At 37.7% G+C, this 72,089-nt stretch overlaps 3 protein-coding genes and 1 non-coding gene across 5 annotated transcripts; 1 reads left to right on the forward strand and 3 right to left on the reverse strand.

Moving 5' to 3' along the window:
• Positions 1–26,810: 26,810 nt before the first annotated feature.
• On the forward strand, positions 26,811–28,318 carry LOC141623491 (putative carboxylesterase 6). Its single transcript, XM_074439592.1, has one exon. It carries the CDS (start codon positions 27,105–27,107, stop codon positions 28,116–28,118), a length of 1,014 nt encoding a protein of 337 aa, XP_074295693.1. The 5' UTR covers positions 26,811–27,104; the 3' UTR covers positions 28,119–28,318.
• Positions 28,319–29,910: 1,592 nt separating this feature from the next.
• Positions 29,911–45,750, reverse strand: LOC141623492 (uncharacterized). Of its 2 annotated transcripts, XM_074439593.1 has the most exons (13): positions 45,623–45,750; positions 44,730–45,147; positions 41,349–41,595; positions 39,667–39,779; positions 37,429–37,508; positions 36,936–37,077; positions 36,765–36,845; positions 36,401–36,505; positions 35,873–36,055; positions 35,550–35,642; positions 30,746–30,885; positions 30,579–30,645; positions 29,911–30,269 (listed from the first exon to the last, which is right to left on the reverse strand). In XM_074439593.1, the coding sequence occupies exons 2-13, from the start codon at positions 45,120–45,122 to the stop codon at positions 30,153–30,155; spliced, it is 1,761 nt and encodes a 586-aa protein (XP_074295694.1). In that variant the 5' UTR covers positions 45,123–45,147; positions 45,623–45,750; the 3' UTR covers positions 29,911–30,152. The 2 variants fall into 2 exon arrangements, with proteins under 2 accessions (XP_074295694.1, XP_074295695.1); XM_074439594.1 differs by lacking the exons at positions 30,579–30,645; positions 30,746–30,885.
• Positions 45,751–51,727: 5,977 nt separating this feature from the next.
• On the reverse strand, positions 51,728–52,612 carry LOC141617974 (uncharacterized). Its single transcript, XM_074435102.1, has 2 exons — positions 52,514–52,612; positions 51,728–52,396 (listed from the first exon to the last, which is right to left on the reverse strand). The coding sequence occupies exons 1-2, from the start codon at positions 52,610–52,612 to the stop codon at positions 51,728–51,730; spliced, it is 768 nt and encodes a 255-aa protein (XP_074291203.1).
• Positions 52,613–55,077: 2,465 nt separating this feature from the next.
• On the reverse strand, positions 55,078–55,184 carry LOC141625568 (small nucleolar RNA R71). Its single transcript, XR_012535340.1, has one exon. It is a non-coding gene; the product is annotated as a small nucleolar RNA R71 (small nucleolar RNA).
• Between the last annotated feature and the right edge of the window lie 16,905 nt (positions 55,185–72,089).

The following is a 72,089-nucleotide window of genomic DNA, read 5'->3' on the forward strand; positions in this document are numbered from 1 at the left end:
CTACCCTAGAAATGTGCACTTCTCTAAGGCAGCCTAGTTTCTCCCAAGTCCAAAAGCCATCACCATTTTCCAGGTTATCCAACTCCTTCTCTCTAAGGTCGAATTCAAACGCTAGTATAGAGGTGCCCTCCCTTTGTTCTCCGTTTCGATCTCAACCTAGGTTAGCAATAGGTACAATCATTGGGTACCCGGTTCCCAACCTAACCAACTCTCGTTGGTGGACAAGGGTCAGAAACCAATCAATACCCATAATTGACCAATTAATCAAATCAATCATCTAGCCTACCCTTAATAATCCTCCCCAATAACGTTTTGTAGGAATCAATCAAATAAACCACTCATGTTGGGTTAAATCGAGTCCTAGCTAAAGGACTACTTACTAATCATACTAATCTAACACAAGACACATAACTAACTACTCTAAACATGGTATTACGCAAAATAAATTTATAAAGATTGAAACTTTAACTAATCTAATGACTAAATATGAAATAATTAACACTAAACATAGTAAAGACTAGAACTTTAACTAATTTAAGAAGACTAAACTAATTAAAAACATAACAATAAATTAAATAAGAATAATAAAAGAAATGAAGAGAATAAATTATACCAACTTGAATTAAATGGAAATGAGATAATAATCCTCTTACAATTGTTGTAAACCCAAATACTAACTTAAATAAAACCAAAAATGTAAAGAAATGAGGAATTTTGGATTGTTTGGAAGAAAAAAATTGAAAACCCCTAAAACTACTCCTACCATCCGTCTTTCATGTTCTCTGCCCAGAACCTAATAACCCCCAAAAATTGAAGGCTTCTGTCTAGCCAAAAGCAAAATGGCGGCTCCTCGTTTTCTTCTACTGCTTTCCATTTTGTTTTCCAACAAAAGGGCCAACTTGGAATTCTCTTGCTTTTTATCCATTATCACTTGTAATGTGGTCCATGTAAAAACTAGACTAGCTACAACAAAAATAAAGTAAAGACACCCAAGTTGAACAACACACGTGCCCAGCAACTATCATTTGTGACCCGTCTTAACTTGCTACTTTCACTCGGTTTTCTTCGACGTGGTACCTACAAGACAAAATGGACAAAAGAAGTACCACATTTCGAGAAACGATATATATTGACACTAACTAATATAAAAAGATTACAATTTTATTTTATTTCAAAAATGAGTGAATAATGCTATAGTCGGGTCACTAATTTGACAAAATAAGAGATAAAATGTGAGGTAAAAAACGAGTAAAATTGGGTGTTATCAGCGATACAATTCTAACTGCTCGATTTATTTGATGTATCCACTTGTTAATCAACTTAATTTAAAACAATTAAGATTAAGTTGAAATTTTTTAAATAGTACCTAATTCACTCCCTCCCCCTCTTAGGTACTTGGAATCCTAAACTCTTCAATTGGTATCAGAGCCTCGTGCTCTTGATCAAGGCTAATCGCCTAAGAGATTGATTCTTGGGATATGGATTCCGAAAAACACTCCAAGATCCCGGTCTTTACTGGTGCGAATTTTGGTTGGTGGAAGCTCAAAATGGAGCATTATATCAAAAGTATTGACTATCAATGTTGGAAAATCATACAAAATGGACCTCTCTCTATTATAGAAACCGACATCTTGAAGGGTTCTTCTAAGGTCAAGCCCGAAAAGGATTATGATGAAAAAGATTTTAAAATGGCCGAGAAGAACTCAAAAGCAATGTCGATTCTTCAAAGATGTGTTGGTGAGGAAGAAGTGAGTCGGATTTCCGGATGTCCTATGGCTAAACTAATTTGGGACTCCCTTGTTCTTGCCTATGAAGGGACGTCTCAAGTTATAAAAACACCGTATTGACCTTCTCATGCAACAATATGAGATGTTTCGTATGTCAAAGGATGAGTCCATAAATAGTTTTTCATCTCGTTTTTCGTGCATTATCAATGAACTAAAAAGTCTATGAAGAGATTTCGAGTCCGAGGACATCATTCGAAAAATTCTTCGTAGTCTTACCACTAAGTGGCAACCTAAGGTAACCGCCATAGAGGAGGCCAAGGATTTATCCACTTTATCTCTTCATGAACTAATGGGATCACTAATGGCTCACGAGTTTAATCTCAACAAGCATTCTAGTGAATATTCAAAGAGAAAGAGTCTTGCTCTAACATCCTCTTCAATTGATGATGAGGATGAATAGGAAGATGAGTTTGCTATGTTCTCTAGGAACTTGGTAGGGATGGTAAATGGCCAAGGACACAAAAAGTTCAACAACAATTACACGAAAAAATGCTTCCCTAAGAGACGACCTTCTACCACGATTGGATGCTTTAAATGTGGTGACAAAACACATCAAATTAAATAATGTCCAAAGTAGAATGAGATTAAGTCTAAGTATAAGTGAGATAAGGCTAAAAAGGAATACAAGCATAAGGCCATGTCCGCCATTTGGGGAATGTCCGACTCCGAGGACGATAAAACCATCGAGGAGGGACTAGAGGCAAAAATGTGTCTTACATATGATCTCAAGGACAAAGTCTCCAAACCCTCAAAAACTAAACATCTTAGATGTCCTATGGCTCATCCCAATGATTCCGACTCGGATTCTGACAATGAGGTAAAACATCTAAAAGCAGAGGTTAGGACTTACTCCAAAGAAAAAGTATGTAAGCTTCTTGACAAACTCTTTGATAAATGTCGTTCACAAACTGAAAAGTTAGATGTCATGCAAGATGAGATAGAAGAAATTGCTGAAGAAAACTTTCACCTTAAAAATGAACTTAAAGCAACAGACAGTGTGACTGTTACTTTTGAGGCATACAATGAGGTAAAAAGAGTAAACAAGTTGAACAACGAATTGTCCAAGGAACTAGAGTTTCTTAAGTTGAACCCCAACGATGTTTTTGATCATCAGAATGTCAATACTACTCTAATTATGCAAATGTCCATGATAACCAAAGAACATGATGAGCTTTTAAAAGAACAATCCATGTCCAAAGGTGTTATTGATGACTTAGTTGATGAGGTAGAAGAACTTAAAACAACAGTGTCTCAGACTGTTACTTCTGACAGTACCAAAGAAACTTCAAATGAACTAGTCACTAAACTATCAAAGGAGAATGAGTGTCTTAAGGTCAACATAGATGCCTACAAAAGGGAGATTAGAATGCTTCACGAAAAGTTTGTCAATTTTGAAAATGAATCTCCCGAATGTAGTTCTTCTAGATCCAAGATTGTTCACCTAGGTAGATGCATCTCGAGTCTTAAGCTTAATGTTCAACAAAAATCTGAAACTTTCATAGAGCAAAAATCAGAATATGTCATAATGAAGGAGTTAGAAAACTCTAAAGAAAATAACAAGTATCTGACCTTTAAAGTCGAGGAACTAAACAAGGAACTTGTTGAGGTTAAGAATGTTTCAAAGAATTGGGAAGGAAGTCAAAATGTCTTAAATTTCCTCACTAATCAATCCAAGAGATGTGATAAAGTTGCCGGTCTCGGTTTTAAACGGAACAGTCAGTCAGACTGTTGCTTTCAAAAGCTGGATCCAACTCAAACCGACTTTCGAAGTAGGAAATATGTTGGTCTTCCCGAGTACATCATTTGCAACTATTGTGGTAAAACCGGTCATGTCTTCAATGCTTGCAAGAAGAGACATAATGACATTAATAAGAACATTAAAGTTATAAAACAAATATGGATTAGAAAAGATATGTTGAGAAATGTAAAGGATAAGAAGGGACCCAAATTTATTTGGGTTCCTAAACTCAAAGTCTAATCTTATGTAGGGCTTGGTGAGAGGCGGCCGCAATTGGTACTTGGATAGTGGATGTTCTCGTCACATGACGGGAGATAGAAGTCAATTCCTCTCACTAGAAGCTTACGATGGTAGCAAGGTAACGTTTGGTGACGACAAGAAAGGTAATATAATAGGCATAGAGAACGTTGGTAAGTCATCGTTACTTTGTGTCGACAATATGCGGCTTGTCAAAGGTTTGAAACATAATCTCCTTAGCATTTCTCAACTATGTGATAAAGGTAATATTGTGGAATTTAGTGCTAATTTGTGTTGAATAATTGATGCCACAACTCATTAAATTATTCTCGAAGGAAGACATGTTAAAGATGTGTACTTAACCGACTTAAACACGTTGTCTGGTCATACCATGTCATGCATGAGTGTAATGAAAAATGATGCTTGGTTGTGGCACAAAAGGTTTGGACATGTTAGTGCTAAAACTCTTAATACACTTAGGAGACTTGACTTAGTTGAAGGCTTTCCTAACATGAAATTCGACTTTGATAAAGTATGTGATGAATGTAATAGATGCAAACATGTTAGAAGCTCTTTTAAATCCAAAAGACTTGTTAGTACTCTTCGTCCATTACAACTTTTGCATATCGACTTATGTGGACCAATGAGAACTAGAAGTAGAGGTGGTAGTCATTATGTGTGTGTCATTGTTGATGATTATTCTAGATTTGTTAGGGCACTTTTATTAAGTTCCAAGGATGAGACATTTGATGAGTTTTTGATTTGGTTGAAAAAGATTCAAAATAAACTTGACTTCAAACTTGTTTCCATCTCATCTCAAGAAATCTCCACTGAACCACAACCATTACAAATCATTCCTAACCCAACTCCAACCTCTTCCTTGAGGAGGAAAAGGACCAGATCTGGGTCAAAGAAGACCACCTCCTCGGAGCCCATCCTCATCAATGATGAAACTGGTGGAGTTCTGGGGGACCTGTAACACCCTCATCTACCAAGGAGCCCTAACAAGACCTTCCCTAGCAGATAAGGGCGTTACCATCTCGGTTGCCCGAGGAACAGTAATAATCAAATGTCGATAAAAGAACAATTATGTTTATTTGTAAGTGATTAACCAAAAAGGAAAGATACAACTCGTGACAACTACGTGACACTATCTCTGCCATGACTCGTCGTAGACTCGTCCCTCCAAGCACCCAGCTACGATCCAGATATCAACCTGCTAAGACCGACTGCTCACCATAGTGGATCACAGCAGACACAACACAAGAAGAAAACACAACAACACCACCAAAGGTCAGCAACTGAAGGAACACACAAAACCAGACACAGAAAACATACACACATCACCTTCTCCAATCACCCACACTCTTATGACTTCCCGAAGGTCCAGTCCTGCCAGATTACCAATCGCAACCAATAATCCACGCTGCCAGTGGGGGACCGCAGCCGTACCCACCAAATCCCCGCTCATCTATTCCGAGCGATAACCCATGTTCCTTAATGTGCACATCCCCTCTTATGGCGGGTTTCAAAAAGGGCGAATCAAGGGCGTGAAGCCCCTCCCGCAAGTGACTCCACTCAGTCGAGGACACGTCTCGCGAACCAGAGACAAACAAACAACAACCAACAATAATCAATCCACACTACCAATCATAACACCAAATACAATCAAGCACTATAAACGACATACTAGACAACCAACAGTACTGAGTAGGAGAACCTACCTCTAGCAAACCACAGCGATTCCGCACACGACCATAAGACGACAAGCAACCACCATAAACACCTATAATAAACAGTATGACCATCTATTACTACTGCTACAATCACAAACAAAACCAAGGAAGACGATGATGATGATGACAACATACCTACACATAGCATTCCGGCGACAAGACCGCTACCCGATTCATGCTTCCCATCCCCATGGTGTCTTCACTCTCAAAAGCTCCAAACGGATGAATATAGGTGAAAGGATAGAGGTATGACGGCATCTAGGTTTATGAGAAAAGGAAATGAAATTATTTGGGTTTCACGATATCACGATTTATATTTCCCCGCTGAACTCCCGTTACTCGATCGAGTATGTAACTTACTCGATCGAGTGGCCTCTACTCGATCGAGTGACTAAGCTACTCGATCGAGTAGCCTCCGCTAGATCGGGTCACCAGAACTCAAAAGGGTTACTACGTCACAAGGTTAACTCGTAAGGTTTCCGAAGGTCTAGACAGGTGTCTAAGGTCAGTCAATGACAGTAAACGGGTCCCTAAAAGGACGGGTATTACAGTCTTCCCCACTTAAAAATAACTTCGTCCCCGAAGTTCAACTCATCATCCCCCATGACACAAGGTGAAAAATGCACTAAGACAGCCGACAACCATCCACCCCGACAAGGACAAGCACAACCATTCTTATATACCACCCATCCATGTACGCCCACCACCCATCATCATCATCTACCTTAGCGACACATCATCAAATACAACTTCCCATCGAGTCATCAAACATGCACTATACACGAGAACACACTAACACAAACCGTTACTTCCACTTACTAACTGAATTTTCTTGCATGATTCCATACATCACACACATCATATTCATCTAATACAACTATTCTATTTCACTCGTCTAACAATTAATCATCAATAACAATTAGTTACTAATTACCAAAGTGTAGCAATCCGAAGTATAGCCAATCATCGGTCAAAGTGTACAACAATAGCTTAACATTCATTTAAACCATTTCCGTAACATCAATATTGAAGGAAATGTAGATCTATATACATACTAACATATTCATATATGTTTTAATTTAATTTGTCATAAAATTAATTAGTGATCTTATGCATGCAAACTTTAATAAAAGAAGATAAGAAAACATTTTCTCACCATAAAAACGGATCATAAAGGGCACAAGTGGAGAACTCCTTCCTCCACTTGATCTTGAGCTTTCCATATGTTAGGATGATCCTCCAAGCACTCAAAGTAGAATGCCTCCAATTAGTTGCACCCAAGACTAATCCCATAATCCTTACACTATTATTAACTAGATAATAATATAAGTAACCTTAAAATTATTCTAATATTTTTATGATTACTACATTGTAATCTTGAGAATATATTAGAAATATAGAACAAATTTCCATAAAAACAATTTTATGAATTTAGAGAGAAGTTAGAGTATTTTCCTTTCAAAAACATGTGAAAAAGAAAAACACTACTCTCACTAATTGAGAGGGTGGGACGGTACATTAAGAGAGCATGGGGAGTGCAATTTTTGATGTTATTTATGCCCAATAGCTTTTGGCATAGATTAGAGAAAAAATATGGAAAAGACAAAAGCCAATCAAAAACAATGGCTTGTCTCATGTGTGTCTAATTGTGTCTAGTGCACACAATTCAAGGCACATTTTACACGGTCCAAAATGACTCATTTACGGGTCCATTTTGGTTCTTATATTTGTCGCACAAATACGTGTAATTTTATTTTAAACATCGTCTCATGTTTTAAATAATTCCCAATTAATTTCTTCTAACATCACTCCGCAAATATACGTGTACAACTGCACATATATTTTACGTACCAATATTAATCACATTAATCGATTAGTACAAATTTAATAATTAACTGCTTAATTATTAATTCTTGTCTCAAATAATTCATTATTCAATTATCGCATAATAAAATAATAATTTCCGTGCCTTGAGTTCAAAACTCGAACTCTCTCTAAATAATTTGTTCGACTACCTTTTAGTCAATTTTAAGGAATTAATTAACTCGTATTGTCATACAATTAATTAATCTTTTCTATTATGGGAATCGTCCTTTAGGTGTGACCTCAAGGATCAATCGATCACCACCGTCAAACGACAGTAATGTCAAACTCTAGTCAGCCAATCATTACCGATAAATGTTGGTCAGTTGACTATATATAATAGAATCATCCCAAGCGTATTCTTGTAATGAGATTTAACAATGATATTTAAATCATGTGATCGCACTATTGTTGAGGACACATTTCCCAACAATCTCCCACTTGTCCTCGACAAGTGTGCGTCACCAATTCTCTTGTCCTATTACTATCTCCCACTCAATGCAAGGTGTCTTTCAGGTCGTACTTGCAAGTGATCATATCGAGAGTGGTTTCCTCGATCCGGAGAATAATCGATTGACCGGATTTATCTATCATAGATACCTTCCGAGCGTGGCCACGCATTTCGAGTTCATTACTCCTCGAGTGGCCCTGAGATATTGTTTTAACCCGACAAAGGGGTGGACAATTCCTATCGCACTTATTCCCTTCGACTAGCCACACCATCATAACCCAAAATATGCCCATTTGACCCCATTTACGAAGGTCGTAGTAACACAAATCAAAGTTAATCTGAAACGGTGCCATCTTAGGTGAATAGTCTTTAGTCAAAAGAATCGACTCATTAGAATACTATAGTAGCTCTCGCCACGATCAGGCTTTATAAATTTGCCAGAACTCTATAAGCGGTCACTGCCCGACAAAATGTTCCTAACAGTCTGCCTATGTGATCGACTAGTCATCTCGCATGACTCTATGGCACTTGAACTTGCCATCAATCGCATCACACTCTAGTCACTTCGAGACGTCACCTCATTTAAGTGACTATGGGCGAATACAATGCTAATCCGTGTTCACTTTAACGGGGTTCAATTGTCTTTACAACCCGTTTGGATGTAACAAAGTATAATAAAAGAGTTTTAAAATAAAACTCGAACGACAAATGCGATTATCACACATGAATAGTCAATGCATGATTACTATTTCATGTTCTATAATCTAATTTGATCTTGTACGTAGTTGTTCATTTCAATTCAATTGAAATGACACGACTCATTATGTTTAGCCTTTGAGAAGGCTTTGGTCAGTAGGTTTTATCAATTTCTTGTACCTTACTCAACCTTACTACATACTCGTTTTCCTTTGTAATGTATACATTTGCATTACAAAACTTTCTCAGTACGTGTCGAGATCCAATCAAGACATAGGCCCTCTAGCCTAAGAATAGCTCCCACTGTTTTCACGGTGTGCGGGACTCATCCTTCTTACACATCTCATGATCGCAAGTGTACTCAATTTCCGTTATAAATATCTCTCATTGTTCTTTATTGCCTAGAACGATTCTAGAAAATCTACTTCTTAATAATATTGCCACAATGGTATCTTAACCATCCTAATGTGTTTTGATTATGGTTTTGTCAGAAACCATGCGCAATCTCAATTGTCAATTGTCACTTGTGTAACACTCTTACACAATATTGCATCATAAACACTTTGCATCATAGCCTTAATGCTTCTGCAAGCACTTAAGGGTAATCTTTATGGCTTACTTGGTAAAGATTACTTAAATTCGATTTTGAAAACAATTCATCATACTCAAAGCATATGAAGTGTTATACATCATTTTCTTTTTAATTGATTCAGCAATGAAGCAAATGAAATCAATCAAATATGTTCAATTTAATTGAACTAGTCATGAATCTTATCAACATAAGACTTCTTACTGACGTCAATATCATGTGGATTTATCTTCATAAATCCGGATATTCAAGATGTATTATAATACTCCAAAAGTCTTAAATCATTCTCAATGATCAATATGTCATCCACATATCGGACTAATTAAAAGGTTCCGTAACTCCCACTGAACTCCATGTATAAACACAACTTCTCGACTTATCGAGAAATGTTTTATCACATGATCAAAATGTTGATTCCAACTCATTGATGTCCTACTTAAGATCCTCTCTTAAGTTTCACATTATCTTAGGATTGCAAGAATCTATAAAACTCATGACATGTATTGAATACATTCCTTCTATTGAAGAAGTGTGTTTTAGATTCACTCGCTATGTATTTCATAACCTCATGATGAAACACAATCCCTAAGAAGATCCAAATAGACTTAATCATTTCAATTAGTGCAAAACCCTTTGCAACTAATCTTGCTTTGAAATATCTCTTTATTAGTGCAAAACCCTTTGTCACTAATCAAGCCCTTTTGTTTCGGATTTTCATGGGTCTAAGCCTTGTATTGAGTTGTGACTTAAACACTCTTATGTAAGTCATATGTTCATTACTTTCTAGAAGTAATCAACTTGAATCAAACAATTTCTTTTGTAAGTTATAAGCTCTTTACTTTCTTAAAAGTAGCATGAATTCATCATTTCTAACAAGTGACGAATTTAACCTCCTAGGTTTTAAAGAAACAACATCTTACACAAAACTTCTCATGTAGCCAAGAAAGACCAGTTTCTTGCGACATAACATTCTTTTGTGGCATTCTTTGTGGCTCTTGAATAATTTCTCCCACTCTGTCTTCTAGAAATAAACTTGTATTTTAGAAAGATAGCTTCACGAGCCGCAAACCCGTCGTACTCGTGATAATTGAAAAGGGAAAATGAGCATTTGTTTCTTGTGAAAATCTTACAAACATGGTACCTTTACCATTTCATATCTCATATGATACGATTTAGTGGAAAAATAATTTAGACAAAAAGATAAAATCCCCAAAATGATCAAGTAACTCAAAGTAACTTGATTGAAATCCAAATCATATCGAATAGCGTTTGATTTCTTAGCTAACCACACATTATTCCATAATGCGTGCTAAGAGAGATTAACTTGTGATACTATATCACATTTCCTTTGGCTTATATCAAAGTCTTCACTTTGATAATCCCATCACGACTTAAATCGTGATTCCTTGAATTCTTTGAAATTCTTCAAAGATTTCTCTATTTACCTTATTAAGTGAACACATTAGCGTCAACCTAAATCGTTGGTAAAAGAAAATGATCAACCTATTTTGGATCAATGATTTAAAACCTCGATCTCCTTTTCAACCAAAAGGCACGAGACATCTTGCTTTGAATACAAGATACGCATATACCATTAACAATCTAATGGTTTCAAGAGTACTTGATAACTCTTTGCGTTCATCATTCCAAAATTTAAGGTTTAATCTTGGGTTACCAATTTGAGTCTTGCATCATCTTCATGATATATCATTCTAGTTTGGTTTAGAATATAATCACCTTGATAATGGGCTAGCCATATATCAAATCGTGGTGTAAAGGGTCACAAAAGTGAAACCTCTTTTGTATCTTAACAAGTTTATATTCTTATTTAGAGTTTATGCACTTAATAGTCATAATTAAGTACAACTTTAAATCCAAAAACTAGATTGAGTACACAATTACTCTATCTCTCGACATTATTGTTGCTAGTCGTCATATTCTAATCATCCTATGTATCAAGTACAATGATGAAAACCTCCATTGGTTTCTAATATTGATTTAAGTAGTACTAGCAAAATTTATGTTTAATCAAATAAACATTTAAAGAAGAAGGTCCCATTAGATGTCCCACAACTAACTTGTTGATTCTTCAATAATTTGGGGTAGTTTCCTTTCTCGTGTCTAACATTTAAGACAACGGAAACTTTATCGGTCGGGATTGATAGGTTTAGTATCGTCATTCTCAACAACTTTACCTTTAACATAACCTTGTATCAATTCCATTATAATCTTTACTTCTTGAACCTCGTCCTCATCTTAACGGTTTAAGAGAATGCTCCCACTTATTTCAATGAGTCTTTGCTTTGAGAAGCAAAATTGAATTTCATGAAGATTACTCTTCATTTGTTCGTTTTAGTCTTAAAACTTTCATTGAAGTGGTTGCGTTATTTTGGTCAATTACGAATTCTGAAAATCTAATCACCAAAACAATTTTATCTTTTCAAGGTACTTAATTCATTTAAGTATATGAAAAACAATCCATTGTAAGTAGATGTGTTAGTCAAGAATCAAAAACCTGTTTGATAACGAATAACTTTTATCTATACTCTCTACAAGAGATCCTTGCAATGGATAAAACGAGGTTTTTAGAAGAAAAATTCAAATTTTGTCTTAAGTTACGATGTTTTAATGGAGATTTGAATCAAAATCGAAATGATATCGTATATGAATTGTGGTAAAGAAATAGAACAATATTATAACGGAATAATGGAAAACTTAACATTCATCGTTTTATAAATACTTGTAAACAAGTATAGCATTTACATAGTGACCTCTACTCAACTATGATAAATGATTCCAAGACCCAAGTTCATATCAACTTAGGCACGGGGTAGCCGATGCAACCTTCATCAATATAACTCGGTAGATTAACTTTTTAATCGATTCTACTTTTAGAACTCTTGGTCGATAAAATTACTCTAATGTTTATCTATAGCCCAAAACACATCAACAAGGGCACGGGGTAGCCGATGCAACCCTTATCAATAACTTTTGTTGAGTTCAATCCAAATTTCGAATAAATGTGTCCATTATCCAAACCCACATTAACTTAGGCACGGGGTAGCCGATGCAACCTTCATCAACATGAATTCGGTGGATTAACATTCATCACCCACTTCCCCTACGTAACAAGGTTTGTACCCCGGGGTAGCCGAGTGCACTCCCTCGCGAAATAGGTTTTCATGGTTTCTACTATTTGGTAAGGCTATGTCTCAATTAATTATTTTAGCGAGAGGTCATGTCAATTTATTATCTATCACGTTTTAAGTGAACTAAAGCGGTGAACTACGATAATTCGAATTGACACGGTCGATAAACTCGATAAAATGACAATGCATGTTTAGTTATGGCGATTTAGCGATGCATGCGACATAAAATAAAATGCAAGCATAAAAATAAATAAATCCTAGTATGGCCTTTCCTAAAATAGAAAAACTATTTAACTATTACATATTCGGAAACCAACTCCATTGGTCCCTTGAACTTCGGTTGTGGCACGCATCTCGTGGTAACACCGTCTTTATGTATCGCCATTCTTGAAGAAATCCGTCTTTGGGAACTCCGGAATGAATAAAATTACATAATAAATTACATAATTTCCTATTATACATTTGTAACTAAAATAAAATAAATCTATTAAATTACAAAACGGTGATACGAGATCACAATAAAAATTACAACCGAATCGATATTCCCATACATTTCGGGAAATACCAATTAAAATCTAAGGCCATACTAAGTAAAATTACATAATTCAAAATTACATAAATTAAAATTATGACAATCATAAAGAAAATGCAGCATTATAATATGTAAGAACATGCTCAATTTTATGCTAAATCGCCTTTTAATTAGCCAATATCGTATATTACTCGGTTTTTACGGATTTGCGTGATTTCAACATTTTATAATCACAAAAATACATAAACTCATATTTATGCATAAGTTAATTACCCTAACCTCTTAGGACTCAAAATATAGTTTTCACTAATAATTTGACCATAATTAACCCATATATACAAAATTGTTCATAAATGGACCAAAAATACAAAAATAAGCCATTAAACTTCAAATAAATCACAAAATTTCAAATAAATTCAAAATTTGAAATTTAAATTCATGAACATTCTGGAAAAATTCCATGACACTCATAATGTTCAAAATCTTAGGTTAAAAATTTCGAAAATTTACCGGAAAAACAATGTTGCGGTTTATCGATTTTTAATAAAATAATCATAAAAACATGGAAAAATTATTTTCACTAACTTTTCAATTTTAGATCTGAAAAAGATAATAAAATGAAACATTAGACGTTTTTCCTAAGTCATAGATTATGTTTTATTAATTTTCCACTAATAATGTCACTATTTATGCTATTTTTCTTCAAAAATTCATAAATCATGCAAAAAGACTTCTTTATAGCCAATTATTTTACACACATCTTGTAAAATTGCATGTGACAATATATTAAGTTTCTATGACCAGATTCGAAATTTAACTCATATTAACCTATTTTTCACTTAAATCCGAATTTAATAATGAAAAATTCATTTTTCGAGCATAACAAGTCCAAAAATTATGAAAATTTACAGGTTATCTCAAAATAATATATGTGACAACATATCCAAAAATCAATGGAAAATTCGAAGTATAGCTAATTTTAGACCAAAAATGACATTTTTACTCATAAAATCACATTTAAATGCCATTATTGTAAATTATGAACAATAAAAATCCGAAAAATTAACCAAAATATCCTAAAACATTTTAGGACCAGAAATATTAACATGCATTAATTAATTTCGTGATATCTCATAATAACACAAATTTTACAAGTTTTATTTGTTATTCTTATAACTCGGAAAAACTTTTAACCGATTTGCATGCAAACAACCGTGGCTCTTGATACCGATTGAAGGAAATGTAGATCTATATACATACTAACATATTCATATATGTTTTAATTTAATTTGTCATAAAATTAATTAGTGATCTTATGCATGCAAACTTTAATAAAAGAAGATAAGAAAACATTTTCTCACCATAAAAACGGATCATAAAGGGCACAAGTGGAGAACTCCTTCCTCCACTTGATCTTGAGCTTTCCATATGTTAGGATGATCCTCCAAGCACTCAAAGTAGAATGCCTCCAATTAGTTGCACCCAAGACTAATCCCATAATCCTTACACTATTATTAACTAGATAATAATATAAGTAACCTTAAAATTATTCTAATATTTTTATGATTACTACATTGTAATCTTGAGAATATATTAGAAATATAGAACAAATTTCCATAAAAACAATTTTATGAATTTAGAGAGAAGTTAGAGTATTTTCCTTTCAAAAACATGTGAAAAAGAAAAACACTACTCTCACTAATTGAGAGGGTGGGACGGTACATTAAGAGAGCATGGGGAGTGCAATTTTTGATGTTATTTATGCCCAATAGCTTTTGGCATAGATTAGAGAAAAAATATGGAAAAGACAAAAGCCAATCAAAAACAATGGCTTGTCTCATGTGTGTCTAATTGTGTCTAGTGCACACAATTCAAGGCACATTTTACACGGTCCAAAATGACTCATTTACGGGTCCATTTTGGTTCTTATATTTGTCGCACAAATACGTGTAATTTTATTTTAAACATCGTCTCATGTTTTAAATAATTCCCAATTAATTTCTTCTAACATCACTCCGCAAATATACGTGTACAACTGCACATATATTTTACGTACCAATATTAATCACATTAATCGATTAGTACAAATTTAATAATTAACCGCTTAATTATTAATTCCTGTCTCAAATAATTCATTATTCAATTATCGCATAATAAAATAATAATTTCCGTGCCTTGAGTTCAAAACTCGAACTCTCTCTAAATAATTTGTTCGACTACCTTTTAGTCAATTTTAAGGAATTAATTAACTCGTATTGTCATACAATTAATTAATCTTTTCTATTATGGGAATCGTCCTTTAGGTGTGACCTCAAGGGATCAACTGACCACCACCGTCAAACGACAGTAATGTCAAACTCTAGTCAGCCAATCATTACCGATAAATGTTGGTCAGTTGACTATATATAATAGAATCATCCCAAGCGTATTCTTGTAATGAGATTTAACAATGATATTTAAATCATGTGATCGCACTATTGTTGAGGACACATTTCCCAACAAATATTACTCAACAATGTAACGATTCAATTTACTACCATTTTCGCCTAACATCACAATACGTGTCTTACCTTCACATAACCAAAGTTACAAAAAATTTAAGCACACAAAGGGATTAAGCAACCTGAGAATTTTACCAACAATTTACTAAAAATGTGATATGTTTGTCATAACTTGTAAGTTTTCTCATGCGACATTACTCTTCCCTTTTAAAAGGAACTTCGTCTCCGAAATTCACCTTCAAGACGATCTACAACTATTACACGAAATGATAACTTTACTCAATCTTGACATTACGAAACAATTTTATCATACGTTGAGACCAACAATTATCATGGGACCTTATTGACATTACGCAGATAAAATGTATGTATGTTAGTATATACTCCCTCCAATTCGTTATAATGTTCTCATTTGTCTTTGGCACGATACTTAAAGAATACTATTAAAACTGAATAAAGGACATTGGTGGGGTTGGTGTTAGGAGAGATAGATGAATTATTAGGAGTTAAATAAGGAGTTGTGGGGCCAAAACATAAAGAAAAGTAATAAAATAGGAGTAAAACAGTTATGTGGGGTTTGGTGATAGAGAGAGGGATGAATAAAATAAGAGTAAAAGTCACCAAAAAAGGAAAGGGGAACATTACTTGAATAATCCGTTTCGGGAAAGAGGGAACATTATAGCGAATAAGAGGGAGTATATATATATATATATATATATATATATATATATATATATGTATATATATATATATATATATATATATTAGATGTAGATAACAACAAATAAACAAGTGAAAAGTACCGTGACCCAATCATTATATATGAACACCGAGAAATCCTTTAAGTGACATTACCCAAACATGTGTACTTGACATAACCAGTTGTAAACTTATGACCACAACGATATACTATAACCACCGTGTAAAATGGTACGTCCAGCAATTCAATTAAACACTCATGTTGAAAAGTGATGAGGACTATATTGACCTTGTATGAACTACACTTGAAGTACAAGGACATTATTATTAACATGCCAATGAAACTCATTACCAATAAAGTATATATGCATAGTCACCATCACATATTAGAACGAAACAAATGATAGCAGGGGCACTCGATCGAGTTAATAACCTGCTCGATCGAACTGATGCTACTCGATCGACTCCAACAGCTACTCGATCAAGTATGTCGAATCCAGTAAGCATTTTAAAATTCCATACGCAGTTACTCGGAGTTAGGGGCACTCGATCGAGCAACCATAGGTCAAGGTACTTCAAGTAAACGCGTTGCCATTCTAAGAAACACAACCATCGTCGGAGATTCATCTCCGACATTATCCACCTGCATAACCAGTTTCAAAATCCAACAAAATACGGCCTTATGGCCAAGTACAAACCAAAGTATATCCGAGTACCAAAAAAACAAGTAGCCACTAACTAAAAATCCATGAAAGCGAATGTAAAACAACAAGAAACAACATCACTCTAAACCCGGCTCCTCCATCACCTCATCTCCGCTTCCTCCTCTGGATGTGCGGGCTCCAGTTGTATCCTCGCTGGTGGTAGCTCCTGTGCCTGAGTCTCCTCCTACTCGCCATGGCGCTGGACAACTGAAAGGATAACTCCTATGCTCCCCCCATGTAGCCGGATCTGCACCATAAGAGTGGAAGACTCCACTATCATCCCTGACACCCCTCCACCAAACTGGTTGGGCCAGGTTGGTCCTAATGCCCTGCACGTACGCCATCTCGTGAAGGTTCCGGAGGGTCAACGTGTTAGATACCCTATCTGTGATCTCACTCACCTGCATTGCGGGACTAAAGGAAGAAGGGTAACTGGGATATTGATACTGTGGAGGCACGGGCTGCACTGGCTGAGTCTCACCAACCCTCTCTCTCACCCGTCTAGGACCTCTCCCTACTCTAGGTTGCTGGTCCTTAGGTCTAGTCTGGTCCCTCTTGGTCGGCTCTGGCATCATCTCCAAAAGATCATCATCTATGAGGTAGTACTGCCAGGTAGGGGCAGCCTCCTCGTCATCGGAGTCTGATGCAACCACCGCCGCTGTCAAAGGTTCAGTCAAAGGGAGGTGCTCAGGGTCAGGGAGCTTCATCCAACTCATACCCCACACTCTCCAACCTAACCCACCACCCTCCAAAGTCCTCAACCATTTCTGGTCGATGAAGTAATCTCGGTCCAAAGTGGGCACAGCTGGGACCATAGTTGTGAGGGCCGAAGAGGCCTCAAAGGTAGTCAACCGCAAAGCTAACCGTGTGGCAATAGCATCACAACTCAAGTACCGGGTCGAAGAGCTGGCCATCAAGGCCAAGCTAGCACAAACGATGGCCGGGGCACTAAAGGAGACTCTCTGTGCTCAGGCGAGGTTTAGGTAAGTGACCAACAACATAACCTCATGTGAGTTCAACTTACTCACATCCCTCCTATCGTACAACAAACAGGTCAGAGCTCGGAGGAAGATCTTCAAAGTGACATGTTGAACATCATTAATCAACATGTTACTTGAAGTAGGGGCGGCCTTACTAGTAAAACAGGGCATATAACTGCTAGCCCCACAGTTAGTCGGGATGTCCCTAAGAGATCCCTTCTCAGGTCGAGCAAGTCCAAGGTGAGAAGCAAACTGGTCCATGGACAAAAGAAAACTGGTGTTCATAAGACAAAACTGTTCGGTCTTAGCTACCGCATCATAAGAAAAAGATCTCATAAACTCCAAAGTCAAGAAAGGGTAAGAGTGCTTCCTAAGACGATACAGCCCCGCCAAACCCAAGGTCTCAAAGATATGTCGCACGTCTGTCTCTATTTTCAGGTCCTCAAGGATGGTAGTGTCGATGAATCTAGTAGGTTTCATAAGGTGCTTTTGCAACTCAATAAAGTCATCTCTTTGCTCAAAGTTAGCAAAGACAATGGTAGTGTTAGTTATTTAGACCATGTTAATACTCATCTTATGATATTAAAATTACAAATTAATTTAATATGGTCTAAATCTACATGCATGCAAATAAAAATATATAAAAATGGTATAAAACCATCTTAAGACAAAAAAATCCTTACAATGGTTTAAGGCAAGTAAGGGCACTACAAAAGTCTCCTACCTTTGTAGTTCTTGAGCTATAGGAATATGGATGATCCTCCAAATACACCACAATTACCAAAATAGGTAATCTCCTAAGGTGGCACCTAAAATTAGCCCAAAATACTACTAAAATTAATAACTAGTTAATAGTAGTAGTAACTTTGTAATATGTATATTTGGTGTACTAAGTAATATTATTACTTTGATAATATTATTAGTTGATATTTATATGTGTTTTTGTTGAACTATGATGAACAAAATAAGAAGAAAAGTTGGTCTCTTGGTGTTGTGAATGGTCCGGCCAAAGCACACTACAAAGACCAAATTTTCTTCAAATTTTCCAAACTTATGAAATGGTGTGATTAGGTGGGTATTTATAGGCAAAGATGGAAACAAAACTAAGTAGAAATTGCCACTTAATTGACACTTGTTGTCCTCTCAAAAAACCGGTCATAGTGGACTTATATGGGTCCATTTCGGTTTTCGACATTTGCCCCACAAATGCTTATAAGTCATTTAATTAATTATCTTACATAATTAAATATTAATTTAATTATTTAACACTTAAATAATTCAAATTAACTACCAATGACTACTTAACCATTAAGTAATCATAAGACCATTTTATCAACACACAATGTGTCAATATTATCCCACTTAGCTAATATTACAACCTCTTGTAAAATTAAATAGCTAATTAATTCCATCTCAAAACAAATACACATATCGTATAAAATTAATTAATTAACAATTAATTAATAAATTCTAATATATATTTATTATTTAATATCACATAATTAAATAATAAATCTCCTTATCCCGAGTTCGTAACCCGTCATCAAATAATACATTTACGTGACTAACTAAAAGTCAAATAAAACAAGGAATTAATTATCTCGTATCTCATACAAATAATTAATTTATCCTATTTGGGCGTCATCCTATAGGTGTGACCTAAAGGGATCAGCTGATCACCGCCGTCACACGACAGTAATGTCAAACTCTAGTCAGCCAATCATTACCGATTAACGATGACCAGCTGACAAATAAATAAATAAATCCCTGATATTCCTTTTACGAGATTTATTATGTAAACGCACTTATTGGGGAGGACACTACTCCAAAAGGTAGGATACTCGGGAACGGGTGGAACAGTGGGTCCCTGACTTCCCTCTCCCACCTCCGGCTCAGAGGACCTCGACCTCTTACTCTGTCGGGTCGCAGCTGCGGCTCTTGGCATCTGTTTCAATATGTTTTTAGACACACCAAACGGATACTTACTTGATCAAAAAGAACTTTTCAAAGTATACTCATGGATAGAGAAACAACAATTTAAAGTAGTTTTCACAAGACAACCAACAATTTCCAAAAACATGTAACTTCTATATCTCACAAAAGACGGTCGCATGGCTTTCAAAACACAAAAAATTTAACAATAATCGGAAAAATTGGGGTATTAATCCCTCAAAATAGCTTCAACAAAGATCATTATCATAAAGATTTGGGGCGAAATTCAGTTTGGGGCACTTTTAAGACGGAGTTTTAAGACGAAATTTTGGGTGAAATTAGTCAAAATCAACACCAAACATGCTACCCACAACATACCCTGCTCTATTTTCCCTTTTAGATGCTCAAAAGACAAACAAAAATCCAATTTGTAACCCAAACCCAAGAAATTTCGGTCCAATTGTACTCACAAATTGGTTTGATTTTGCAACTTCTAGCATCAATAATCAACAAATTAAATCAATTTTACCAAAATACCACAACTATAAACAAAAATCCATGAGTATAAATCGAATTTTTTTCAGAAAACTAACACTTTTATATGCTACTAAGTGATTAAAACAAAGAAAGAGAGTAGAAATCTTACCTTGAATGATTTGCAAAAGGATTGAATGAATGAACAAAGAGGTTTCAAGAGGATTAAGTACAATCTTCACCAAGAACTTGAGAGAAAAAGGGGTTTTAGAGATTTTAGGGTTGAAGTAAGAAGAAATAAGAAGGAAGAATGAATGAAAGGAAGCATAAGAATCCCGTTAAAATACGGGTACTATAGCAACCTACTCGATCGAGTTACTCGGTTACTAGATCGAGTGGCCTCTACTCGATCGAGTTGGAGTTGCTCGATCGAGTTTCCACTGGCAGTTCCAACGGTTTCGATCTAATAACCCAACTACTAGATCGATTAAGGTCTACTCGGTCGTGTAGGCACTCGTACTCGGTCGAATAAGGTTAAGAACAAAGTCAAAAGTTACGAGTTTGGTTAACGGTTCCTGTGAAACAACAACTCGTTCCGAGTCCAAGGTGTATTTAGAACTCGTCACTGATTATTTCATCCAATTACGATCCATTAGTACTAACTCAAATGCAACACAACTATCTCATCCGAACATTGCACATATTACTCCATTCCATATCAAACATTTTACAAAATAATTCGACTATGACTTGCTTCAACTCACATGAACATATATATAATAGCGCATTATTCTACTCTCACTTACGCATATTCAAATTCAATCGTTCAACATGTGATTACACTACATTAAGCATTCCATTTGGCAATATAGCTAACACTTACTACTAATGTTTGCTCAAAGTTTTAACATATCACAACAATCCGACAACCACAAGATAACTCACATACTATGCCTATTCACACGAGTACGGAACAACATTCATCCACTAAATTCCACAGCATTACATGTCAATTAATACTAACTAAAGTGCATGTGAAGATTCACAACCCATTATCACCGTCACATTATTAGATACTCGTATGCAACTATCAACATATCCACTACTCCCATCATATACACACACACACTTCCAACGATTCACAACACTTACACGATCTATCACTACTACTTGCACGCACCAGACATTACCACAGACTCGATCACACTATATCTATTCTATACACCACACACAACTATATGCACATAATTCTCGACTCAATATCCCCATACGAAGTGGCTGGCTTAAGTATATTGGGGCCAGGATTTTGAAATGAAGGCGCTTTCTCACCCAAAATCAAACAACTATCGGGGCTCCCAATATACATACACCAAGTTCATTTTATTAGACTCATTACATTCATTAGGGTCATTAGTTACAGGTTCCAAAATCGTCTCTCTGATACCACTTTGTAACACCCCCATCTAACAAGGAGCCTTAACAAGACCTTCCCCAGCAGATAAGGGCGTTACCATTTCGGTTGCCCGAGGAACAGTAATAATCAAATGTCGATAAAAGAACAATTATGTTTATTTACAAGTGATTAACCAATAAGGAAAGATACAACTCGTGACAACTACCAACTACGTGACACTATCTCTTCCATGACTCGTCGTAGACTCGTCCCTCCAAGCACCCAGCTACGATCCAGATATCAATCTGCTAAGACCGACTGTTCACCATAGTGGATCACGGCAGACACAACACAAGAAGAAAACACAACACTACGCAAGGTCAGTAACTGAAGGAACACACAAAACCAGACACAGCAAACATATGCACATCACCCTCTCCAATCACCCACACTCCTCTGACTGCCCGAAGGTCCGGTCCTGCCAGATTACCAATCGCAACCAGTAATCCATGCCACCAGTGGGGGACCGCAGTCATACCCACCAAATCCCCGCTCATCTATTCCGAGCGATAATATATGTTCCTTAATGTGCACATCCCCTCCTGTGGCGGGTTCCACAAAGGGCGAATCAAGGGTGTGAAGCCACTCCCGCAAGTGACTCCACTCAGCCGAGGACACGCCTCGCGAACCAGAGACAAACAAACAACAACCAATAATAATCAATCCACACTACCAATCATAACACCAAATACAATCAAGCACTACAATCGACATACTAGACAACCAACAGTACTGAGTAGGAGAACCTACCTCTAGCAAACCACAGCGATTCCGCACACGACCATAAGACGACAAGCAACCACCATAACCACCTATAACAAACAGTATGACTATCTATTACTACTGCTACAATCACAAACGAAACCAAGGAAGACGATGATGATGATGACAACATACCTACACATAGCATTCCGGCGACAAGACCGCTACCCGACTCATGCTTCCCATCCCCATGGTGTCTTCACTCTCAAAAGCTCCAAAAGGATGAATATAGGTGAAAGGATAGAGGTATGACGGCATCTAAGTTTAGGAGAAAAGGAAATGAAATTATTTGGGTTTCACGATATCACGATTTATATTTCCCCGCTGAACTCCCGTTACTCGATCGAATATGTAACTTACTCGATCGAGTGGCCTCTACTCGATCGAGTGACTAAGCTACTCGATCGAGTAGCTTCCGCTAGATCGAGTCACCAGAACTCAAAAGGGTTACTACGTCACAAGGTTAACTCGTAAGGTTTCCGAAGGTCTAGACAGGTGTCTAAGGTCAGTCAACGACGGTCAATGGGTCCCTAAAAGGACGGTTATTACAGGACCAACCACCACACTTGGATAATAAGGCAATCCAAGATACGGGCGGATCTAAGGTTGCTCGAAAATCGCCTCTGAAAAGGGGAAATGACCCATCTCAGTTACCGGATATTGTTGAAGAGGAGGATGAAATTGATGAAAATGAGAAAGAAGGGGACGACAGTGAACACTCTGAAGAAGATGGCGAAAATCCGTCACATGCATCCGAGAAAACTGTCTCCGGGGAACGTTCTCTTGAAAAGAGAACTACAAATATTGAAAAAGAAATGAAACCGGTTGAATAACCGGTGGAATTCGAAGAAAAGGAGGAGGAACCACCTGAGAAGGAACCACCAAAGAAAAAGGGAAAAATGAAATCGGCTACTGCAAAGGGGGAGTTTTTATCTCCTAAGGATGCTGTCAATCTGTCAGGAAAATGGGATCCGGTCATTGTAAAAAAACAGATTGACGATAACACTTTGCTCACTCCTCAAATTAAAAAGGTTTGTGGGCAGTTGATCTTTAAGGAGGCCCTTCACACCCCACGGGTTTATCCGTCTTCATGGCTCACATCCGACGCCGCCTTCTCGGGTTTTGAGGAAGCCGTTGTGGCTCAAGGATGGGAGGACCTTGTTCAAATGGAGGAACCCGTCTTTGCAAGTGAATTGATTCAATTCTTTGTCACGGTTCATGTTCTATCTAGCCTGAAAACCTTGACTGCTAAGATTAATGGTAAGTCCTTCTCCCTTTCTCAAGTTCAATTGGCCCAAATCCTCAACATTGACCATCAAGGGTACGATCTTACCCCTGCCGGAAAAACTTGGCCCGTTCTTGAGTACGTCTCTCCCTCTGTCATTACCAAAAACGTCACCCCTTATACCCCAAATGTCAACCCGTTAACCCAAATGAACTCCCCGCCCTACCCAAAATACTCTTCAACCTGCTTTGTCGCACAATTTATCCGTCCAATGATCGTGCGAAATTAACAGTTGCTCAACATTACCTAATTTACCACTTAATGACCCACCGCAAAATCAATCTCCCTAGCCTTATGTTTAAACGAATTGCTATGATCGAATCCAAAATCCAAGACCCTAACTATACCACACCAATTCGCCTACCATATGCGATGTGGATTTCGGTGATTCTTCGCTCCAAAGGGCTGCTTGTGAAAGGTAGTGTGGGCTCTCAAGGGATGTTTGATACCATGTTAATTGGGAATTTGGGTAAAATGTTTCTAAAAACTAATAAAAGGCCGATTGGAAATTGTCAAATCCAAAAAGGGTAAGGAAGTTGAAGGTAAGTCCTCAACCAAAGGAGGGGCTGTGACGGGAGTTGTGGATAACTCCGCGGTACTTGACACCCTGGCTAGTCTTACGTAGGATGTGGCTTCTAAAGAGGATAAGGAGGATGTGGCTTGTCTTCCGGGTTTGAAAGCGGATATGGAGTTTATCAAGACTACTCTTGATTTCCTCAAAAGAGAAGTGGCCATCATATCTTCCTTGCTTCAAGAGAAACCCGACATTGGTGATGAGGATAATGTCGATGCCTCGGATGATGATAATGATGACTTGGATGGCATCCAAGATTCGACTCACTAGACCCGTCCCCTCTCCCAAAAATCTGCCTAATTTTTTTGCTTCCCCTCTCCTCAAAGGAGAAGTGGCCATCATATCTAATTTGGTGGTGTACTAATTAAACTTTGAAATAGCCGTACTGAACTTGTTGTTTAAACGTTTGTTTGAACCTTGTTAAATGTTGACGTTGTCATTTTGTCGCATATTTGGTTGTCTTTTATGTGACATAATATACATGTTTACTCTATGTCCGGGATTAGCCTCTTATCGGTTTGATGATGTCGAGAGGGGGAAAAGGGAAATTCATGTTCTTATTACTTGCTCATTAATTAATCTCTTGTTTTGTGGTAGCCTAAGTATGATAGTAATCTTGCTCTAGGATTTGTTTTGTCTCATAAGTTTAACTTACTACTTCTACCTTCATGATATTTTTTGGACTAACCATTTGAGGGGATTGGGAACATTCATTTTATGAGGCTTGTCATCATCGAAGGGGGAATTTGTTGAAACATATTTGTTGATGATGACATGCTTATTTTAATTGTGTTTCAAAGTGTTCCATTTCAGGATTAAGTCAACTTCCCCAATCAAGAATTAATCAATGTTCAAGGTCAAGAATGTTGATGAAGCTACCCAAGAATTGTGTTGTAATAGAGTCACTTTTGTAAGGGTAAGAGAGTATGGTACTGAGGCAACAGTAAGCAAGACTGTTTGTTGTTCAGTGACGGTCTGCTTATTGAGGCAACAGTAAGCAAGACTGTTGCTTTAGCTCGTGTCACTTGAAGAAAGTCTTTGGTTTTAAAAATACTCAAACCTTCAATTACAAACTTCTATTTTTGAAATGTTCATTTCTGATAAATGAATTTTATGAAAGGTTTTTTTATTAAGAAAAGAATATTCCAATGGTATCTTTTAAAAGGTTTTTTTCTCAATTTGACAATTCTTTTTATCATAGATTTTGGAAAGAAGAATTTGTTTCTTTCCAAAATTGTTCTTCTAAAAATGTCTTCACTTGGTTGTCAACCTTGCTTTAACTGATTTACAAAACCTTTTAAGATAATAACAAAGCTTCTTTTCTTCTTTCATCTTTGGAAGAATGCTCCCTTTTATGCAAACTTGAAAAAGTCAAAAATATTTGTTTTCTATCAAATGTCTTGACCTCAAAACCCTAGTTTATTTCTCTATAAAAGGAGCACTCCTCTCCTACATTTCTAAAGACTTTTTCTGAGAATTTCAAAGTGTTTTGCAAAATTGTTTTTTAAAGAACTCAAGGCATTTCTTTCATTTGCAAAATCTTTCCAAGTCTTCAAGTGACAACAGTCTTCACTACTGTTGCCTTAAGTATCATATTCTCTTACCTAGAATCGTTTGATCAATAAGTTGTCTTTATCAATTCTTCATGAATTAGTTTGAGAAAACTTGATCGTGTAAACATTCTAAGGTAGAGTGTCGAGTTCTTAGACGGAGTAGTCGTTGAACTCTTGTCGCAACCGGAGTAGGTTGTTGGTCCTTTTTATTGTAAGGGTTTTAAGTAGTTGGAGTAGATCACTTAACTAATCAATAAAAGGAAGATTGGACGTAGGCCTTTAGAGCGTTGGCCGAACCAATTCAAAAACAGTGTTTTGATCTCTCGTTACTTTTAATTCCGCTGCATTTATTTCACTCGTATTTCATTTGCGTTTTCCTTTAACAATGGTCCTGAATACTGTTGCTTGTGGTCTGTAGCCTTAACCTCTTTTGCTAAGACAAACAAGCAACAGTCAGAACAACCGTTGCCTTTCATTTCAGCAATCTTCTTCAACAACGTGATACACTTCTAACTACTCGATTTATTTAATGTATGCATTTGTTAATCAACTTACTTTAAAACAATAAAGATTGAGTTGAAATTTTTTAAATAGTACCTAATTTATCCTCTTCCCCTCTTAGATATTTGGAATCCTAAACTCTTCGGACTCTTAATCGTTAAGGAAACCATAAAGTGAAGAATGAAGATTTGTGCTGATTTTTTTTATTTTATTTCCAATAGCTAAGCTTTCATTGAACATGTGAATAAAAGACGAGTTCCTGTAACGCTCAACTAACGTGTGAAGTGTTTGGGTGTGTATCACGTTGATAAGATATTTTAATACACTATAATTTAATGCGAAAACACAAAGCAAGCAGATTGACCTATTACGTCCACCTCACTGTCCCACTTTCACGCTACTTAGTTGGATAATGGATATGCACCTACTTGGCTACTTTACACCGCGCGAATTCTTGTTTCAGACGAGCCATTTTCGTCTTAATTAATCAAATAGAATTTTAAATCGTTTTTTTTTTTTTTTTTTTGGTACATATTTTAAATCGTTTTATGGTCAAATGTAAGTTATTAACCATAATATTATGGTGGCTTTTTTTTTCAAAAATGGTCACATTTGACTTTAAAGTGAATCTCAAAACCCTATTATATTATTTCGGGCAAAAATGACTCGTCTGACTTGCTCAGAAAAGTTTTTATATATAGATACGCACCCTTTTATCCTCATAAGTCACAATACACTTCTCATCCACGAATGCTAATCAAAATTTCACCCTAATTAATCAACAAACTTCCCATCATTAAGTTTCTTATTATTATTATTTTTTTTAATACTATATCATTATCATTATCGTTATCACTATTCCCATACTTGAAAACAATCTCACAATCAAAATATCAAGAGAGAAAACAATGTTTGTCATTGCCATACCAGTTAATCGAGACTTGGGCCTTGAAAATCGATCCAAATCCAACTACGGTAAAGGTTTGGTTATGGAAGAGATTAAAGATGTCATCAAGGTGCACAAAAATGGACGCGTTGAGCGTTCGTCGTCTACAATTGAATCCGTCACTCCTTTTTTGCCTCCAAATCTCGATGTCACGGCTAGGGATGTTTATATTGACAGGCCAACAAATGTTTGGGCACGTACATACGTTCCAAAACGTGACGAGGACTATAAATTCCCGTTACTAGTGTATTTCCATGGAGGCGGCTTTTGTGTTGGCTCTACTTCATGGAAATGCTACCATGAATTTCTAGGAAATTTATCATCCAAGGCACGGTGTGTCATCGTGTCGGTTAATTACCGTTTAGCCCCTGAGAATCGACTCCCAGCAGCTTATGAAGACGGGATTAAGGCCCTGATGTGGGTTAAGCAACAAGAAAACGGTCCATCTAGTGAATATTGGACAAAATATTGCGAGTTTTCTAGCATATTCCTAGGCGGGGATAGCGCCGGTGCCAATATCGCATATAATGTAGCCTTAAAACTCGAAATGACTAGCCCAATTAACATCAAGGGTATTATTATGGCACAACCCTTTTTCGGGGGCGAAAAGAGGACTAATTCGGAGAAAAGCGTATCAAAATCGAGTAAATCAACACTAAATATGACCGCATCAGACACGTACTGGCGACTAGCCTTACCCGTAGGCGCAAACCGAGACCACCCGTGGTGCAACCCGGCAAACGAAGGCGTCCAGATGTTGGAGAATACGAGGGTGATGGTATGTGTAGCAGAGGAGGATGTGGTAAGAGATAGGAATACGGAGTTTTGTTCAGCATTGGGCAAGGCAAATAATCAAGTGAAAAGGATAAATTATGAAGGAGTGGGGCATGGTTTTCAGATTGTGGATAAGTCTCAGGTCTCACAAATGAGGAAGCATCAAATGATGGATGATATAGTCAACTTTATTAATGCATAGTTGTATGTTGTTTAGCAGGAAATGAGTTCAAGTTTAGTGTAAGAAAATAAAACAAATGCTCTCGTTTCGATGCATTAGTATAGCGTATATGATTAATAGCATAGTATGTTGTCTTGTTTCCGTCTCAATCGTTTATTTACATTTTATATTCATTGTAAGCGGTTTTATAATTTATAATCAAAGGTAAACTTTATATGTCAGCAAGCTCTTTTCGAAAAGCATTGTAGCGTCATGTACCTTCTCTATCCTTCTCATTTTTAATCACAAGTCACTTCCCTAGTGGTGGTCAAATTAGTCGAGTCGGGAGATAGGGGGAGATTCTAGATTGAAAGTGGGTAGAACTAGAGTGAAGTCTGAAAGGGAAGAGAGAAGAAGAAGATTGATGAAGATACTGATATAGCTTCAGAGGGAAGTCGTGTGGGTAACGACTAATCGAAGAAGAGAGATCACGAATGTGGTAGGCGAGGGAGTAGAGACTATATAGACATGGTAGATTGGTAGGTAAAAGGGAGAAAAGACTCTAAAGGCGTAAGGTAGTGGACGGAGATAGGAGAGGGAATGAGGTGTTTTAAAGTAGTTTATTATGGAAATTTGTTTCATAAAAACTGAAAATCATTGATGTAGACCAAACATGTATCGATTGAACAAAGTGTGTGGGATTTAGTAAACGAGCGTGCGGTATTTAGCAATTGCGTACCGGACTTGCTAAATCCTGAATACCATATTACTCAATCCCGCACACTTTTCCCCTTTATTCCAAATATACCCCTCCCATTTCTCATCCCAATCAAAAGAAAAACAAGATGGAAAAAAACCTCAAAAAAAAACAATCAGTAACATAACCCTCCCCAACACAGCCACCACTAGACAACCCCTCCTCTACCACTCTCCCAACGTCGACCACCATTCCCCGGCCCCCTCCCAGCACTGACCACATCCCACCACAACGACCACCCAATTCCCGTCGTCCCGCGCTTAACACACGACAACATCACACAAACTACTCCGGCATGTTCAACGACGTTCCACAACTACCACGAATCAGGTCGCCCACCGTGCACTCGACCACCCTACTCCGGCCAGTAGGACCCCACAATCACGACTTCAAGAACACTACATCAATATTAATCCATTAATCTAAACCCTAATGGTAAAATAAATTAATTTTTAAAAAAACATTAATTACATCAATTAAAAGACGGTATTAATAAAATTAATGATAAAACGGAGAAATTACGTTGATATGTGCGAATTACGATTCATAATTGTCGAATTTTTAATGAATTGGTTAGGTTAATGAGAGAGAAGGGAGATAACTTTTTTTAGGTCTTTTTTATGAGGAAGGGTAGTTTGGGAATATTAGGGCAAAGTGTGCGGGATTTAGTAAACCTGTGAAATTTAGCAATTATCCATCTTTTCTATTCCATGAAATTATCCATCAATTACCATACAAAATCCTTGCTAACTTCTTTAGTAGCCTAAAAAGAATAGCAAGGGGACATATTAGCGAATTGGTCGAGCACAGGGCTTTTGAATCAAGAGTTGGGGAATCACACCTGGTAAGAGATTATTACTTATTAGGTCATCCGCAAATGTAAGATGATTCATTCTTACCCTTAAAAGAGTACGCACAGAATGAGAAATCTTTCTCGACAAGTCGGCTCAAAAATCCTCAAAAATCTAAAAAGGTTTCCTCAAAAATCCTCAAAAACCTACTATATTAGCGTCCAATTAAGAGGGACAAGGTAATAATCGATACAGTATGGAGCATTAAGAAATACGCATGTTTAAGTACATTCAAAAATTCTACTGCAATTGAACTAAAAGTGATCATACTCAATGTTAGTTTCAATCGTAAAGCACGACAATACCTTAAACAAGAAAGCGGTTCATCTGAATGCTATAAAATACTACAACGCCTCCCTGCAAGTGATACATGAATAGCAAGTTGCCAACACACAGCAATGTAAACCCGAGAAAGCAACGTTAAAGGTTTCTTAAATATCGGTGTGGTGGGCCTACCTCCATAAGTAGCTAAGACATCATCACATTATCAATTGATTGGAGGGCTTGGTTCGCGAAAAAACGAACATCAACATCAGGATCCTCACCTAGCTCGACTAAACAAGGACGGATAGTTTTCTCCACCACCTGCATCGCATTAACAAGCTCGTGTAAATTCATATTAAACAATATAATACATATATATTATCTAAAGAGAACATCAACAAAGTACAGCGTCATCAATAGTACAGCGTCATCAATTCTGTTCTATGTATGCAAAAATATTAGGTAGTTCAGCTGAAACAGTCCTACAAGGGTGTGTGTTCGAAAGGCAGCTCAGCGGGTAATGCCTTTCAAGGTGTGAGTTCAAAAGTCAAAACCTATCCCAATAACGGTCTTTCGACTCCATGTACACCTGAGAAAAAAAAAAAAATTAATGGTGTATATATTACTTACAGTCTGATCAACAATGGGTATAATTGACTGAAGAACCTTGGCAACATTGAACTTGATGTTGGGAACCCTAAAACCAAGTTTTCATTGAATATGTCAGACACGATAGCAGCTGTGGAATTTTCAGAGCATTCACTAGCGATGGAGATAGTATTCCTACTAAGCAATACCTGTCCTTTGAGGCATTCACGAGAACCGGCAACAGTTTTGAGCATGTAATTTCTGAACCCAAGACGGGAGCAAGTAGAGAAATTGCATGCAAGATGGTCATTCGGTACAGATAATGTGGATTATTCATCATCTCTAATACCTGTGTCAATTATGATAAGGACCTTACTTCTCAGTCTCCAACTTTAATGATGCGTAACTCAAAAAAAACTAATGAAAAAAGACAAAAGGGTAAGCAGATTAAATATCATGGCCAAACATGGAGATGTCCTCAGAAAAAGCTTAAAGAAATCATGATGTGAGCTTCACGGTGAATTATCATCTACTTCCCTCACTGAGAGATGAGTGCCACGCTTCGCTATCATGTCATTTGGGCTAAATTATGCATTTTTTAGGTGTTATTATTTGGTCATTAAAAGTACCGGTCATTTTGAGTCAAGTAATCATGGAGTCATTTGGGTCTTAGTCAGGCCGTCTCTAGCCATGTTTAGATTTTTACCATTTATTATGCATATAAACTTATCTCTAACTTCACATTAGCCATTTGGAGTCAATTTGGGTGATGCTGGATTAGGGCATTATTGGGCAGCATGGTCTCAAATCTGGTCATTTAGACAGGGCCCAACAATGGAACGAATTAATTCGCGTTTTGGACCATTTCCGTCTTTTCCAGTTTAATCCGGGTCATTTTGGTCTGTCTACGAAAAAATTCTCACCTGTAGAGTAAGCGAGGCTCAATAAGCAACATTGCCCTTGCAATCTTGCATGAAAAAAAGACCCTTTTTTTGTGAATGACACTTGACAATTTTTTGTCGAGAATTACATCTACTTTATACATCTTAGCAAATCAAATTTCATTAAGAAATTTCTGAACTTGGCTCAAGTGACATAGTGTGACGATCCGCACACTTGAACCCTTAGATTTATTTATGCTTATGTAATTTCATTTTCCTTGTACATTTGTAGTAAGTATTTTCTTAGTAGTTTTAGAATAGGTTTCCATAAATAGGTATATCGCTATTCTGAACTAAACTTGTAAATTCAATGTCTCCTGCTACCCGGACGTAATAATCAAATTTCCCTCTTTAGGGAGTACTAGTGAATGAAAATCTACTTCCTACCTTGTGCCTTCGTATTGCTTGTTGTTGCTTTGTTGTGAACGACTCTTAGCCTTCACTTTACTAACAAGCCGTGTTTGTGGGATCGACACTAGGATCCCGACTCACACCCCGAGACCCGAGTATCGTGCTAGTGGGCGATCCCTCACTAGTACGAAGACCCTTGTCGCTTGCATCTTGCCTTGAGACGGGCAAGGGTGCGCGCCACGGTCCGGCAAAAGTAGCGGACCGTGACATTTGGTATCAGAGCCCGGTCTTCGGACGGGTTTCTGCAAGCCGCATTTGTTCATCGAGATCGAGAAAATGGGCGAAACAATCGAGGACCGAGTGGATGCTTTAATGGACACAATCGACGTCAAGCTTCCCAAACTCGAGAGCATCGTTATGCGGATGGCTGCGAGCCTCGAGGAGTTGCAGAAGACGGTTTGTGACCTTGAGACGAAGGTGGACGGGATGAACACCCGCATCGAAGCGATCAGTGGTGCGATCCCCGATGATCGGGAGGAAGAGATCAATCATCTGCATCGAAAGGTTGAGATGCTAGAGAACACGTGTGCCACGCTCGTGAAAGCGGTGGCCAATGACGGGAAATCTGTGGGGAGCCATAAGGTGAAGGCACCTCCACCTCGTGCCTACGATGGGGCGAGGGATTCGAAAGCGGTCGATAACTTTATCTTCGATATGGAGCAATACTTCCGAGTAAGTGGGCTCGACGAAGACGCGGAAGTTGTCACGGCAAGCATGTATCTAGTCGACGATGCCAAGATGTGGTGGAGGGCTAGGTACAAGGAAATCGATGCGGGCACGATTACGGTGACATCGTGGGCCGACTTCAAGAGGATCTTGAAGGATCACTTCTACCCCGAGAACACGGAGTTTGTTGCTCGGAAGAAGTTGAAGGAAATCAAGCACACCAAATCAATCCGGGAATATGTGAGGGAATTCTCAGTGTGCATGCTCGAGATTAGCGAAATGTCCGAGACGGATAGGACATTCGAGTTCATTGACGGGTTGAAGAGGTGGGCACAACAAGAGGTCATGAGGCAGAATCCCAAAACTCTGTCTTCGGCCATATCAGCTGCGGAACGCCTGCTCGACTTTCACGGGGAGCGAGAGGCACCAAGAGTGGTGGCACCAACGGGGAATACTGGTGCGTCAGAGAGTGGGTACAATGGACAAATGCCACAAAACAGCGCCATTTCGGTTGGGAACGGTCGGTTCCGCTCGCAAGGAAGTCAAGCCCAATCGGCGAGCACTACAAACTCGCCCTCAAGCTCGTCTTCGAAGGTGGGAAACTCTACTGCTTCCACAACGAAGAGACCGTTCGCGTGTTTTGTGTGCAAAGGTCCTCATAAGATGGCTGATTGTCCGAACCAAGCGGAGTTCAATGCCATGTTCAAGAAGATGCCGAAAGGGGCTCAAGAACGTCTTGATGGGGCGTTGGCCGACTATCACCAAGAGTGTAACGAAGACTCGAGTGATGGTGAAGACCAACCACGGATGGGCTCACTTCAAAGGATTAGCGCGATGGGGAAGTACGAAGATTCCTCCGCCAAGAAATCCAACGGGCTCATGTACGTGGACTTGATGGTGAATGGGAAGAAAGCACGAGCCTTGATCGACTCGGGCGCCTCCCACAACTTTGTTACGAAAGAGGAAGTCGATCGGTTGGGGCTAGTTCTGCGGGATGCTAACGGTTGCCTAAAGCGGTCAATGGGAAAGTGAGACGCGTCCGAGGAGTAGCTAAGAAGGTCGCGGTCCAAGTGGGTGAGTGGGCAGGGGAGCTCGACTTCACCACCGTTCATTTGGATGACTTCACGTTAGTACTCGGGATGCGAGTTCTTTCGAAAGCATTGGTGGTATTGAAACCGAGTGACGGATCGATGCTACTAATGGGGTCTATCGTAGTAAAGACGGTAGACAGCGACGAAGACAAGGGGCAAGATCGAATTTCGGCTATGAGGGTGATACCGACGCCGAAACAAGGGGTGCGACCTTGGAGAATGCCTAAAGGTTCGGTGGAGCCGAGGGCGAACAAGACCCAGGCTAACTACGATGCTAAGTGGCACAGGGGACGAAAGAAGAGTCTACCCCTCACCGAGGAGTAGACAATGAGGCCGAGATGCCCAAAGAAGTAGGTCTCGTACCATCGGGGGCCGCGTCGATGTCTTTGAATCGACGTCCTGGTTTGCGGGTCGGTCGAGCCAGGAGATAAGGCCTCGTACCATCGGGGCCGCGTCGATGTCTTTGAATCGACGTCCTGGTTTGCGGGTCGGTCGACCCAAGAGAGAAGGCCTCGTACCATCAGGGGCCGCGCCGAAATCGATTCGGCGTCCTGGAGATCTCATATTCCCTCGTATGCAGTCTTTGAAGTGACGAGAGACAAGATGAAGGTCCGTTGGGGCCGTGACTTGAAGGAATCCCGAGAGAGGACTTTTCAAGCTGCGGCAAAGTGGACTTTCCAGAGAGACAAGGAGCACGTGGTGGACTTGGAGAACATGATGTTCGGCAGCTTCTATGTCAAGGAACTCCAGCCTATCCTTGAAGGGACGAAGAGGCCAGTCATTGTTTGGGACGAAGCGCACATTCAAGCGAGTTGTACAAGCCAATCCCCAACACTTTGCGTGGACGATCGGAGCTCACCGAGGATGTCTCATGAAGCACCATTCAAGATTTTTGAGTTGCGAGGGCGGCAACAGATTAGGGGGGAGAGTGTGACGATCCGCACACTTGAACCCTTAGATTTATTTATGCTTATGTAATTTCATTTTCCTTGTACATTTGTAGTAAGTATTTTCTTAGTAGTTTTAGAATAGGTTTCCATAAATAGGTATATCGCTATTCTGAACTAAACTTGTAAATTCAATGTCTCCTGCTACCAGGATGTAATAATCAAATTTCCCTCTTTAGGGAGTACTAGTGAATGAAAATCTACTTCCTACCTTGTGCCTTCGTATTGCTTGTTGTTGCTTTGTTGTGAACGACTCTTAGCCTTCACTTTACTAACAAGCCGTGTTTGTGGGATCGACACTAGGATCCCGACTCACACCCCGAGACCCGAGTATCGTGCTAGTGGGCGATCCCTCACTAGTACGAAGACCCTTGTCGCTTGCATCTTGCCTTGAGACGGGCAAAGGTGCGCGCCACGGTCCGGCAAAAGTAGCGGACCGTCACGGTCCGGCAAAAGTAGCGGACCGTGACACATAGCATACTGAAGCAAAACCATATGTAAAAGCTATGTTGCTCGGACTCTTAAATAATCAATATTATATCCTATTCCCCTCACTCGAATGCCCATTGGGCTTGAAGAGTGGTTAGTGCACACTCCCCCATACCATGTGCCGAAAGTCCACTTTGTGAGATATTGGAGGCTGCCAGATACCATGATAGATGAACCATCTCAACCAAAACCTTAAGGTGATGGTTGAGGGCCAACTAATATATTTTATCCTATTAGACACTCAACACTCGGACAGTCGGACATGGGTAGGGAACTCGGACATTTCATTTTAGACCAAAAACATGAATTTTTTTATAAAATAGCCTAAACGAGCATGGACATACACCATGTCGGTACCGAGTCTGAGCAGCATCGTCTAAAAGTTGCACTATGTACATATTTAACTTCTGCTTCCTTTCAACGTAGCAGGAAACAAATAAAGTCAAAGGTCAATATCATAGAGCCAACCTGAGGAACTATGTGCTGCATGGCCCACTCTGGACCAAACTCCTCTGCCAATCGCTTCACATTATTAGCAGCAGCATCACGGATAGAGTAAACCTACATCAAACACATTGATCAGCTATTGATCAAGTATACAAGAGTTAAGAGAGGCAGATTTCAATAGCCTTGTTTAAAAAAAAAAGCTCCAATATATTAATCAATAATCCCAACGGAGTTTATGCTCCCTCCTCAGCATAAGGGAAAGGAACAATTCTAACTTGCAAAAATTAAAGGCTTTAACTATTGAAATTTGAGAGACATTAAACTACATAATCTAATTTATGTACCTTATCCTGTAACCATTGCATGCACAGTGCACCAAGTTTATCGTCAAAAAATCCAACACCTAGTTGGCTTCCAAGCAGTGGAATGTACTCTATTATTGCAAGACGCACTCTCCAATGTCTATCCTCAGCAAGCTCCACAATGGCAGGCAAGAGGGATTGAGAAAGCAGATCAATGCCAATAACCTGCAAGAATCACCACATGACTGAGCAATATAAAAAAAACTACATCACAAGGTCGTTCTAAGGAAGAGTAGGACCACATCCAAAGAGCACATGATGCAGCTGGCAAGAATCCTCCGCAAAACAGGATAAATTTGTGCTACTAAGAAAGCATAGTTTTACAGGAGAAAAACATAGCAACAGAAAACATGTCTATCCCCACCAAGCAAAATCTAGCAACTAAAAAAATCAAGGAAGAGCAAATTACTCTTGAGGAAGTACAACCTCAAATCAGCAGAATGGAAAAGCAAGAATGCACAAAGAGCCAAGGCATAAATGAAGGAGTAGCACAAGGACACTAAGACAAACCTGATTAACTTGATCAAGTTTGCTGATTATATTAAGGCGAACATCAGGAAACTCGTCCTTGAGGAGGGAAAGAAAAATCGGAAGGAGTTGCTCGATTGTAGCATCCTGTATTAAAACCCAAAAAAGTCTCATCATGGAAGGGAAAAATCTGTACACATAAACTGGCAAAATTATAATAAAAAAACTAAATGGAAAAGGAACAACATATACCACCATATGAAACCCTTTTTGACAAAAAGAAGGTACAACATAGAAGTCTAGACTGACAAATTACTAAAGCGGACTTAGCGGAGAATATTAGACAAGTCCAACCTACACCCATTAATTGTCATGACTCATGAGCACACAATTCCCATAATTTTACCTTTCCTAAAATAGGAGCCATTCCCATGATCACGGATGCCAACGCGGAGCGAACATGCTGAGAAGAGTCAGAGGATAAGTCCTGCACCATACCAGTATTAGACGTGATTGAAAGGATGAGTTAGATCCACGTAATAACTCCCAAGAGAAGTTTGAGTTAAACAAGGGTTACCTTCACACAAGGCAGAATATGTTGGATTGCCAGCTCTGGACTCAAAATTCGACAAAACTTAGTAACTTTACCAGCAGCTGCAATACGTACTTCAGCTTCATTATCTCTAAGCAATCGCACATATGCAGGAACTAGATCCGCCCTACAATAAAAAGAAATCAAAGCAAGATTAAGAACTGCTCCCAAGTTTCCCTCCAGAGAAATGCTCACAAGATTTTTATTTGCAGATGTCATTTAGGTAAAAATGTCAGTTAGGTAAAGTCATTGACGGTGGTACTCAAGACATGGGTTAAGAAAATGTCAGCATCGAGATTTCCTTTATAGGCTCCTTTCACAAGAGAGGAAAAAAAAAGGAGTGGTTCAAAAGAGAATGTAAGCAGATCTGGAAAGAAACAATGAACGACCAAGTTAGTTTAAATCAGCTATCATGTAAGGTCTTTTAAAAAATAACTTTCAAAGAAGAAAATCAGAGCAGCTAGAATCCAACATTTACCTAGTAGGATCAGGACCAACTGCCTCACAGAGCTCATACAACTGGTTGGCAACCATATACCGCACACGCCATGACTTGTCCTACTCATATTCCAAAAACAGGAAATTAGTAACCATCAAATCTGAGAAAAAACAAAATATCAACATGCACATGTTATCTTGAAGATGGTATTCAATAACAACAACATCAGAGCCTTAATCCCAAAATGATTTGGGGTCGGCTGACATGAATCATCCTTTAGAACCGTCCATGGGTGAACGCACTTCAAAATGCGAAAAAAAGAGCGAAACATAATACAAAGTCAAGGTAAACTTATAGGTTTTAAAATCGAATTCCGGATGTCTTTTATAAAAACTTCAAATTTAAATCGATAATAAAGATTAAAACGATTTTGAAAACCGAAGTAGAATTTAAGGATCCGGAATACCTTAAAAGTAAACTAAGTAAAATATATAAGAAAGTGGTTGGTAAAAAGGTGTAACAAATGAGAGAAGAACAAATAAATTTTTTTAAAAATTAAATAAAAACACTAAATCTGTCAAATAACATCAAATACTAAAAATCCACATGTATCATTTCCCTCCATTGTGTCCTCTCCGTCACCATACTCTCCTCAAGCCCCAGAAATCTCATATCGTGCTCTATCACTCTCAACCATGTCTGTCTCGGTCTCACTCTACCCCTAGGGACTTCTCCAGCTCTCCAGCCTCCTAACTCCTCCTAACTCCTAACTGGTGCGTCCATAGGTCTCCTTCTCACATGGTCAAACCATCTTAGTCAATTTTCAATCATCTTGATCTCTATTGGCCCCACTTTTACCTTTTCCCTAATCACCTCATTCCTTAATCGATCTTTCCTTGTATGGCCGCACATCCACCCCAACATACGCATCTCCGCCACACTCATCTTTTGAATGTGACAATGTTTCACGGCCCAACACTCGGAACCGTAAAGTAAGGCAGGCCTAATTGTCGTGCGATAAAATTTTCCCTTTAATCCTTGGGGCATATCTTTATCGCATAAAAACCCTGAAGCACTCTTCCATTTCAACCATCCCGCTTTAATTCTGTGAGCCACATCTCCGTCTAACTCCTCATCTTTTTGAATAATAGATCCTAGATATCTGAAGAAATCTGGCCCCTCGACAACATTCCCATCGAAAATAATACTCTCTGCCCCTGTCGATCTCGACCCCACCACGTCAGTGGTGAACTGACACCTCAAATACTTGGTCTTACTCCTGCTCAGCCTAAACCCACGAGTCTCTAAAGTATGCCTCCACAATTCCAACTTTTTCTCCACCCCCTCTTTCGTCTCATCAATCAACACAATATCATCAGCAAACATCATACACCAAGGGATGTCGTCCTGAATATCTCTTGTCAACTCATCCATAACTATAGCAAAGAGAAAAGGACTAAGTGCGGAACCTTGATGCACCCCGATGGTAATGGGAAATTCTTCCGTTCTCCCAACATTAGTGCGAACACTTGCACTAGCCCCCTCATACATGTCCTTTATGAGGTCAATATATTTTCGAGAGACACACTTTCTCGCCAAAGTACTTCTCTAGGTACCCTATCATATGCCTTTTCCAAGTCAATAAAAACCATATGCAAGTCTTTCTTCTTGTCCCGATGGTGTTCCATCAACTGTCTCATGATAAAAATCACATCCATAGTCGATCTCCAAAGCATAAATCCAAATTGGTTATCCGAGATGTCCACACCTTTCCTAAGCCTTTGCTCGATTATCCGATCCCATCACAAATCACCACAAGTGTGATAGTCCTAGTAGTAGGTTCATGCAAATGAGTTCAGGAGTATGCTAAAATGCTCTGATTTATATAATTGACACAAAGACGAAAAACATATGCGTGTTAAAAGAGTAACTGCTTTAGATGTAACACATAATATTGCTTTGCAAGTACAATAGAACCCTTAAGCTAAAATTTTCTTAGACAAAACTGCATGTTACTGACAGCAAGGGAGAGTCTTGTTGATAGCATCGTCTATGATATATAAATAAATAAAACACAATAATTAAAAAAAAATCCAAAACATCGGGTGTGAACAATGAAATTTCAAGAATATACCAATTAAAGAGCGGTGAAACAGAACCACAGAGTAACAAAGGACATAACTCTCTTGAAGCACAGAAAAAAAACCATGACTAATAAGCTGAGAGAAATTAACAAAGGATGTAACTTGTTAGAACAAAATAGGAAAATTCATTTACCTGAGAGAAATTAACAATAACAGGAAGTACATGTGCAACACAATCCTGTGGCTCCAACAGTTTCCCAAGGGCAGCACAACCCTCAACAGCTAATAACCTCACAGAGTCCTGATCTAGAAATAAGAATTATTTTCAAAGACTCAATAAGACTTGGAAACATATAAATTTATATTTGACATAAAAAAGAACCAAATTAAAACAGGCCAATTCCCTGCTGCCCCTTCCACAAACACACAGAAATGGGGAAGGGAGAAGATTAATTATTTAAAAGTCACTAGTCGGAGGGGATACAAGAGAGTTAGGTAAAAAGATGTCTCCAAACACTAAAACACCCCTCTCCACCTACCAAGCAAGTTAAGTAAAAGTTCCTACAAAAAAATCTCGAGATGACATTTTTTCCTCTGTGGCACCTCTTGACTTCAGATATACTAGAGCCTCAAATGAACGAATTTCTGAGCTTCCAGTGTCGGCCTCAAATCCTGATCAAACCTTTCCTTCGACATGCACCAACAATACGAAATTCCACAAGACCAAAGATGAGGGTTATCATCCTCTATTCTAATTTACAAGCGACAATTTCATGCTTACAGTACTAAGTGAATCCAATTAATTCTAGCAATATAAGTTTCACAGAAGGGTGTTCGTCACTTCGTCTAATTCCCCACAAAAAGCAAATCAAGAGTGCTCTATGTAATGCCTTTTCAAGTTGTGAGCATGACTATCTAATATTAGCTTCATATTATATGACGTGAAGTGTTAACGGAGAAAGAGTAGGAGACTTACTTCTGTTTTCTTAGTCTTGAATACCCAAAATACTCCTTTAGGTGAAAAAAAATTACCATGTACTAGCCTTTGATGTTAATTTGGTTTCAGAAAAAGATGATTGAATTTCAGACTTAAACCATTAAGGAAGAAGATGAAAAGATCATGAGGCAAGACTCAAGAGTGTTACTTGGCCGAACTTATAAAAAATACGAAGAAAAGGAGACCTCTTTTACAACTGTGTGAAAGAGAAAGAGAAGGTGAAAAGTGTGGTGTAAATTTAGGACAATAAAGTCTACTCACCTGCCCAACCAGGCAGCCGTATAGCCACACATTTACAACTTCCTTTACTATTCTAATTGTACTTTTCCCCCAACAAACTCAAGTTTTACAGCTTTCTTATATCTTCTAGAATTTTTCATTTTCTCTACCTTGTTTATTTTATAATCAATTGGCAAATAAGATTGAATTCATAAGTATAGATTATTTAAGTTAACTTTCCATGGTTTATCAAAATATTATTTTAAAAATTAATCCTCAAAAACATGAAGTGTATTAACGTCACGAATTCGCAAATTATGTTTACTGTAATCTACCAGCATAACCAATTCACCATCGAGAATGAATCAAGAATTCCAATCAGGAAGTCGAATTCAGCGCATTTTGAAGAATCTAGTAGCCCTGGTTGTATAAACCCCATGCCCCAAGAAAAGGTCCGTGGACCAAAACGCCAACAACTAACAAGTTGCCTCTAAAGGATAGGGGATAAAATTGGAAAAAGGGATGAACACAAACTTTGTCTCATTGCTATAATCATCCTTTTAATTCTACAAAGCAAACAAAAATATCTAGGGAGTTCATTACACCGACATAAAGAAAAAACCACAAGGGACTGAAAAGAAGCAGTAAAAAATTGTTACCATCTTGTGTCAAGTCTTCAAACATTCCCATCACATCAGTCTTCAGATGATTAGGCTCAACAGTTGCAGCAAACTTCCCTAAATTTGTGGCAGCAGATCGTCTCACCATTGGCATGTCATCTTGACACAATTGGTTATAAATTGATCTCAGCTCTGTCTTCAAAGCGTCTGGCGCACTTGGATAAGCAATGTGGAAAAGCCCACACGAAGATACTCGAGCAGTAAACCATTCCCCAGCTGACAATCTCTGCAGACAATGGCACTTACTTCATAAGGAATAAAAAATAACTAATGAGAAATGGAAACTAACCATTCACAAAGCCAAAAGATTGTACATAATGTATGCAAGTCAGATTTGAACAAAATTGACAAACAGGTAATACAACTACAGCCCTAGTTAATGTATATCAGCTCCTAGCTTCAAATTTTATTGGGTTCATTTTGTATCATAGTTAATAATAAATATTAGCCCCTTGCCCCAAGGGCTCCCGCAAAAAAGCGGTGTAAGAGTGGGTCGGTTGTTCACAGTCTTACTCTCATGTTAAGACAACAAAAGGATTCTTTTATACCATGATGTGCAATTTTCATTGCCAGATATTCGGAAAAAGTTTTAAGTTTCTTTAATTTAGGAGAGGCCTACTGTAGGATGGATAGAGGATTTCTTATTTGAGGTCTGGTGGGATTAAAATTAACTTATCACCAAAAAACAAATAAAATTGTTCCCATCCTACCAAATATCTGTTGCTCAATCTAATAAAGTGGGTCAAAGAGTTAAACGAATGAAATAGCAATCAGATAGACTTGCAAGCCATTGGATGTGTTGTCCGCTTCCAGAACCAAAATCGTTACAAACAAGACCAGCAAAAGTACTGCAAACATCCTTACATATTACATCTGAAAATAAAAATAAAAATACAACAACAACAACAACATCAGAGCCTTAATCCCAAAATGATTTGGGGTCGGCTGACATGAATCATCCTTTCGAACCGTCCATGGGTGAACGCACGCCTCAAAATGCGAATAAAAAGGGAAGATGAAAAACAAAAAGGAAGAACGAAAATGTAATGGAAAGTCAAGGTAAACTTAGGGGTTTTAAAATCGAATCCCGGATTTCTTTTATAAAAACTTAAAATTTAAATTGAGAGAAAAGATATAAACGATTTTAAAAACCGAAATAGAATTAAGGATCCGGAATGCCTTAAAAGTAAACCAAGTAAAATCTATAAAAAAGTGGTTGGTAAAAAAAGTGTAATAAAGGAAGAATAAATAATTTAATTTCTTTAAATTAAATAAAAACACTAAATATGTCAAAAAAAACATCAAATACTAAAAATCCACATGTATCATTTCCCTCCTTTGTGCCCTCTCCGTCACCATACTCTCCTCAAGCCCCAGAAATCTCATATCGTGCTCTATCACTCTCAACCATGTCTGTCTCGGTCTTCCTCTACCTTTAGGGACCTTTTCTGTTCTCCAAGTCTCCAGCCTCCTAACTGGTGCGTCCATAGGTCTCCTTCTCACATGGCCAAACCATCTTAGTCGGTTTTCCATCATCTTGTCCTTTACTGGCCCCACTTTTACCTTTTCCCTAATCACCTCATTCCTTAACCGATCTTTCCTTGTATGTCCGCACATCCAGCTCAACATGCGCATCTCCGCCACACTCATCTTTTGAATGTGACAATGTTTCACGGCCCAACACTCGGAACCGTAAAGTAAGGTAGGCCTAATTGCCGTGCGATAAAATTTTCCCTTTAATCTTTGGGGCATATCTTTATCGCAAAGAAACCCTGAAGCACTCTTCCATTTCAACCATCCCGCTTTAATTCTGTGAGCCACATCTCCGTCTAACTCCCCATCTTTTTGAATAATAGATCCTAGATATCTGAAGAAATCCGACCCCTCAACAACATTCCAATCGAAAATAAAAATACCAGAAAGAAAAGTTTTAGATCTAATGTTGCAGCTAAAGGTAGAGGTATTGTGTGAGGGCGGCTTGTCAGAGAGCTATCCACTTCAAATGTTCCTCCAAAGACGACTATTCTGCCATCATCACTACTCACTGCCTTCAAACATCAGAGTGGCACCTAACTCAAGGAGTTGGTGAGGGATTAAAAAGTTCGCAAACCTTCCTAGCCCCTAAATCTTTCCTATTCAAGGCTTGCTTCCAATGGAGGTAATTATTAAGGGAGTAATAGAGCAAAAAGGAACTAGAAACTGGAAGATAAAAATGAGTAAAATAGTCTAACAGTTGCTCCATTAGAGGGTGCAAAGTTACCTACCTCTCCTCCAAGTAATGTATTACTTCCAAATGGAGGGAATAATTCCTCCCCAACCTCTTATTTCCACCCTCCACAACCACCACTAACCACCAATCACCTCTTATTTCTTCTTGTTTAAAGGTCTATTACTCCAGTAATAATTACCTCCATTCCAAGCGAGCCCTTGAGGATTTTGAAATGTCTTAACAGAGGAAAAATGGATCCCTCTATTATAGCGAGCCCTTAAGGATTTTGATATGTTAAGGGAGGGAAAATGGATCCCTCCATTTCCTCCAGCATTATTGCAAATAAAAAAAATAAAAAATAAATAAAAAATAAAAAAAAAAGAGTTTGTATCCCTCCTTTTCCCTCCTCTACCTTCGCCACCAATTCCTTCTATCCAAGCCAACCCTAAGGCCTTCTTTGGATAGCAAAATAGAAGGGAGCGGAAGGGGAGGAGGGGAGGAGGGGAGGGAAGGGAAGGGAGAATGGAGGAGATGATTTTCCCTCCAAATATTTCCTTTGATGGAGGGGAAATAATTTGGCTTGGAGGAATGAAATGGAGGGATCGGATTTCCCTCCCCTCCAAATCCTCCACCTCCATTTTGCTAATCAAACAAAGGATTCCTCATCCCTCCAAATCCCTCAACTCCCCTCCCTTTTTCTCCAAATCCACCAATCCAAACACACCTTAAAGGATTCAGTGCCTAAATATCCAACGCAATTAAGTAGTAATTAAAACACCTACAAAAAGCAAATTTGTTTTTCTTTTTAAAGTCGCAAGCTTAATAGGTCCTATATGGGCTGGAACTAAGCGGCCAACCCCAATCAGAGCTCACTATGGCAGTGAATAACCCATAGTGAGCAGAAATGGCAAAAGTCAGTGGTGTATCCTATTCAGAAATCGTAATTAATCATCAGCATAGTCCTCCAATGATTGCATAACACCCCAATACAGAGGCATGTTCTCAGCCCAAGTAGCGAAGTCAAATTTCACCCAGTTACATGTTTTGCAACAATCAACATTGTGGGAACTATCGTCTATGAACTTCTGCATGTCTAACACATTGAACATAGCAACTTATAGATATATAATAGTGAATAAGAAACAACAAACCTTCACTAGAGGGATAAAATAATCAACCAAATCAGTCTCCTTCATCTGTGATCCAATCCTGCACAACGACTCAACTGCTTTGTCCCTAACACACGTTTCTTCGACAGTGCAAAGGGTTTCAAGGGGTGGAAGCAAAACATGGGCATGCTCAACACCCCCGACATAAGTTAGAAATACACCCAACTCCTCGGCCATTGCAAGTAGAACCTCATCATCATCATCATTGTTCTCACTCAAAAACGGGATCAACTCCTTCCGCGTTCTCTCTTCTCCAAGAGCACGGGCAATCGTAGATAATCTTCTAATAGAATTTAACCGCAGCTGTATATCATCATTCTTTAGCTCATCTATCAACACCGCGATAGGATACAACGGCTCGTCCATCATAGACATTGTATCTCAAAAGCGTCTTCAAATACTGAACAAGTACATACATAAATCAAACCACAACATAGAATATCTTGTAGCAGAAATTTATACATAACCCAGAAAGCAGATTCAAAAATAAAAAATACCCAAATTAACTTGCAACAGAACACTTAATAAAAATTAATCAAATACCCAAAAGGGGGATCTGAAGAAAGCCCTAAAATTCAACTCTAGCTCATTAACATATAAATATATAATTCAGAATTCAATTAACAAAAAATTAACATGAACTGCCCCAGAAAAGGAAAAAAAAAAAAGGGTAAAAGAGCTCGAATTACGAAGCTAAATCATCCAATATTAAAAAATTATAGCAATTTGATAGCCATCATTAGAACTTGAAATGAGGGATGAATCAATGGAGGACAAAAATGTCGAGTTTATAATTCAATATTTTGGTCAATTGGGGTTCAAAATGTTGCAAAGATATGAAAAAAATCAAAGAGGGAAGAGAGAAAGAGATTAACCGGTGTAAAGAAATTAGGAATTATTGCCGGAAGGCGCGATCTTTGCTATGTTCGTTGGATCCCAAAAGCCTGTGTGTCACCACAATTATGAGATCGATTTTTTTGATATTTTCAGGGGCGAGAGCGATTTTTTGTTTAACCCAAAATCACAATAGTAGTTTATCTATCTCGTTATTCCTTTTTTTTTTTTCTTCAATTCTAATGGTTTGGCAATTAGGCCTTGTTTTTTTGACTTTTCTTTACTTAATTTAAGTTAACTTCAGCAAAAATAAGTTAATTTCAGCAAAAATAAGTTAAGCAAAAATAAATAAAATTAAGTTCAGTAAAAATAAGTTAAGTTAAGTTCAGCAAAAATAAGTTCAGAAAAGTTCAGTAAAATTAAGTTCAGAAAAGATAAGTTAAGTTAACTATAAAACTCATACCGTTTTATAGTATTGACGAGTTTTGAAAAAGTTACGATTTTCACAAATTCTCCTGTATGGCCGTCTCATGTGCGACCTTTTTTTTTAAACAGTGACCAATCGCATAAGATAATTACTATTTACCAAAAAGTAGTCACTATTAACCAAAAAGTGGTCACATACATTTTGCAAAAATACATGGGATAAGACCGTTCGTTACATAGGATAATTCTCATACGACTTTTATTAAAATCGAAGCAAAAAAACAAAACATTAATTATTTACTCTAAACATTATACTTTATAAAAAAATCAAAAAAAAAAATTGCCTACTGTCTCATTGAATATTCCAAAGTCCCACCCAACTCTCACTTTACTCTTTCTCCTCACAAATTGTCCCAGAATAAAAAACATAAATTATCCCAGAATTACTAGTTTTAGACCCGTGCATAAAAATGCACGTGTTGTTTTTAAAATATCATGGTGATTTTTTTTTGGATTTTTAATATTTTATTTTTATCGATATAAGTATTTGTTATGTATTACTATGGTTATTTTTATCAATCAGTATAATTATTACGATATTTTTTTTTTCAATCTTTAAAATTTTCATTTCAGTAATTTTTTTGAGAAATCTTTTAGACCTATATTTGTTATGTTGATTAATTTCTTAGTTATTAAATTTAGTTAGTTAATGATGCATTAAGAATTAGTGAAGTCAGAAATTAACTGATCAAAATTTATGTAAGTGATGGTAAGTAGCGGTGGGGTCAAGAGTCTCTCTTTATATCCTTAATTTAAGCAGCCAATCAGGAGTCTTAAAAAGACTCGGCTTTTATATAATGTAGATTAAGTTAAGTTCACAAAAGTTAAGCTTCTATAAAGTAAGTTCAGAAAAGTTAAGCAAAAATAAATTAAGTTAAACAAATATAAGTTAAGTTAAGTTCAGCAAAAATAAGTTCAGAAAAATTAAGCAAAAATAAGTTAAGTTCAGCAAAAATAAGTTAAGTTAAGTTCAGCAAAAATAAATTCAGAAAAGTTCAGCAAAAATAAGTTAAGTTCAGCAAAATTAAGTTCAGAAAATATAAGCTAAGTTAACTATAAATCTCATTCCTGTTTTATGGTATTGACGAGTTTTGAAAAAGCTACGATTTTCACAAATTCTTTTGTACGACTGTCTCATGTGCAACCTTTTTTTTTTAAATAGTGGCCAATCGCATAGGATTATTATTATTTACTCGAAAGTAGTCACTATTAACCAAAAAGTAGTCACATGTTGCAAAATACACGGGATAAGACCGTTACATAGGATAATTCTCGTACGACTTTTATTAAAATCGAAGTAAAAAAAACAAAACATTAATTATTTACTCTAAATATTATACATTATAAAAAAAATAAAAAAATAAACGAAATTACCTATTGCTCATTTAATAAGTTAAGTTAAGTTCAGCAAAAATAAGTTCTGAAAAGTTAAGTAGAAATAAGTTATGTTCAGCAAATATAAGTTAATTTTAGAAAAGTTCAGCAAAAATAAGTTAAGTTAAGTTAAGTTAAGCAAAAATAAGTCCAAAAGAACGGGGCCTTATTGTACGAGACGGTCTGACTCTCACAAGTCACACTCTTAGTTTGAGGAGGCGCAAGGCAAAGGCGCGCGCCTTTTGAACGCGAGGCGCTTCTTTTTTTGTATGAGCCTCTAAACTAGTTCTACACACTAAGTATCACTAAAACACATTAATTCACATCGAAAATATATTAAAAGAAAGAAAATATTAAGTTCCACATGACATATCATTCATTAAATCTATAAATATTATTAAAAGGGTAAACCTTAAAAGCCACATAGACAATGTCACCTCGTATTACCAAATGCCACCTTGCATTACCAAAATTCCACGTCACCAATCCTCCATATAGTATGACATGTTTAATTAAGAGGGTAATTCATGTTCGTATAATGACCCATTTAAAACGATACACAAATTAAAAAATATTTACATAAAAAATAAATTAGCGTAACAAACATTAAATTTTGGCCTTTTTAATTTCTAGATAAATTAAAAAACAATTAAAAATCAAAATTCATACTAAATTTTAAATTTCTACGTTTATTCTTAGATATGTTAAGTAACAAATAAATATCACATAATTGTAATTTTACGCCGTTTATGAAATAATAAAGAATTTATAAATATTAAGGGCAAATAATAACATACTTAACATTAAACATTGACATTTAAATTTTGAAAACTACAATTGGTTAAACAAAAAATAAAAATTTACATCACTCTTTTAAATTATTTATATTTGCAACTCCTTCTTAAATATTATTGCAATAAACTTGCTCAATTTCATTAAATTGAATACATATGTAAATCTATAAATATGATTTATAAATAAAATTGAAGACAAAATATATACCATTTTTTAGTTCGTAAGATAACTCCCTAAACAATTCTCATGCAATGTGAATTTTGTAAAAAAAAAGAAAAAAAAAAGTAAACCTTTTATATTTCATTTCTCATTACTCTATATTTATGTCTATATTAAACTTGCTAATAATGAAAATGAATGCTCAAAAGTCATAAAATATTTATACATATTTATGTATATATTAAATTTGGTAATAATAAAAAATAAACCCAAAAGTCATAAAACGCATCCTCATTTGGCTATAAATATTTGATGGAAGGCAACATTTGTACGCCGAAATTCAAGCGAATATTTTTTTACCCCATCGCCAAAAGAATTATATGTGTGTGTGTGTGTGTGTGTGTGTGTGTGTGTGTGTGTGTGTGTGTGTGTGTGTGTGTGTGTGTGTGTGTGTGTGTGTGTGTGTGTGTGTGTGTCAATAATCTTTCTTATCATTGTATCAACATCAAGGTAAGTGTACTAACGTTTTAAATTAATAATTTATTTATTTATTTTTAAGTTTTATTGGTTATGAAGTAATCTTCACATTTTTAACCTTCAAATATATGTTGTTTTGTTCTCATTTAAGGGCTATCAAGATTTGTGGAGTTGTGCTATTCATAAGTAAATATACTTACATCTTTATGATTCAATACCCTATTTCTTACATTATTTAAGGGAAAACTTAAATTAATAACAATAATGTTAATATTGAATAAATCAAATTCCACCATTTTGTTTTTTATTAATCACTCAGTGGATTTTTTTAAGGATAGTTCATTGGAGAAAGAAGACTATTTGAAGAAGAGAAATACTAGAATTGCTTAAACAAATATTCCCTCCATTCCACTCAATACTATATTATAAACTAACTACAAAATTGACTACATGAATGTGAATGACTAATGGTTTTTAGGTGGAGTAAAATTTAGTATTTCAGAAACTTTCAAATGTATGTTTTATTTGGGTATGTGTTTCTTTTTTATTCATCATTTTTCCTTTGCAAAATAGCTCTCATAGAATGAAATTGGAGTTGCGAGGATCTCAATCTTATTAACAAGTTGGACAAAAAAATTTTTTATTGACATAGATAATGGCTAAATGTAAATTATTATCTAATATTTATGCGTACAAGTCATATTATCTAATGCATATTTCTGATAATACATAAGAGATTGCAATGAGATTTGTAGTAGGCTATTATTTAACTCATTTTATCATTTATGCAAAAATATAAAATTTGAAAATTTTGACAAATTGGTATAGATGATATAGTAAGACTAGCATTTATTAAAGTTCATAACTATGCTACTATATGATTTATAACAATTAAAATATTGATAAGATAAAAAACCTTATAATTCTATATGTTTTAAGCTCCTTACATTGCGAGATTTATTATTCTCAAAAAAAAGAAGGAAAAAAAAGAGAAATAATTCATTATGCATTAATTTTCCCTTTCGTCTTTACTTACTAACTTTATTTGCCGGAAGACAAAACGACGTTCAAACTTTTACATAGAAATTTAGTACAAAATCTATACAATCTAATCAAAAACCAACCTTAAGCATTTATTTTTTTTTTGTGCCATGAATTACTGGACTCATTGAAAGGTAACTTTTTTTTTTTTTCTAAAAGCACATGTTTTTAGTATATTAATCAAAATAACAATTAAAATACAATATATAGTTTTGAAAATAAACCAAAATTGTCAAAGAAATAAGGCATTAACCAACTAACTTTTATGTATTTCAAGACGATATGAAGAGGAAAGGGACACTCAGAATCTCCTTTGCAAGCAGAGGCTCTGGGGATAATGAAGGCCCTAAAATGGGCATGCGACAGTGGCTTTCTTCATCTGGAAGTTTCATCGGATTGTCTTCAACTTCTGATGCAATGGGCAGGCAGTGGATCAAGGCACTACCAAATAAAAGGCATTTTAGACGACATCACTTGTTTATCGGCTAACTTTCATTGTTTATGTTTTAGTTATGTGTGTAGGGAACGCAATGTCGAGGCTTATCTTCTTGCTCGGAGGGCCATGGCAATAGCGTAAGAATTTTTCTTATCAGCTGCCAAAAAAAGACTATATTTTTTAAATGGATCAATTAATTACTCAGACAAATATAAACAATACGATAAAAATAACAAAAACTAAAACAGATAAACCCGTGAATCTCACGGGTCACAAACCTAGTTAGCCGTTAAATACTTGGACTTGAGATAATCAAATATTAGTCCAAAAAAGCACATAATGCAAAAATAGAAAGGCAAACAATTCTAGAAGTCGTCATCAGCATCATCATCGTCATCATCAATAATGCCTATCTCAAAATCATCTCCTACTTCTGATGTTGCCCCAATATCTTCTTCTTCCCCCTCATCGTCATTAATGATATGACCATGCTTTGAACCACTAGCAACTCTTTTCCCTTTATCATTTCTTGATGAACTAGATGCATAATTTTGCCTTAATCTTGACGATCTAGTAAAATAGCTGGACTCTTCAACCCCTGAAGCTCTAACTACCGTACTCCAAGTCAAATTATCATCATCAAAGACCAACTCATCAGAGTCTTCTTCTTCCATTCTCCCAACGAACCACTCATTACTGTCATCAATTTCACTCAGCAAAATAGGATCGATGATTTCTTTTATGTTCTTGTGTGTCAATGACCGATTACACTTCACATAAACCATTTTGAACAATCGGTCTTGACACAATCTATTTCTCTTCTTAGAATGAAGCTGTTAAAGACTAAAAAAATGTTCTAAGAATCTAAGTATTCGAATTGGAACAAAAAAGAAAATGTTCTAACTAAATTTTTTTGAAGTTGCTGAACTTGCGTGCTGGAACACTCCCCAGTTTCTTTCACATCCAGTAGCACTACAAGTTAGACTAAGAACTCTCATAGCAAATTTTTTCAAGTGTGGAGTCGATGATCCGTAAGCAAGCCACTATTCAGCTAAAAGAAATAAAGTTTTAAAACAGTTAAATGATGTAAAATACTTACTTAAAGTGGTAAATAGTTCGTTTTTTTCACCTGGAGATTTGACTTTCCTTTACCTAATGGCCATGGGTAAGCCAAAGAGACCCGTCCCAGTTTGATAAACACCAAACTCATTACCAATTTTGTCTTGAATTTCGGGGTCAAGAACCAATCTTGATATACAATCATACAAACCCTTCATAACTTCTCCACAATTTGAGATTTCAGGGTTACCATAGTAGATTTTTGGATTTAGAAAGTAGCCTGCCAAATATAAAGGACGATGAAGCTGACAATCCACCTTCAATCAATCATCTCGAATGCATCCGTGTATTCGTCCTCTTTGTTTCCAAAGCTGTTAGCAATGGCTTCCTTAGCCCTATCCATGGTCTCATATATGTATCCCATTGTCGGTTTCTTGTCCCCATCAACCATTTTAATAACCTTTACAAGCGAGCCTGTTAATTTGAGAGCGTACATGACATTTCTCCAGAAAATCTCTTGCAAAACAAATTGCACCACTTTCTTAGTGGTTGGCTCCTTCGACCACTTCATACCAGCCCACTCTTGAGAAGTAACTAATTTTCTAAGGTTGTTCTTATGCTTGTGAAACTGGGCAAGGGTTATAAAAGATGTTGCAAATCTAGTAATCATCAGTTTATGCAAGTTTCTTTGATTAGTGAACCGCCTCAACAAGTTCACAGTGCTAGTACGACCACCATATACAAATGAATTGACGAATATAGCTTTCTTCAAAGCTATCTTAACCTTAGGAATTTTCCCAACATCTTCCAACATCAAATCTATGCAATGTGCAGCACATGGAGTCCAATACAAATGTGGTCTCTTGGCTTCCAGGAACTTTCCCGCTTTGACATAATAAGAAGCATTATCAGTGATTACTTTAATGACATTCTCTTCGCCAACTTGATCCACCATATCGTCAAGCAAATTGAATAACAATGTTGCATCCTTTAAAACTTCAGAGACATCAACTCATTTTATAAAAACAGAACCTTTTGGCGAGTTTACTAGAAAGTTAAAAATGTCCTTTTGCGCTACTGAATCACGCCAGCCGTCAGACATTACAGAACACCCCATCTCAATCCACTCTTTTTTGTGTTCCCCAACAATTATATCAGTATCTTGCACTTCCTTATTAAGGAGAGGAATTCTCAACTCATACATGCTAGGTGATTTAAGTCCAGGACCGAACTGTCCAATTGCTTCAACTGTAACACTCCAAGGTATTGAGAATAAGAGTTGTCCCACATCGGGAAAGTGAGGAGCTTGTGATAAATTTATAAAGAATTCCACCCATCAATTAATAACAAAGCCTTGAACTTTTAGGCTTAAGTGAGGACAAATTATGGGCCCAAAGGTGCACACCCATATTATTGGGATTGTGTTACGACGATGGTGGGTCGGGTTGTTGATGCGTGTCATTTATATGATGTTTTGCACCTCATTTTACACGCATTTCAGAGCTCATTTATGTAGTTTATGCTACTATTCTCCCCATTTCCGTCTACTTTCCTGTTTTTGTACATTATTGCAGAAATATGAAGAATCCAGCGGGAATCAAGCTAAATCCGTCCCCGAGTACCTTGCATTGCATTTGACGTGAAGTATTCACTCAAGGAACGAACTTGGTGCGCATTTCAAGGCCTGAAAGACAATTTTATGAAGAATTAGAAGCAACTACCAGCTAAAGTGGTCGATCGACTGCCTGCTATGGTCGATCGACTAGAGCACGACATACGAAGCTTGCGTTCAGTATGATCGATCGATCGATTGGTCACAGTGGTCGATCGACCAAGCCGTTGTTTTGACGTGAATTAATAGAACGAGGATTAGGAAGCCCATTGTGTTTTAGGTTTTGAGAATAAAGTTACGTGATATTTCTATATAACGTAACCTGCTCATTCAGATACATCATTCGGCTTTTAGGGAAATTTATTAGGGTTCTATATTGAGTTTTAGCATTAGGGCATATTTGTTCGAATACAATTTATCTTCGTTCTTGCTTTTCGGATTCTTCCTTTCTCTACAATTCCATTCGGTATTTCTCTGTTCCAATATTCAGTTTTATTTCTTTATTTCGTTCATAGTATAGAATTGCTAGAATAGTTTCCCGAAAGCCAATTTATCGTCTCATGTTATTTGCTTGTTTAGTTAATTTAATCATGAATTCAGTATCTTTATTTGTTAATCTTGTTGTTGTTCTTATCACGAGTATGAGTAGCTAAATACCCTGTGCTAGGATGTAGGAAATCTGTAGAAGTAGGCGGCATTAGAATAGTGACTGAAATGCGCCGCCATGGTCGATCGATCGGGTTCCCTAGTCGATCGATCGGCCACGTGAGATATGCTTCGTTTTAATTAATTTAATTGCTTTGTTTGACGAATCGAGTGCACGCGACTAGTTGAATGTCTAGGATTTGACCGACCCAATAAAGATCGAAAGATAGGGAAGGGAGATAGCCTACCTAACTAAGACGACTAGATTAATGAGATCGAAAGATGAGTTAATTTAGACCTTTTAAATCACTTTTCAGGACGAAAGTTAGTATTAGTGATATTAGGGACCTGTAGCGAGATCGAAAGATGCTACCTGTAAGAATGGACCGAGAGGACTTCTTATTTTCCCATCTCACGTGTTTGTTTTAGACCTACCTAGTATACTGCCGCCGAAACTATAGTGAACCGACCATCTTAGCACCCTTTTAATATTTGATTTCATCTGCTAGCTTAGTTTACTTTTCATTGCCATTAGTATAAACCAACTCAAATCAAATCCCCCTCACATCTGTTACTTTCGACTTAAATAAAACAACTATTAATCGACGCCTCCCCGTGGTTCGACCGACCGCCACTAGCTATAGTAGTAGTTTGGACTATAAATATTATCTTTGGTGCACACAACGATGTGCATCAAATTTTGCGCCACGTTCAGGGAGGCAATTGTTTAAAATTTTTAGTTGTTTCTATTTTTAGTCTTTCTCTTAGTTTAAGGGACATCTGTTCCTTAAACTATTCTCATATTCTACTTATAGTTTCTTCTTATGCGCAGGTCATAGGGTGGTGAATTACTATCGTTCAATCCTGAGATTGAGAAGACTTTGCGTGAGTTGAGACGGTCATCTAGAGTATTGCCGACAGAGGAAGAGCTGAGTACTCTATCTAGTTACTACGAGAACGAGCTATTTGAGGAGGATCCACCTTCGTCACCTATTTCCACTTCCTCAGCTGAGACCATCACATCTCCAGACATGGCTGAAGAAGCGAGTATAGCCAGTCACTCTGAGCTGACAGCTGAGAATCTCTATAAGGGATTCGCATTACCTGGGACAGATAGAAAATTCGAGCCGAAACCGTCTTATATCAACTTGGTTGAGAGAAACCAATTCGGGGGAGCTGCAAATGAAGATGCAGCCAAACATACGGAGACATTCATTGATTATTGTTATTCCATACCCCCACCAACCGGTGTGACCCAGGACCAGGTGAAGGAGACGATGTTCATATTCTCTCTTCGTGATGCTGCAAGGGAGTGGTACCGGGACCTGGATCGAGCTGCTAATGGGATTACTGATTGGAATTCGCTGGCCCTGGCATTTTGCAAGAAATATTTCTCTGCCTCGAAGACCAATGCCATTAGATCTCAGATCACGAGCTTTAAACAGGGTCCTGATGAGAATTTTCATGAGGCATGGGTCCGTTTCAAGAAGCTGGTGCGAACTATCCCGCACCATGGGTTCGAGAAATGAAGCCTATGCAATCAATTTTATAATGGGCTTTATGACGATCAAAGGGCTATCCTGGATGCGGTAGCTAATGGCAGATTCCAGGAGAATGTTGGAGAGACTAAGGGGTGGAAAATTATTGATGATTTGGCCACCCATAAAGCTGAGTATGGAAATTCCAGGGGAAATCAAAGGAGAAGTGTTGAATCCCCTTCTGTAGCTGCATTAGAGGCTCTTACGGCGAGATTTGATAAGTAAGAGTTGGGAGGAGCTTCAAAAGGAGGGATCTATCATGTGAATGCTGTTTCAGATGGTCCTTTTGTCTGTAAGAGATGTGGAGGAGAAGGACATGTTTCAGACAACTGCAGCATTTCCTATGAATCTTGTGCTGCTTTTCAACATTATAGGCAGACAAATACTTATTTTGAGCCGAATGTCCATCCGAACTTGAGGTGGAGTAGCCAAAATGTCCTAAATCCGACTCCACCTCCATAGCAGAAGCAACAGCAGAATTATGTGCCCCCTCATAAGCAGCAGCAACCATATCAAAAGCCTCCGTATGTTCCACAGCAGCAGCAGCAGTCCCAAGACTCCGAATTTGCCGAGTTGAAAAATTTGTTGCTGAAGGAGTCTCAAGCTAGAGAGGTCGGGATGAAGATGTTAGAGAGCCAAATCGCTCAATTGGCTAGCAAGAGTGCAACTCGAGCTCCGGGATATTTACCGTCGCAGACGGATCAAAAGGAGACCCTTAATGCCATCACTTTGAGGAGTGGGTCCACCCTTGAGGGGCCCGCTATGGTCGAGGATGTCACTGAAAAAGATGAGGCGGAACCAAGTAAGAAGAAGGCTGTAACGAATAATAGCAAGAAAAAGACGATCAACAGGGTATGTCGATCGATCGACATACCCGCCGATCGACCATCCGCAAGTGACACTGACATCGTTCTCGAGAAGTCGGTCGATCGATCGACATGCATGGTCGATCGACTGACTACGCTGCTGATGGTGAGTCTTTTCGTCCTCCAATGCCTAATAACTTGAGGGACCACTTGTTTCCGGGTACGACTACTCCGAAAATATTGAGGCAAGACCCAAATGCTGACGGGTTAGTTCCGGTTCCAAAGTATGACCCGATGACGATTAATGGTTCATTTTTGAGACGGTCTGAAGAAGGGTCAAGCTACAACAAAGAGAAGGTAGTGGATTTTCAGCCTAAATCCACCGATGCCGGCATGAGAGACCTAGAGGAGAGGGATAAGTTGCTTCTTTCAGCCCCTTATCCGGAGAGATTGGTGCCGACAAAGGAACAGGTATCGTTTAACAAATTTGAAAATGTTATTCGTAACTTAAATGTGCAAGTTCTTTTTCTTGCGTTAGTTAATCAAGTGCCTGCTTACATGAAGTTTATGAAGCAACTTTTGTCAAAAAAGAAGTCACTTGAAACTGTGTAATCTGTCGCACTAACTGAGGAATCATGTTCTTATTTGACCCATACTGCACCTCATAAGCTAGAAGACCCAGGTAGCTTTTCAGTCCCATGTAGTATTGACACCTTTTCTATTGAGAAGGCCTTATGTGACCTAGGAGCCAGTATTAGTGTAATGCCTTTGAGTCTTTCTAGGAAGTTGAAATTGACTAGGTTTGCAGTCACCAACATGACAAGACAGATGATGGATCGATTTCATGCGGTCCCCTATAGGAGTCTTAGAGGACATTCCTGTGCAAATAGGAAAGTTCTTTTTCCCTGTTGACTTCGTTGTACTAGATATGCCCGAGGATGCTCACATACCTATCATATTGGGTAGACCATTTCTGCACACTGCTGGTGCAGTTATAGATGTTGGCTCAGGGACATTGACTTTCAAAGTAGGGAAGCATTCCATTGTCTTTGCCCAGACAGCTAAGAAGAAAGACCCCATGTGGCCCGTCACTTGTAATACGGTTTCTGAAAAGAAATCTTATTTTGTGCTTTCTGATATGCTTGTCTCTATGCCTGTTTCTGCTATAACACCTCCGCCCCAGATTGGGAGCAAATTGGAGGAAGACTCTTCCGTTTTGGATATTGCAGGAGCTGGTTTGGGGAAGGAAGAGCCGCATGTTGCTCTAGCTGTGAAGGAGCCAATCGTTCAAAGAGGCGGTTTAAGATGTCTTAGCTATGGCACAGATGAGGAGCCTGATGAGGAGCCAGCAAAAGTGAGGGAGTCCGATCTGGATTCTGTTGAGCCAGAAGAGGTCATTGATTGGGAAGATGTTGAGGCTGTTGGTCCGTTGAGTTCTGCGGATGTTGGAGTTGAGAAGAGTGCAGTTGAAGAGATGAGCACTGTAGAGGCTACTTCTTGTAGCCAGAAGCGAGTAAGTGGGCCATTCTGTGGCCGTTCTTGATCAACTATTAGTTGATCAAATGCTTTATAAAACACTTTATTGCTTTTGGACCTTTTATTGCTTTTGTGTGCGCGAGACTTCGCATTTTAATAAGTTTGCTTAGGATTTTAAATGCTTAGACTGTTACTTTGGGTTTTGCGCAATTTTGGGCGCGTTATTATGTGCATTTACAGGTTTATGGATCATATTAGCTCGAGTTATTGAGCTAATTGAAGAAATCAGAAAGTTACGGCAGGTATTTCAGTCGATCGACTGGCCAGTATGGTCGATCGACTGAGCTGCGAATTCCAGGAGCTTCTGTTCCTGTTCACTCTGGTCGATCGACTGGGTGATATGGTCGATCAACCATGTTCGCTGCTGTATCTGTTTTCGATCATTCCCCTGTTGTGTTTGGTCGATTTGCGGAGTTGAGGGAGTCTTTCCTCCACTTTATTCTCCGACTCATTTCTGTTTTCTTCCGTTTCTTTATTTTACACATAATGTTGCATTTAATAAATTGTTCTCTCGGTTTTACGCGTGGTACTTTTGTTTCTTTTCAGGTACTTATTGGTAGCACTGCTAGCTACTGAAACCTCCTAGCTCACGCTGGTTTGGGGAGGTTTCCTTTTGCTGCGCTTAAAGTCTTGTGAGTTTCCGAGTCAACTTCATGTCCTTTTTAATTAATTTTCTCGCAAATTCCCGTTTTCCTTTTATTTCATTACATGATTTTGCACAATGGGGACATTGTGTGATTTGGTTTGGGGAAGGGTTTTGCGTTGCATTTCATTTGCTTGCATTCACGTTTACATTTTTGTTTTGCATTGTTATTTAATTCCTCTTATATATACAGAAAATTCAAAAAAAAATTAGAAAAAAAATTTCAAAAAAATGCACGTTTATTTTAGCATGTAGGTCGAGTCGGAACGGTAGTATTTCAATGATGACATTGCATTTTCAGCTGTTTTATGCCTAAGCCTTGCTAATTGACATGTTATTAGTAGAATCAATATGCATAGTCTACGAGTTTCCGTTAAATTCTTGCTGAACTTGAAACTTGACTTAGAATTTTGGCAAACTACATCATTTTCTGAGATTTAGAGCCTATAACTGGTGTCATCTGTGACCGGTTTATCTAGGAGGTGAGTAGTACTCCTTATTAGACATGTTACATCAATTTGCATAAATATGAACTTAATCTGCTTAATACCTGTATGCATTCGGTTTGTGGTTAGTTGACACATGTGGAAGAGGTCACCCCTTTATTCATTTTGCCCATAAGCTCCACACTGCCAAAAATAGCCTTTTTGTCCCGTTGCTACATCCTACATTTAGCCTGCCCTTGTCAAGCTAGTAGTTTAGTTTTTGGGATTGTTACTACATTTTTGGTGGCATATGCTCATTTTGAGATGTTGTTGGGAAGATGAAAAAGGAAGGAAAGAAAGAAAGAAAAAAAAAAGAAATGATTCGAAAAAAGAAAAAATGCGTGCTGTACTGTAGAGGACGGTCGGTCGACTGGACTCATTGGTCGATCGACTGAAGCCCGAGAAGAAAAAGAAATCAAATCGCATAATTCAAAGTCTTTACTAAATGGCGATTTTTGCTCCCATGCTGCATTCATATCTTATGAGGAGTTGATTAATTATGGAGATGGTGAGATTTGTGCTTGCTATTAGCACCGTTTCGATTAAAATTTTGAGCAAGAAGTTGGATGTTGTTATAATTTGGTTCCCTTAGTTACTAGCTTGGCTTTTAACTCTGTTTTTATCCAAATTCATCTTAGCCCTTCTTACCCATACCTCACATATCCATATTTATCTCGGCATGTGTCATGGTCATTTGATTGGTTGGAATGCATATGTACGGTTGTAGAGATTATTTTCATATTAGATTGCAGGCATGTTCTTATAGGTCGTAGTTAGGTGAGTGTCACTACAAAATGAATTCTTCCTATCTTATACATTATTCACCTGTGCTTATGAGTGATTCGAGCGACCCGTGAGAGTCCATCATGATAAGTCTCTATAGTTGACGGTTCAGCAGGTTTTTAACGACTACATAACTCGTTTGCTTGATTCATATTGCTAATTGATTGTTAGTTGTTGCATTAAATTGGTTTAGGTTATTCGGTTTGCATTTCGCTCTGAGATTGGACTCGTTCCATTAGGTTTTAGGATCGAGTCTAGTTCTTGCTTGGGGATAAGCCAGGGTTTGGTTTGGGGAAGTTTGATGCGTGTCATTTATATGATGTTTTACACCTCATTTTACACGCATTTCAGAGCTCATTTATGTAGTTTATGCTACTATTCTCCCCATTTCCGTCTACTTTCGTGTTTTTGTACATTATTGCAGAAATGTGAAGAATCCAGCGGGAATCAAGCTAAATCCGTCCCCGAGTACCTTGCATTGCATTTGACGTGAAGTATTCACTCAAGGAACGAACTTGGTGCGTATTTCGAGGCCTGAAAGACAATTTTATGAAGAATTAGAAGCAACTACCAGCTAAAGTGGTCGATCGACTGCCTGCTATGGTCGATCGACCAGAGCACGACATACAGAAGCTTATGTTGTATGATCCGATCGATCGACGATTGGTCCACAAAGGGTCGATAGACCAAGCCGTTGTTTTGACGTGAATTAATAGAACGAGGATTAAGAACCCCATTGTGTTTTAGGTTTTGAGAATAAAGTTACGTGATATTTCTATATAACGTAACCTGCTCATTCAGATACAGCATTCGGCTTTTAGGGAAATTTATTAGGGTTCTATATTGAGTTTTAGCATTAGGGCATATTTGTTCGAATACAATTTATCTTCGTTCTTGCTTTTCGGATTCTTCCTTTCTCTGCAATTCCATTCGGTATTTCTCTGTTCCAATATTCAGTTTTATTTCTTTATTTCGTTCATAGTATAGAATTGCTAGAATAGCTTCCCAAAAGCCAATTTATCGTCTCATGTTATTTGCTTGTTTAGTTAATTTAATCATGAATTCAGTATCTTTTTTTGTTAATCTTGTTGTTGTTCTTATCACGAGTATAAGTAGCTAAATACCCTGTGCTAGGATGTAGGGAATCTGTAGAAGTAGGCGGCATTAGAATAGTGACCTGAAATTGCGCCATGGTCGATCGACTGGGTTCCCTGGTCGATCGACCGGCCACGTGAGATATGCTTCGTTTTAATTAATTTAATTGCTTTGTTTGACGAATCGAGTGCACGCGACTAGTTCAATGTCTAGGATTTGACCGACCCAATAAAGATCGAAAGATAGGGAAGGGAGATAGCCTACCTAACTAAGACGACTAGATTAATGAGATCGAAAGATGAGTTAATTTAGACCTTTTAAATCACTTTTCAGGACGAAAGTTAGTATTAGTGATATTAGGAACCTGTAGCGAGATCGAAAGATGCTACCTGTAAGAATGGACCGAGAGGACTTCTTATTTTCCCGTCTCACGTGTTTGTTTTAGACCTACCTAGTATACTGCCGCCGAAACTATAGTGAACCGACCATCTTAGCACCCTTTTAATATTTGATTTCATCTGCTAGCTTAGTTTACTTTTCATTGCCATTAGTATAAACCAACTCAAATCAAATCCCCCTCACATCTGTTACTTTAGACTTAAATAAAACAACTATTAATTGCATCGCCTCCATGTGGTTCGACCCTGGCTGCCACTAGCTATAGTAGTAGTTTGGACTATAAATATTATCTTTGGTGCACACAACGACAGGCGTCAGTTGTTATAAATGCTATCAGAGCAACCCTGCGACCGTGTGGTGAGCCTATGGTCAGGAGTACTCGGGTCACCTACCTAGCGGAGGAGGATTCTGGGCTTGGCCGCGGTCAAGTTCGAGGCACAATGAGAACGTTGTGTTCTTTAAGTGGGGGAGTTTGTAACACTCCAATGTATTGAGAATAAGAGTTGTCCCACATCGGGAAAGTGAGGAGCTTGTGATATACTCCCTCCGTACCACACCAAAGGTAACGTAGGGAAAAATGGAGTATTTAAGAAAAAGTGGAAAAAGTAAGGGTAAAAAGGGAAAAGAATAGGTGGGGTATGTAATTGTAGGTTTAATTGTGGGTTGGTAGGTGGGGTATGTAATGGCATTTTGTGTAAATATCAAATGGGTATAAGGATAACTTGGTAATGTTGGGGGCTAAATAAGTAATGTTACCTTTGGTGTGGTACGTCCGTTTATAGTAAGTGTTACCTTTGGTCTGGTACGGAGGGAGTATTTATAAAGAATTCCACACATCACTTAGTAACAAGGCCTTGTGCTTTTGGGCTTAAGTGAGGACAAATTATGGGCCCAAAGGTGCACACCCATCTTATTGGGATTGTGTTACGACGGTGGCGGGTCGGGTTGTTATATCAACCATCACAAGATTTCATAATTAGCCACATAGAAAGCTATCCCAGCATCATAAAACCACCTAGCAATCTCCCTGCAAGTCTTTTCTCGTAACTCTTTTCTACAAACTTCATTTATAGTTTGTTGTTTTCCTCCTTGTTTAGCTCTACCTTTAACAACATCTCTCGGACTAGGAGTAAAAAACATGTCCATTGGACCTTTTTGCCTTGGTTTCTTTGAGGGACGGGGATTACTACCCCGTTTTGAGCTACCACTTGGTATACTCGCAACATTACCATCATCTTCATCCATATCATCATCATCGTCACCCACATCATCATATTGTGATAACGGAGACATATTAATATCATCCTTGGCCATCGTCTTCTTAATCATATAGCTTCTAATCCCCTGTCGAACACTTTCAGGGCATTCCATACATTTGGTAACATTTCTAAAACCACCAACCAAGTGTTGCTTAAGCCTACTGAAGAGTCTATCGATCCGAAATACTCAAGAGAGGGGAGGGGGGGGGGGGGGTGAATTGAGGATTTAAATCTTTTGAAAGCTTTTTCGTAACTAATCAACTAATGAACAAATAAAACAAAGTAAACGAACGAATGAAAAAGAGGAGACACACGGTTTTTGAAGTGGTTCAGTTTCACAAGTCGAAACCTACGTCCACTATTCTCGATTAATAAATTTAGTACCTTTCTACGGATTACAAATTTACTAACCCAACTCGTACAACTAACTCTAGTCAGAACTCAATGAGTACCGTTAAATACTCGAGTGACTAACTTACGCTAATAAGAAAGCACTAATGATTCTTGCAAAGGTTCACGTTAATGAACAAGTAAGAAATCTATTGAGCACTATTATCTTATAACGATAACTTAACAAATGAATATACGATTTTAAAACACACGACCTTTCAAAAATAGCAAATCGGTTTTCTGCTTTGAAATACACGATTTTGCTTTGTAAAAATAAAATCAATTTTATGCTTAAGGCCTCTCTTATTTAAATGTCACGACAATAGAGTATTTATAGGAAGAAAAGAGCAAGGCACACTCGGTTTTGTGAAACCCTAATGGCCGAAATAGGAGATAAATCAACAAATCATATCTTCTATTATTTCTTTCCTTAAAGCCTAAAAGATAATAAAAAATATTCCAAAAGATAGAATATAACTTATTCAATTATTATCTTTAACATAAATTCTAAGATTATGATAAGATTTTCTATAACAAGAATATCTTTTATCATAAACAAATATATTAAGTAAGATATACAAGATATGTAAAGATATTCTTTACAGAATAAAATCTTTACAAGATATACCCTAGGTTACACGAGATGTCACGGCTCATATGCCTCGTGACTCGTGCAAACCCTAGCTCAATATATGGGTTAGAATTTAGGTTTTAAGAGAGGCTATGTTGAAACCCTAATTAGTAGCATGGTCCAACTCATAAGTTGACCCAAAACAACTACTAACCAACGTTTAACATAAAACCGAACTCCGCACTAAACCGGGCTTTATTAAATAAATACTCTTATTAAAACATTTAAAATAAACTTTAAACAATTTTCAAAAACAATTTTGAAACAATATATGTCGTGTATAATAAACTCAGCATCTCAATGTTATAGTAGGAGAGCTATAACATTGAGCTCTTTTACTAGTAATGTTGTAGCTGCAAAGCTATAACTTTACCAATTCAAGAAATTCATTCTTAGTTACCATTACGAGATAATCACCTATACTATTCTAATATTCATAGGAGATCTTCGAGTATAGGCTCCTTCATCATCCAAGCTTGATTAATCTTTAGACGGACTTCGTCTTCACATAATACTTGAATGAATCTTCAGATAGTTGAATCTCTAATTGAGGCTTGACTATCACATACTTCCATCACAATTCTCTTTGTTGCTTGTAGTAGATAAGTCTAATCTAAAAGACTTAACAAACGATTACGCGCAACGAGTAGATACAATATTAAAATACCTTGACATCATCAAAACATAAACATATATACTATATGGTTCAACAAATTCCCCCTTTTTGATGATGGCAAGTCTCCTAAAATTGTGACTAAGTATAAAGTTCCCCCTCAATATAATACCGTCATATTAATAATAAATAGCAACGCAAGATCAAGACGATTAACATATAATCGAAAACGTAAGGACCTTAAGAGACAATTGGTCTTGACAAGGAGCAAGCTTAGGTAGATGCTTACCATAGACGTTCTTTCCCCCTCTTGACATCATCGAAAAGTTAAGAACAAAACTAAAATGACTAGAATAATATAAGACGAGACAAGAGATAAAACGCTATAGAGAACAAATTAATCACGCATAACCATAAGCATCTAGAGTATTAATTGTCATACAAACTTAGGAAAACATGTGAATGCCAATGGGCCGAATAAACAACATGTTTGAAGAAGTACTTGGGCCATAATCCACAAGTACATGCCAAAATGGGCCGAATTAAGTTCGCAAAATACACCACTAGAATAATAAAAAGTTGCTAAAAATAGAAAGTGCTAAATAAGGCAAGATGAGGCTAGGTCAAATGTTACAGGTTTTGTATGGGTTCACATAGTCAGGACGAGTACGATGTTCCAAGGCATCAAGACGGTCAAACGAGCTCCTCACGAGTTGAGCAAGACTTTGAATACTACGTTCAAAGTTGAGAACCTTCAAAGACAAAGCCTTAGTCGCCTCCAAAGTTAACGATTGATCGTTTGCCATAGCCTTTCCATGCATGACCAATGCACCTCCTTGACTTGTAAGGAAGGTAAGACGATCTCCATGTGGAAACACTTCCCCACGGATGGCCTTCAACTCCCTCTCAAAACCCAACAACCTCTTATCCACCTCATCCATCCAAGCATAAACCCGAGTAGCATCCAAACCCGACTCCATAGACCGTGATGGTCCACCTTGCGATAAAACAGTAGCCAAGGTAGTGGATTGCTCCTCAAATTTCTCCATCAAAGAAGTCATAAAACTTTCCATTTTTGCCTTCATTGGGAACCTTCTCAACATCCTTCACAAATAATAACTCGGGTCCATCAACCACAAGGCCCATAAGCTTAATCAAGCGATCACACATACAATATTTTGCGCTCACACCGTAGCTAGCCCGTCCCACAACTTGTTTTACCTCTAACAACCGAGACACCCACATCCCATATGGAAGATCGATTGTTGTGCTAACTTTCTCCTTGGTAACCGTGAGACTTGTTTGGACTATACGGTTTAAGACAAGACTCGCTAAATTCACTTTTTGACCCTCTAACCATGAATAAAGGATAATGGTCTCATAACTAGAAACTTTTTCTCGTCCTCCCCTTCTCGGCACAATAGTGTTCCGAAGAAAATTAAGGAGAAACTTAATTTTGGCCGAGAGAGGACGAACAACAATGTTCCCACCGTACGTCCCAATTTCCTCAAAATACTTCTTAATTAACACCTCCTTTTCACCAACGACATTAGACCACTCAAGACTCGGATTAATATCAATTCCGTCACCGGGAACCGAAAAAGCAGAGCAAAAATCCGAAACAGAGACCGTCACATCAACACCATTAACCGTCGCATGCAAGATCCCTTTCTTAATTGTCACACTAGCGAAAAATTGGACAACTTCAATCGGATAAATTGGACTCGAAAATTGACTAATGTGACTCCACCCTTGAAAATCAAGAAAATCAATGAAAAATTTAAGAGCCGGGGAATTAACCAACCAAGATTTAGGATAATACCTTCCTCCATGGATGGAATAGTTCAAGACACGAGAAACAAGGAAACTTTCATCATGAGTCAAACGAACTCGTTTAACCCTTCCCTTGTTGCGCTTTTTGAAACATCCCGGAGTAGAGTCCTTGTAACACCATTCCTTACAATAACCTCGGGTTCATTAATATCATTCCCCTCATCAACAACTACTTTATTCTTCCCCTTAAAAAGACGGCGTCTTTTTCCCTCGGACATCGTGTCGTCTCGACCGTGAAACAGGGGTGTGGACGATTGTGGGTGAGATGAAGGAAAGGTGGGAGGATTAGGATTACGAGATGGTAGTTAAAGTTGCGGTTTTTTTGATGTCGTGTTGATGATCGTGTTTTTGCATGGTGAGAATTCATGGTGATATTGATAGTTGAGTGAAGAGGATGAAGGTAAGATTGTGTTGATTTTTTGAAGAGAGAAAAGGTAGGCAAGTGGAGTGTGTGGTAAGGTGTACACGACAAAGAGGGGTAATTATAAGGTCTAGGACTAGGGTTAGGTGTATATGGCAAGTGTCAATTCAATTTATGGTAAATTTGAAATATGGTAAGAGATAAAATTTGCTAGAATAAGAGATAAATTTTATGGATTATATTAGATGTAGGAAATATGAGACGCGTGATTTTGTAGAGCTATTTAGGAGAGTTTTTGTATGATTTGGAAATAAAAGATATGGTGTATCTTGACTATTTTAGATAAAAGATTAAGTTTTTATACCAACCAAATTCTAAATAACAAATAGAATTTATGATAAATATTTTCCTATAAACGAAATTATTCATGCAACGCAATATACGGACACAGTCATACAATCTTAACTTAAACTAGTCAGTCATTAGGAAATTAAACATATACAGAAACTTAGATACCACTGATTAAACCAATTTCCAACCGTAAAGTCTCAAAACGTTCTCTAGCTAACGATTTTGTCAAAATGTCTGCCCATTGTTTTTCAGTACTACAAAATTCAAGTTTTATATTCCCTTTCTCAACATGGTCTCGAATAAAATGATGTCTTATTTCAATATGTTTAGTACGTGAATGTTGTGCGGGATTTTTAGAATTAATTATTGCACTAGTATTATCACATAAAATAGGAATGCATCCTACGTCAACACCATAATCACGTAATTGTTGCTTAAGCCATAATAATTGAGTACATACCAGTCCTGCAGCAATATATTCGGCTTCAGCAGTTGAGAGAGCAACCGAATTCTGTTTCTTCGAACCCCACGTAATAATACACGGTCCGACAAATGTGGCAACGCCTGACGTGCTTTTTCTGTCTAGAGAACATCCTGCGTAGTCGGCATCGGAATAACCGACCAGATCGAAACTACACTCCATCGGATACCATAGATATAGCTTGGCCGTTCCAATTAAATATCGTAAGATTCGTTTTACGGCCGTCATATGTGATTCTTTGGGAGATGATTGATATCTCGCACAAACGCATACGCTAAACATAATATCAGGTCTACTTGCAGTCAAATATAACAATGACCCAATCATCCCACGGTAAGTCATTTCATCAACCGGTTTACCGTTTTCATCTAATGTCAATTTCTTGTTTTCGACCATCAGAGTAGGCATAGCATGAGAATTTTCCATTCCAAACTTACGAATCAATTCCTTGATATATTTTTGTTGATGGATTTTAATGCCTTCATCGGTTTGTTGTATTTGCAGACCTTGGAAGAATTTCAGTTCTCCCATCATACTCATTTCGAACTCGGAAGTCATCAATTCAGAGAAATACTTGCATAGGCTTCGGTTGGTCGATCCAAAGATAATGTCATCGACGTAGATTTGAACAACTAAAAGGTTAGAACCCTCGAATATTAGAAATAGAGTTTTATCAACGGATCCTCTATTGAATCCACTGTCAACTAGAAACTTAGATAATCTGTCGTAACATGCCCTAGGTGCTTGCTTTAATCCATATAGGGCTTTATCTAACTTGAAGTCATGATCTTCAAATTTGCTACTCTTAAATCCGGGGGGTTGTTCAACGAAGATTTCTTCCTGTAGATACCCATTTAGAAATGTTGTTTTGACGTCTATTTGGAAGAGCTTCATTCCTTTATGTGCAGCGAATGCTATCAGAAGTCTAATAGCTTCAAGACGAGCAACAGGTGCGAAAGTCTCGTCATAATCTATTCCTTCTTGTTTATTATATCCTTGAACCACCAATCTTGCTTTGTTTCTGATAATGACTCCGACATCATCTAATTTATTCCTAAAGACCCACCTTGTTCCAATAACAGATCGATCCTTTGGTCTAGGAACTAAGTGCCAAACCTTGTTTCGTTCGAACTGTTGTAGCTCTTCTTGCACAACTATAATCCAATCTGATTCTGCAAGAGCTTTATTAATATTCGTTGGTTCGATCATGGATAGAAAAGAGTAGAAGGAGCAGAAGTTATTCAAGGATCGTCTCGTTTGAACACCCTTCTTCATATTCCCTAGAATATTGTCCATGGGATGTGAGCTCTTGTATTTCCATTTTGTTGAAGTACTAGGTTCTTCATCGTTATTTGAGCTTGGCCCAACTTCATTTGGATCGGAATTGGAGGAAGTTCCCCCTGAATCCAATCCGGGTGTTGTATTAGCGCCGTTTATAACTTCGGACTCTACACCTTGATTTGGATCTAAAGTTATAGTAACATCACCTATAACATTAGTTTGGGAGTCCTTATTTTGAGTCAATGTTATAGTATCATCAACTATAACTTTGGTTTTCTCCTTTTTATCTTTTGAGGAACGATCAAGTTCATCACTTGTACCTTTAATCTCATTATCCTCCGATTCCAATTCCGGGGGATCGTCTCTTGAAAGACGAAAGTCGGGTTCATCCAAGTCTTCTTCCTCATCCTGTAAAGGATTATCAAACACGTTATCTTCATCAAAAATAACGTGGACACTTTCTTCAATACAGAGAGTTCTCTTATTGAAGACTTTGTAAGCCTTGCTATGATCTGAGTATCCTATGAAAATCGCCTCATCACTCCTAGGGTCGAATTTGCTTAACCTATTTTTACCGTTATTATGAAAAAAACATTTACTCCCAAAGCAACGAAGATGGGAGATATTAGGTTTTCGACCTCTAAGGAGTTCGTAGGGGATTTTCTTAAGAATAGGCCGGATCATAGCACGATTATGGATATAGCAAGAAGTACCAATGGCTTCAACCCAAAAGTTACGAGGCAAACCACTACACAAAAGCATTGTACAAGCCATATCTTCCAACGTTCTATTCATACATTCAACGACACCATTTTGTTGAGGAGTTCTTAGTGCAGAAAAGTTATGCCCTACACCATTAACTCTACAATATTCTATAAAAGCTTGATTGTCAAACTCGGTGCCATGATCCGTACGAATGGATACAAGATTAGTCTTATACTTATTTTGAACACGTTTCATAAGACAATCAAATTCATCAAACGTTTCGTCTTTTGAATGAAGAAAGATAGGCCATACATACCTTGAGTAATCATCTACAAGAACGAAGACGTACCTGGATCCTCCTCTACTCCTTACCTTCATAGGCCCACATAAATTCATTTGTACTAATTCCAAGGCTTGATTTGTGCTTACTACTCTTTTAGGTTTGAATGATGATCTTACTTGTTTGCACCTAGCACACGTGTCACACATCTTTTCTTGGTCGAACCTGATCTTAGGTAACTCTTCAACCAAGTCCCACTTCTTTAGTTTGTCCAGGGTTAGTGAGCTAATGTGACCGAATCGTTTATGCCATAAACAAGGATCATCAAGTGTAACTTTTATGCATGAAAAAGAGTTAGTAGGCACATTATTTAAATCTACCATATATACGTACCTTTTCCTGTGGCCTTCAAGAATAACATTGCTAGTTCCTTCAATTATAATATGACAACTATCGGTATGGAAAACAACTTTGTTACATTTTTCTCATAGTTGAGATATGCTAAGCAAATTATGCTTTAGACCATCCACAATATAGACATCACTGATCGCGTGTGTCTTAGAAATTCCGATTTTGCCAACGCCGATCACTTTTCCCTTTTTATTGTCCCCGAACGTCACCTTTCCTCCATTGAAAGGTTTGAGTGAATGAAACAAATTTCTATCTCCAGTCATGTGTCTTAAGCATCCACTGTCAAGATACCATTGATTTTTTTCTTTCACTACTACATGCAGAAAGGATTAGATAAAGTATTTAGGTACCCAAGCTAGGTTGGGTCCCTTATGATTAGTTACTCGACATACTAAATCCTTTCGAACCCAAACTTGTCTAATAACCGTTTTTCTAACCCTTGGGTTATTCTAGGTTTAGGGTTTTCTCTCGGTCTAGGAATTTCTCTGGGTCTATCTTGACTGTTTTCCTTGTGAACAGGTTTACTAGGTTTAGGTCGACAAGGAGTTTGTGAAGTGCTAGGTTTCTTGGTGTAGTCAAAGGCCATATCATAGAACCAACGAAAGTTATAGTTCCTTTCTTCGTTAGGTTCATCTATGGGGGATTCATCATCCTTGACAGTTGTGTCAACAGTTTTAGCATGATCGGCATTTTTTCGTATGTCATGAGCCTTTTTGACACAATTGTTTTGGATGTGACCCGTATGACCACATTAATTGCAAATCAAATATTCAAGAAGATCAGCATACTTCCTTTTTCTGAAATCAAGGTCGGACGGTGTTGATTTTCATTTAGCGTGATCTCTACGGCTGTAGCACTCATGTCCTAACCCCATCTTCATATTATTGTCAGATTGTTCGGTTAGGAAGTTTAGAACTTTTGTGCTACCTTCCCACTTATCATGGACTTTCCTAGCATGTAAGAGTAAGTCTTTTAGGGTTTTGATTTCTTCTTGACATTTCGTGTGATCAATGTTGTTCTCCTTCTTATAATTGTCACGAAAGTCTTGGAACCTTTTGTTAAGAATAAGTACAACATCTGAATGTTGTTTCTTAACATTAATCATGTCGGTCTTAGATTCCTTTAATTGATTTGTAAGGGAATCTATCTCTTTCTTTTGGTCTAAGATCACTGCTTCATTAGATGTGACCTTAGTCTCCAAAAGTTCTTTGGCTTTTGTAAGTTCTAAAGTTATAGCTTCATTAGCTATAAGTTTGGCTTGAAGATGCTTGATATTAAGTTTTAGGTCTGAAGTTATAGCTTCATTAGCTATAACTTTGGACTCTAATCCCTTCTTTTCAGCCATAGTAGAATCTAATGTTGTTGCTTTCTCAGCTATAACCTTAGATTTTAACTTCTTAGCTTTAGCCTTCAGAGTATGATTCTCTTCTGCAATATCAAGAATCTGTTCCTTCAGATCTTTTAGCTCGAAGTCCTGTTCGTGACACTTATCGAGGGATTGCTCAAAGAATTCAATTAAGGCACTTTTGGACAACTTCTTAACACATTTTTTAAGCTCAAGATAACTTACCTCTTCATCATCATCTTCGTCTTCATTGTCGCTGTCGGAGATTAGGTCAAGACTAACACTGCTAAGACATAGGTTGGCTACTTCGTCGTCTTCTGAGTCAAGGTTTCCCCAGCACGAAGCCATCATTACCTGTTTGAATTCTCTCTTTGTCTTCTAGCGTTTTGTCTTGTCCCTGATCTTCTCCCATGTTGGTCAATCCTTGATCATGTGATCAGATTCTCCACACTTGAAGCAACCCCTGTTTGCGAAAGATGACTTTGATTCTGTAACTTTCTTGTTGGACGACTTGTTGTGGTTGTTGTAAGATGATTTTGCTTGTTTGTTTCGAAAAATTCTATTTTTGAAACGGCGTGCAAACAAGACAGTTTCATCTTATATTTCGGAGTTGACATCTTCACTTTTTAAGGCCATACTCTTATTTCTGCTTGGTTCCGCGTCATCTTTGTTAAGAGTGATTTCATGGGCCATGAGAGCACCAATGAGTTCTTGGTAGGATAGGTTTTCAAGATCTCGTGATTCCTCCATTGCTGTGACCTTGGCACGCCACTTTTTAGTCAGGCTCCTAAGAACCTTCCTTGCAATGTCCTTGATGTGACCAAAATTTGAGCATATTTAGCCCCCGAATTAGCCTTGTTCCCATGCTTTTTAGTGCATATTTGGGTCATTTATTGTCTTTAGTCCTTTGTTTTTCATATTCTTTGAGGTTTTGATCCCTTGGTAGGAAAGGAGTGCAAACCTTGCATTTTCATGGCAAAATGGAGCTAAATTGATTGAATCCAATGACCAAGCATCAAAGAGAAGACATGACTAGAAGGCCTTTGTACATACTATAGTAGATGGGCAATGATGAGAAAAGATCCTTGCATCCCCGAGGAAATCCTCAAGGATTTTATGAAGAGAAAGGAAGAAAAGAAGAAAGGAAGAAGCTGACAGAGAATCCGAGCGGATTGCCCACAATCCGCCCGTCCAACAC

This window comes from Silene latifolia, chromosome X (genome assembly GCF_048544455.1).
Source record: "Silene latifolia isolate original U9 population chromosome X, ASM4854445v1, whole genome shotgun sequence".
Classification (NCBI taxonomy): domain Eukaryota; kingdom Viridiplantae; phylum Streptophyta; class Magnoliopsida; order Caryophyllales; family Caryophyllaceae; genus Silene; species Silene latifolia.

Bases quoted from the DNA above. Each gene is read 5' to 3' on its own strand.
- LOC141623492 (XM_074439593.1), bottom strand. From the start codon at position 45,122: ATGTCTATGATGGACGAGCCGTTGTATCCTATCGCGGTGTTGATAGAT. The intron at 39,780-41,348 runs GTAACAATTTTT...TCTTATTTCTAG, and splicing joins TGAAGACTTGACACAAGATG to ATCAGGACTCTGTGAGGTTA. The intron at 36,846-36,935 runs GTAACCCTTGTT...GGTATGGTGCAG, and splicing joins ATATTCTGCCTTGTGTGAAG to GACTTATCCTCTGACTCTTC.
- LOC141623491 (XM_074439592.1), top strand. From the start codon at position 27,105: ATGTTTGTCATTGCCATACCAGTTAATCGAGACTTGGGCCTTGAAAAT.
- LOC141617974 (XM_074435102.1), bottom strand. From the start codon at position 52,612: ATGTATGAGTTGAGAATTCCTCTCCTTAATAAGGAAGTGCAAGATACT. The intron at 52,397-52,513 runs GTAATGTCTGAC...GAAGTTTTAAAG, and splicing joins GGATTGAGATGGGGTGTTCT to GATGCAACATTGTTATTCAA.